A 68,480-nucleotide genomic window follows, 5' to 3' on the forward strand; every position below is an offset into this window, starting at 1 on the left:
TATTGCAGTCAGTCTGAGGAAGGTGATGACAGATGCTATTGTGGTGTTTGATGGCTTTGAGCAGATGTTTCCACTGATAAAGCCAGCTGAAGGAGTGCTCCTTCATACCTACCTCCTCCTTTCAGTCTTTAAAAAACCCCTGCGAAATAACGTTCATTGTATCCACTTCCAAGAGCAGAAGTTTCAGCTGGTTGCCCTACAGCAGCTGGGTGTGCATGCTGCAAGCTGCTCACCAAGGGATGGAATCCTACCCATCTATGAGCAGTGTGTGTCATAATTCAAGGGCTGGAATCTCCAAGTACCACTGCAAGCAAGAGCATGACCACCCCAAGGAAACTGGAAAGTCAAATTTGGAAGATGGGAGTCTGTGGCAGCTTGAACAAAGTCACAGGAACAGGTGGGAGGGACGTATGGGAACAGGGGGAGATAAATGACTGCTGCTCTGTGGGGTGTAAAATGGCCTCTGCTGGTTGTGGTGGTGTTCTGGCGACAGGCCACTAAGGTGGGTCGCTTTCCTATGTTTCCTGGGGTTGAGGACAAGACTGGAGAGAAGAAAGATGAGTTCTTTGCTGGTGAACGTGGGTGAAATTACGTCAGCGTAGTCTGAGAGCTGGGACGAAGACAAAACTGGGTGCTGTGGGCCGTCTGACTCGTGTTGCTGACCAGAGAAAGGCTGCATGGAGGGATTCGGGGCTCGGTAATATCACAAAACTTGTTTTCACTTCAGGTGTTTTGTTTTTTTCTTTTTTTTTTTTTTTCCTGTGTCTTTCAAGCAAGATATTGGGTGGATAAAATGGCTCCGCATGCACAGAGCTGGCAGCATGTTAACCTGAGGAAGATTCAGGTATTTGTAACCCCACATCTGTGTGATAACAGTGCTTCAGGTAGCAGGGAATCTGCTGGAACACAGAGAGCAGGGTGACAGAATTCATGTGAGGAGGGGTAAGGGCAAGAAAAAGAAAACAGAATGCGTTACTGCTTTCGTGTCAAGTTTGTTTATGTATATAATACATCATGGAGCTGGGAGAGGAAAGCAAAGAAGCCGTGACAAAGCACAGCTCCAGAGCCTGGTGCTTTGGGGATATGGTTGAGAATTGAGGTGTTTGTTTTTAAAAATAAAGGGGCAACGTAACAGTCAGAGCCAGCCCAGGAAAGAGTCTCATGAGAACAGCACTGCAAACTTTCTCTTGCACAGGAGGATCAAAAGCGAATCAATCAGATTGAAAGAGACAATAAGAAGCTCCTTGAGAACCTTGCTGCCATCCAACAAGGGCCGGCAAGGGTGGATTGTTGGAATAAATGCTTTTACAGAAGGTAGCTGCTGTTCTACCCTTCCTTCCAGGTGTCCGGGGGGGAAGGAAGGGTGCTTTTTCCACATGTCCTCTCCTTCCTATTTGTTTTTACAAAGGTGTTCATTTCTGCTCCCAGGTCAACAAGCGATAAACAGAACAGGAAAATAATGACCATCACGGTGGAAAATCATGGACTCCTGAAAAGGCTTGCTGACAGTAAGCCTACCTACGATCAAAAGAAGTTTGAAATGGAATGGCAGGCACGTAGCTGAATTTCTGTATACCTCTGACAACTGGGGTTAAGGTATCTTAAAGTTCTCAGGTATGGATGTACCTAAAGCCACCACAACAGAATCCTGGATTGAGTGAGTAATAGACAGGAAATGAAGCAGATGGGTAAGGGCAGGAAAAAAGGATGAAGCGTACTTCCTTAGGTGTTATGTTTGTTTAACAGTGCATAATTAGACTTGGTGATAAAACCCATCAATCTTTTTTCCTTGGCAGAACACGAGACAGTTTAAATAGACCGCCAAACAATGCTGCATGTCCTCCCAAGAGACTGAGGTATGTTTTTATACATCAGGTGCCATTTCCTAAAAACAAAGAAGCTGGGATGGACGTAGCAGGATTCTAATCCGTGCACATGTGAAATGTGTATGTTCTATAGTAAATTGCCATCTCAATCCTAACAACAAATGTGGCTGGAGACAAACTCACCTGGTTTTGAATAAGCTGTGTGCCTGAGCGTTCCCTGGCTGTACTCTGCTCAACTCATTTGAGAAAGGAAAGCAGTTCAGATGCAGTCAGTGTAAGGACAGGGAGCTGCCTGACAACCTCAGGTACTGTGGCTGTTTAGCACAGCTCTTCCTTGCACACTACAAATAGGAAAGGCTACGTTAATCTCAAGCATGGGCAAGGGAGGGAGAGAGAGGGAGAAGGGAGAAAGAGGTTCAGTTTGCTGAAATATTTTGACTTGGGGTTGCTGGTACCGCTTTCAAAGCAGGTCTTCAAACTCAAGGAAGTTTGCATGCTGACTTTCTTTATAATCTCTTCTTTTTGCCCCTCCTCACTGCAAAGCACAAACCAGGCCTGGCCTTGACTTGGTGTTGTCTGAATTGGAATCTTGTCCTGGAAACAGACATCTGTTACGTGTGCCTTTTCCTGAGACTGTCAGAATAAAGAGAATACACAGAAGCACTGACTGTTCTTCACTACGCATTTCCATATTCTCTCTCCATCATTTACTTTGAACCTAAAAAAGTCCTCAATCAGAAAAGCGAAACAAATGTTTCTGATAGTATCTAAGTTATGATCTGTGGGAGTGTACATCAATGTGGAATATCTGCACATAACTCAAAAAAAAAAAAAAAAAGATTATTTAACTGACACTGAATATTTTAGGTCATGTTTAATGGGAGTTGTATATTTTACCCTGAAAACTGCAATATATATCCTGTGGTGAGATCGATCTGGTAGGATATTGATTGATATTTTAATAAATCTGCTTAGCTTGAGATGCTGTTAAACTACTGCACTCATTTTTTTTTTTTCCTGTCTCTTCCTACTCACATCCCTTTGGTGGCTGTGCTGGGCCAAAGCTGCAGCAGCTTATTGGCAGAGCTGATGGGCCACAACCACATGAGGGAATCCTTGTACAGCTGCTGGGAGGCTTCCAGTCTGGCAGCATGTTTTCTGACAAGCCAGAGCAGTTCTAGCAGACTGCAGGAAGTGCTGTTCTTTGCAGGGTGATACTTGGAAGTTAGCATTCGGAGAAGATGGATAGACAACTTTTTGGGCTGGAGTTAATGTAGATTCGGAGACACTAAATAAGAAATACACTTTTAATAAGTAATGGTGTCAGTTTTGCTGAATGCTGTGGAACAAGAATAACACCACATTGTTAAAAGAATGAGACCAGTGTACCAGAAGGTGTTGTTAGAGGGCACAGTACAGAGGAAGATTAGAACTCAACAGGCAATGGAAAACAGGAACAAGTTTCAGGTAATACACACCTGCACTGTACTCACAAAATCAATGCGTTTTCTTGGACCTGCCCACCTTAAAAAGCTGCATATTCTTTCTGCCAAGTCCTCAACAGATACAATTTCCTCTTCAAGACGTGATGGAGCCAAGTGCCATGCCACAAAGGTAACATAAGGTCGCCTTCACTTGATTTGTAACAAAGGTTTTCCTAAGTGCTGGGAGAATGATGATTCAGTGCTGTACCTCAGCTTCCTGGTGTTTCAGCCTCCCCTCCTGGCAGCCTTTGCAGAGCTGCTCTGTTGCTGTCCACGTGGCGCCCCAGCAGCTGGCATTTGCAAAGATGCCTTGTAGAAAATAAGCTTCTTCAAGTCATGTTTTACACCATACACACTTTTCAGGTAGGCTAAAGAACGTCCCCGGGTTATGAGCTGGATCAATCACACAGGTATGTTTACAGGTTGCTTAACATCTATCCTGTGCTGTTAGGAAGAGAGCGACTGGGAAAGCGGGCAAAAGCCATAGCTGAGCAGACTAATTACTACCTATGCAAGACAGCCAGAAGCACGGGGAAAGGGCTGAGCTCAAAAAACAGAACCAACAATACGAACAAAAGTCCCACCGCCACCCCTCAGCTGCTAAAACACAGACGATTTACTGAGCCAGTCTAGTTGTGCCTAATTAGAAAGGGTTTGCAACCAGAAATACTGAGTGGAAGAAAGCCAGCTGGACATTTAAGGAACTGACAGGGTGAGGGCACTCTCCCTCGCCCTGAAGTAGCAGACTTGCTCCTGGATGAAGAATCTTGTTCAGATGCCACACGAGGTCTGGCCAAACGCTGAAGCTTCTAACATCGCTTCAGTGCTTTTGGAGTATGGGACCCTCTGCACATTTTTCCCTTACAAAGTGCAATATTTGCAGTCTAAAAGTCACTCCAGTCTTTTACTAACCTGTTCAGGCTGAGAGTGCACAGCTGGTACTCAGGATTCCAATTCAAGAAGGCAGTATCAGCTTCTGACTTTATTTTTCCCCTGTAGTCTTTACATATTACTTTCTAGAGAGAATGGCAGTTTTGCCGTGAAATCAACACATTTCCCTTTTGTCATCCATATATTTACAAGGCTTTTTAAATAAACTCTTTCCTTTAAACAGATGATAGCAAACTATGACCTAACCCAGCTGACTGGCACCCAAAATGAATCCTTGTTTAGCTTATCTAGCACAGTTTTGAGCTGATTACATGCACTCTGGAGATCTTCTTTCACCAGCGTAGTGTCAATTAAATGGCCATAGTGCTCTTCGATGAATGCTGCTGAATTCATAATTTCCTGCTGCTCTTCATCCTGCTGACCAACACAAGAAGATGATTTGATGTTTTCAGTACGCATCTGTAATTACTTATTAGCATTTTTATGGATGCTAGCACACTACATCATGACTTTGCAAGAAATGAACCAAAGCGTTAGGAAAGGGGAGGAGAGATCTGGGAGCTGAGATGAAGGAGCAAGAAGCATTTAGGGAGGGGGAAGAAACATATGACAAGAGGGAGCTAAGGCACTTCTCTCACACTGCAAAATAGAGATTAAGGTTAGAATACTTACAAGGGGTGTCGAGATTTCTTCTGACACAGGAGATTTTAGGACATTTTTTTTCTTTTCTGGAATGAGGGGCTTCACAAAGATAACATAAGGCTTAAATTCAGGAGTCCTCAAGTGCTTCACTGCCTGTGAACAGATGTATTTTCTTTTCTCATGTCATATTACGTACACTGTGTGCCAGTGATCTGCTCATGCTGGGTTCAACAGTTTCACTTGTGTCACACCCAGGCTTTCATGCCACATCTAACCACAGCATGCTTTCGTTCTTCAAGGAAAAAGTTAACATCAGCATCCTTTCAGGTATTACAAAAGCATGTGAGCATGGTCTGACTGCAGGGACACCTTGCTTTGCACCACAGCCCCAGGAACAAGGACACGAAAAAAGGACAAAAGGAATGATGTGACAGGCAAGTTATGGTTTGCTTCTTGTAACCAACTCAGCCAGCAGCCCAGCCACCTATCAGAAAGGTGCTCAAAAAACATCACTGCTCTCTGCACAGCAAGCAGCCCCAAAAGGTGAACAATGTTTGTTACTCAGGCAGGCAGCATTACTGGAAATATTTGCTTTCCTTACAAGAAACTGCTGAACTTACTTCAGGAACCACATCCACCAAACAAACCTTCTTTTTGGCCATCACAGACCGGATTGCCTCAAGACTTGTGCCATACAGGTTTTCTTTGTATTCTCCATGTTCCACAAATCTAAAAAGTAAATGTATGGTTCTTAAATACAGCCCACAAGGCACATTTAACTTTCAACATCTGATAGCTGTTTCCCAAAGTCACAACAGTCAAATATTGTGGAGGGAAGGAAGGTGGGGAAAAAAAGGGTTTCTTTTTCCTCATTTTTTCCTTTGGTTGCTTAGTAACAGTTGCCTTCTTCCCATGATACTGCTAGTGAATCAGTACTACTGAAAAACAGGGGAAGAAGCTGCACTGATTCAGTTGACTGCTGTTCAAATCTACTAAAACAAAGAAGTTGTTTCTCAAATGAAATAGAACAAAGCTGGCAAGGAAATGGACTTGGATTCTTCCACCTTCTGGGAGGTTAGCCAAAATCTGCACTTCTAGGAAACAAGCCTGATCTTACAGAAAGTCCTTCATACCGATGGGCTTAGCCTACAACTCACTTTGAAGTGGAATTATGAATTAAATTTCCCCATGTTGCCCATCATATTAAACAAAGAATAAAGTAGGACCAACTAAGTATCTGTTACTTTCACGAGGCTCAGTTCAGATCAATCACAGGCTTAAATTCTAACTTCTGGTATTCCTACCTCTCCTCTGTTGTTTCTAAATCGTCTCTCAGTATAATTCTTGCTTCACACTAACAGTCCAAACTGAATAAAAGTTGTTCCTGGAAAACAGAACCCTTCCAAAATGGCTCCTCCAGTTTTCCCAGATTTTGGTATTCACATTACATGACATTTACTTAGCAATATTTTCAAAACATAATCAGTTATATCCGTATTTTAAAATTAACTCACTTGTTTTGCTGCACATCTGTCTCAAATGATTGCTTAGAGACAAAGTTGTATTCGACTCCCTCTTTCTCATGACTTTTCTTTGACCTCGTTGTATCTAAAAGAAAGTGGAAGCAAAGCACAGCACACAGGTCAGCTTCTGCAGACAACGCTACCATCTCTGTTCAGTTTCAGTCATGTTTTCATGACCTCAACCAAGGCAGTCAAAATTAACATAAAATAGAAGTGATGTTAGTCTTTTGCTGTAAACTACATTACAGGATTGAAAATGAAGTTAGTTTGGGTACTGGATTCCTGTTCTTTGAAACTCAGAAAATAAACACAGAAAGTAGATAAAATTCTGCTGTGTTGCCTGTGAAGTTTAAGTATGAACATGCCTGGCTGTTTGTAGAATTGGGTCCTTGATGGCTTATATGAAATCAGACATCTTCCCTCAGAGTTCAAGACTGCTAATATTATGCAGTATTTATTTAAGTTTATTCTCTTCTCAAACACGAAATCCCATCCCTTAAAGTAACAGAAACAAATGCAAACTCCGATTTGATTTGTGTCTGCACTTCCAGCTCCACAGTTAGGCAGATATTCACCCGCTGCTGGAAAACTCCTGTTGGTTACAGCAGTTTACATTCTCAGTTATATACAACACATTATGCACGTGCACGAAGTTGTACTCCGATCCACTCAGACTTTTATGATGAGAAAACAATTTCCACACACAAACAGTCAACAGCTGAAACACTGACTGATCAATGCAATGAATCCCCATTCCCCAGTGCAGCTAGCACTGGGCTTTTCAACAGAATCGATGGAACAAAGTGGCAACACAGTGTCAGTAAATTCTACTCACGTGGAACTGCAACACCGTACTCCTGTGGGTTCTCTGACACAACTTTCTGCTTGAGCTCGTTTAATCTGGCTCCCAAACAACCTAACAGAAGAGAATGGTCTGATTATTTCTTGTGGGGAAGAAGTACTGTAAAGAAAATAAGTTACACCTGTTCTAGCCATTCGATCCATGAGGTCTATCCTGGTGAAGGTTTTTGGCTTTTTTTTTTGTCATTTAAAAGAAGACAACAAAATAATAATTATAATAAAAAATAAAAAGCTTTTGGAGTGAAGGCAAAAAGGGAAAGAGGAAGGTGATACTCTGGATCAATTCCACCTCTTACCAATCAAAACAATCAGCCTCTGCTGCTCCCCAGGCTGCTGCTGGTACTTTGTGACCTCCTCATACGTTAGGAGCTCTGCAGCATCTGCCTGCTCTGCCTGCTTTGCTTCGGTAGGACTGTTCTCCTTCTCTTTACGACTCAACCTAAAGCTCCTGCGTAAGCCAGCTGCGGAGGAAAGGCAGAAGAGGCACTGAACCATGTCTCCATTTATTTCCACTGTCAAGCTCGTTCAGCTAGAAGGCACTGTCTTTGAATAGAGACATTCCCTCTAGTATTTTTCTTTTAATAATCAAATGACTGCACATATGCTGATCTGATCCATGACCAGTCTGTGCATCAGGTAGAAAACCAAGCACCCCCCATCTATGCTAAAACCTCCTCAAGTCACCTTGAGCTTCTGAGCACCGGTTATGCAAATGTCCAATTACCCCTTCAGACAGAGATAACTAGTTCACAAAGTATGTGAAATTAACTCTATTACTAATAAAGAAAATTAGCATTGGTACATTAGTTTGGAGTTTTTTCTTGCAGGGAAGAAGTGGATTTTGGTTTCTCACCTATGTAATGTCCATTGAAATATCCCTCACAGTCACAGTCCTCTGCAAAGAAAGAAGTGGGGAGGATGTGGGGAAGAGAAGGGGGGGAGAAAAGGAGGAAGATACCTTAGTGCCTGCTGTATGCATCTGGGTAGTTGGTGAGGAAAGGGGTATTTGGAAACCATCACTGCTTAACTCAATCCAAATTAAATTAGTTTAAATTGTAAATCAAGATGAAACAGCTGTATGAATAAGCTCCATCTACTGCTCCCTTTGCTTGAGGGCTTACCAAATATTTTAGGAAATGAATTGGCTGGTTACCTTCAGACAGAGAATGATTTAGGAGGGCACCTACCTTTATCAGAAGTCTGATCATCTGCAGTTAGCATGAAAGACAGAGTTGATAAGATTAAAAGGCTGACAAATGACTGCATAGAATTAGAGGGAATGGAAAGGAAGGTTCCTCTGTTTTATTTGCTTATCAGGCTTTTATATCTCAAAAAACATGCAGTAATGTACCCTTATCAATTGATCAAAGACTTTTTTTGATTTAGTAGTAAATGATAATAATTTTATAATAAAACCTGCTTAATTATCTCGATAATGTCTGAATAAGTAACAACCCTCATTAAGTGCCTCCTAACATTGGATGTAACTGATACAGGAAAGATAAACTTAAATGACTCATGCTGTATTATAATTCGGTTGAGCATCTGCCCTCCACTTCACAGCACAAGAGCACTTCTCCACGAGATGTGCCACAGCATCACAGGACAGAAGCTTGCTTCTAGCACTGAAGGAGGACTATTTCCAGATTCCTGGTCTACATGAGCGTGGCACCATGCAGTCCCATGGCTCTCCCACACCTCAGTAACAGCTGGGTTATTTGAAGTCAACACGAAGAAATTCTCAAGTATCTAAAAAACCACCTAAGGCCTCACGTTCTTGAGAGCAGGAAGAGAAGGTCAGCCATGATTTTAAGCCAGCAGGCACCTGTAACACTGGATAAAGCTCAAACTGAACTCTTCCCATATGGCAACTCATATCTACGTAGATCAACCAGTGACAGAAAACACGGGACAAATACAAAAGTGCTATTATTGAAAACACATTAAAAACAAATCCTGAGAAGTGAAAATCAACTATAAAATCACTTCAGGGACTGAACAGACTTACATAATGGCTTCTTCACAGTTCTGGGGTTCGGCTGGGTGCCCATACTTCTTCTGTACGTCAGTCGTCTAAAGAGAAAATAATTAGATTTTAACCATTAATGCTTCACATCAAAAAGAATTTGTAGTATAAGTTACACATACATCATTGAAAGCAAAGAACAAAATGGCATTTTTCCTTGAAAAAAATAGAAACTGTTTTTGATTCAACATCTACAATCAGAGAAGATGCATCCAGCAATGCGGAGTAAGAATCACATACGACCAAATCAGGTCCCTTCTTAAATCTACAGCCGTCCTGCAAATAAAAGGCATCAGGAGCATTTTTTTGCTTCGTTTCCTAAGATACCTTTATCTTACTGTGAAAACAGAAAAACCTTCGAGCCCTGATGATGTCTGGGTCTAAGCTGAAGACTCTCTTAGGAACCAGAAGAAACATGAGCTACACTTTTTCTTTCACAATTATTTAATGCATAAACTAAAAACTGTTAGAATAAATCCTCACGCTATGGAAATACAAGTCTGTGAAACAGTCTGTCTCCATAAGCCAAGAGGTTCAAGGACATATATTCCACGTTTGGTCTCAGGCCAACTTCTATTGCAAGTGCTTCTGTTCTCATGCTACAAAGCACAAACCAGCTGGAAACCACCCTAAGAAAGCTGGGAAGTTCATTATATAACTGGGGAATACGAAACCTTCTAGCACTGTCCTCCAAGCATGATTCTGCCCTTTATTTCCTGCAAAAAAAAGAGAAAGCAGCACAAAAACGTGTGATACCATATGGTTAGTTCATAGAAACAATAAAAACCTGTCATCTTCATTGACAAACCTTTCTTGGAACTGCTTCGAGGGGATCAAGCCTGCTCTGAGGTTGGTGTCTCCAACACGCTTTGCTTGCCACCATGTAGGATCATCTTGGCTTACAACCTCCAGGATGTGTCGTCTCTTGAAGGGCAAACCAGCCTCCTGGCAGGGAATGGCTCTGTCTTCTTTGGGATTATAGCAGAAAAGGGCCCTCATAAACACCTTCAAAAGAAAGTAACGCATCCTTTCTTCTTGTCCTTTTTGGAATTACAGCGTACCTTAAGAAGGTGCTTTTCTGACAATAACATCATTAACTAGATAAATATATACACTTTTTCTCCTTCTTATGCTTTGTGGTACTCAAAAATATTGAATCCTGGTAAACTGCACTTGTATTTTGACTTGCCCATGCAGAAAAATAAACTAACTTCCAAGCACCTACTCAGTCATTATGTGCTGTCCCTGTGCAACGTGAAACTCAAAGTCCCAATTAAGCACAGCCTACCTAAACACGAAATGCAACACAGGAAAAATAGAAGGGGAAAGAGAAAACTATAAAGAGGGATTTATGGCAAAGTAGCTTTACTGTGAAGGCTGTACTTATAACATTTCTTTAATCGACATCTGATACTTAACTTTGGATTTGTATCCTGGCACTACTGCATATATCAGAGCAGAAATATTTCTAGATGTAATTTGAGGGGTTCCAAGGAAGAATTCGTCTGCAAACAGCAGGGAAGAAGGGAGGTTGAGAAGGAATCCTGGAGGGGACCACTGACACAATTAAGTCATTGCTGATAAAGGAGGCCAAATGCAAAGGCCTGATATGGCCAAGTGACGAACGCAGCTCTGTTAGAGGGCAGATCTGTTTTGACTCAAGTGAGTGGCAAAATGCCCAGTGATAATGGGCAGATAACAGCTGTCACAGCAAGAGGAGACTGGCAGGAACACCAGGTTTAATTATGCAAACCAAAAGAAGCAGCTAGATTATGAATGACCACGTGCCAAGATAAGGACAACAGAATTCACCCAAGTACTTACACTGAGCAATATGGCACAATCTTTTACGTCAAGAAGGGGCTCTATTGTCTTTTCAGTTACATTATGGGTCTCATTCTGTGATGATTCTTACTGAACCAACAGGAATCTGAGATAAATGCAAGTATGAAAACTGTGCTTTGGTACTCTACCAGGCTCTGCATACCTTGCTGTCTTTTAGACGATCTTCTTCTTTGATGGCTGGAATTATTTTTAATGTTATCGATCCCTGAGACTGTGCCTGAGAGAAAGGAAAATGTTTTTTTTACTTTGAAATCAGTGTAAGGACAACGCAGACGATCCAAGTCCCAATTTAGGAGCCAGTCAGTCTTCTTCTCAGAACTTTAACAGGCAAAGCTAATCCCCTATTTAACTGTCATGATGTTCCATGAATCTTCCACAGCACTGTAATCCCCTGGAGACACCAACAGTAATCCCTCAGCTAGAATCTATTCAGACTTGCACTAAAATTCTTTCATTTCCTTTTAGCAATCACATTCGTTTCTGGATTACAGCTCATGAAGTATTAAAAATTTCCATGGCTTTTAGTTTGATACCAACTTAGGTTTTTGGAGCCTGAATATCTTAAGGTGCTTGGCTGAGAAAACAGTTGTTTTCCCAGGTTGCAGCTCTTTTTTCTTACTTGTTAGGGTGCAAATACAAACATTCCCTAAGTAAACACATCCACTCTAAACATGTTTGCTAAAAAATGTCATTTGTCAGTTACAGTAAGTTAAGAAGTGATTGTAGGTGCTTGAAAATTCAGAATAGGTTCATCTGATCTATTTTTAGACACATTCCCTTGTATGAGATAACTGTCCTAGAGGAGCCTGTTACTCTGCACAGATAGAAATAGAAAGCAGGGGGATCAGCGTGGGCAAACAGTTGTAGGTCTTCTTCAGAAACAAAGCATAGAAAACTATCACAATGCAGGCACTTAAAATAGGACAGACAAACACTACCCCAGGGTCCCCCCAAATCAGCTTCATACAAGATTTCAAAGTACAGTTTTGGTTTCTTCCCCTGAACCAAAAGCAGTCATTCTCCTCATCCAGTACAATTCAGTACAAATTTAAGTTAGGTGATGGAACTGATGCCAGACACTTTCAGCCTCTTAGCTTTGCTTTTCTTTTCACTGCATCACTGACCCCACTCAGCACAGGAGAGAGGGAATCAAGCTGCAAGAGGGGAGTCAGAGATGAGTAAGAGCTGGGACACTTCCTGCAACACAACAGGATGACCACAGATGTAGGAGTTCAGAAAGACTTAAAGATTTGTGGCTTTGAGCAGCTTGGAGCAAGAGCTGCTAAAGCCTTGAGAAATCTGCTAGTAAAGGACAGACTGACAGCACTAATGGGCACACAACTAACTTTCTTCAGCTTCCTGGCATAACCACATCATGAATAAGCTGCTTTTCTATTAAGAATACACATTTAATTTGCAATTTGCTTGTCATAAACAAAGCATGAAAGGGATGTTCTTGACAAAGCAACACATAACTTCATATTTGTATCTTACTTGGTACCGATTCAGTTCCATGGAAGTTTCTGAAGTCAAAAGGAGAGGACTAAATAATCCACGTTGAGAAGAAAAACTCTTATTGTAAAGACAAGCAGGGATTCCATCTGTTAGCTCTACACACACATCTTAAACTCAAGGTTAAATTTCAGCATCTATCATAATTACTAGATCACCCAATAGAAAAGATCTCGAAACAGAAATCAGTGCAGACCAAAATCTGACTTATTTCTTCGGGTCGTTTGTGAAGCACAGCAATACCATTGACTTCTCTCAGTTCATCTCCAACGTGGACAAGACCTGAAAAGAGAAGTAAGTTAAAGCCTGTAGAATGGAGAGCAGCTCTCCTCTGACATCTGACCCAGGTTAATGCATGTGCCTCCCTCCTCTCTCTCTCTCAACTTAGTGGGTTTCCCTCTACAGCCAAGTGCTTCTGCTGGCAGTGTGCTCTGAAATCTCCTGCTCTTAATCCACGTGGCAGTTCTTTTCATGCACCAGAGTCATAAAGACCGGAGCAGGGAGTGGATATTTGGCAAGATACTTTGGAAAATCACCTCCTCTACATTTGGATCAGCACTAAGAATGAAAAACTGGAATAGCTTCCCAAGGATGATCAAATCCTGTATCATCAGGAGACAGGTGCTGGCTATAAAGACAGGAATAATGTGGCTGTGAGCTGACAGATCAAAACCACGCAGTCCCAGAAAGATTGTTGGACGAATCAACTTAATTTTTAAACAAGCCACGAAAAGGCCCTTAAGAATTTTACATTTGCTTGTCTGGTTAAGTAAGAAATACTGCATTTGTGCACAGTGTAACTACTGTTCAGTGACAGAGAAGAATTTGTGAGCAAAGGAAACAGCAAACAACTCACAACATAGTGAAAACACCAAACACACCAAGATGTAAGACTGAAAGTTAAAACCCCCTCTTTCCTTTTCTCTGCTACTTACACCTCCTCCTCCCATCTCTGCTGGCATTTTTCCTAGTGGTTATTTTAGACAAAAATGTATCTAATTAAAATAATGGATTCCTGATGAAATACGGAAATGCTAAGCACAGCTCCACTCATTTCATTACATTTATCAGATTATGCCAACATGAAAAACGGTAACAGTCAAGAAAAAAGCTGTAATTAGCTAATATTTTTCCATCACAGTAATTCATTAATTTTGGGATTGTATTACCTGTACATTAAAAAGTACACGAGGCTTGGATTCTATAAATCACACGTAAGGCCATTTCAGCTTATTGCATAAGCTCTGAACAAGCACCTTCTAGAGAACAAAGTCAAACAGCACGTGAATTAACCCTGTAGAATCTGGAAGCGTGGTGCACAGCAGCCTGTGGAGGGAAGTCTCTCCTGCCACCAGGCACTTGAGATTCAGCTGCCAAGTGAGCCTGCCATGCAGGCTCCCCTCACGGTCAATGAGGAAGAAAGGCAATTCCAACATTGGAATCCCATTCCAAGGCCTGCTGGGATGATTAATTCCCCAGCAATGTAAGTCTCCCTCCACTGACTGCACAGAATACGCGTTCCAGTTCAGACTTGGCATCCAACAGTTTCCTATTATGAATTAAGTGAATTAAGTGAGCTCTATCTTTTTCATAAAATAATCAAAGTGTATTTTAAACACCCATGCCCAAAGAGCTGCTTTTGCTCACGAAATTTACCACTGCGATCAGCTGCACCACCTCTCATGATCCTTGCTACAATCACAGCCCCTGTATGCTCATCTCTTCTGATGGTAGCTCCCTGAAATAAAGCATAGCCCCCCCCAGAAAAGAAACCATAAGAAATTTGCTTAGGATACACTGAGCAGTGAAATAAACTACGTCTTCTAAACTGGAATTCATTTAGAATTCATACAGGTTTCATCTTCCACCTTCACAGCTTTCACTGCTACTGAACTTTAGCTGGTGGCCATGTCACAAGGCTGCAGGAAAGCCCAGTGCTCCCTCTCTTTCTGATCACTGTGCTCAGTGTTTACATCACACTGTCATAGTGGTGATATATGGACTCAAGCACACAAAACAATACCTTGCAAAGTGCTTTCTTTATGTGTCTTCTGAATCTTTATACAACAGAGCCAGCCCTGCTATGCATAAAGGGTGAGGAAAGCCAAGGAATTACAGAGTTTTATGAGTTCTTTAAACCTCCAAGCTCTGCTGGCAATATAAAACTTTAATCAGGACTTAAGCCTCTGCTCTCTCCCACTACCTGCTGTCACACACAGTTCCAAAAAGCACTGCAGCAGACCCCTGCCCCACTGTAATTATTTTTTCTTAGGAAACCATTTCTTTCTATTTGTATCTTGTCAATATACTGTTCATTTACAGCTAGTAAACACACTCCTAAAATACATCACTGACACTCGTGTAGAGGAAGGTATTCACTCATTGTATGCTAGCTATGACACAAATTACTGCATATAATGAGCATAATGACTTTAACATACAGTTTCCTCAGAAGTAACATTCCCAGCAAGTTACAAACACGTCTATACAGTGTCTATTCAAAACGATGAATCTGTATTTACCAAAGTTCTTTCAGGCAGTTTTACTTCAAAGCACTCCCACTTTCTGTAGAATCCCTGGTGGTGCCCTTCATGCACCTCCTCTGTATTTACAATGACTCCTTGCCAACACAGAATGTTATGACTAGATGTGGATTATCTGATACGTACCAAGGGCTCTTTATTTTTCACAAGCCGAACAATTTTCACTGATTCTTCATCAAAATCATCATCAAAGTTATCTGGCAGAGGTGGAAGGACTGGGTCGAAGTTCTTCTGTGCTACAGTGTCATGAACTACAAGCATTGCCTGTGTGAACCAAGTAAGAAACAGTAACACAATACAGCAACATCATGGCTTCCAATTCTCACCTTCCAGACATGACAGCAAACATAAACACAGACACACAAAGAAAGAGAAACATCCCCAAAAGCTTGGGAAAATCCTACACGGAAGCCCTGAAGCAGGAATAGGTGGTTTCTTACTGGCCTTCTAGATAACAGTAACTGAAGAAGTCAGTATTTGGTGCCAAAGGCTTTTGCTTTCTCTTAGGACTGTCCAATGTAATTTTCCTGTGCAGAATGCTGTTGGAGTCATGCAAAGAAACTTGAGCAATTCTCTGGTGTGTTTTGGTGGTTTGTTTGTTTGTTTCTTTACCCTGAGATGCGGTGTTGACAGCAGCTGAAGCAGCTCTTTTTCTTCATTATTCACTGGTGCAGTCTGCAATTCTTCTATTACCTTCAAAACAAAAACGAGCAACTTCTAAACAAAAGGTGTCCATAATTCCATACAATCCATACAGAATCCATAAGCAGTGCATGAAAAAAAACCCTCTGGTGTTCGCTCTGCAACAAAGCACTTCAACACTGTTTGCAACCAGGTGGCATTATTTGTGTGCATCATGCAACAAAAGTTTCCTTATCACCTTGCAAAGCCTGGACACCCAAACACATTCTGTGAACAGCAATGCAACCTGGATTGTAACAGTCTCATGACCTTGAGATGGAACTCCTAAGTGGAATATTCTGATGTCTCTTGCTGCCTCTCCCACAGGAACACCATTTAATATCATTCCTCTGCTCTACTTGTGGTCTGCCTTCACTGGACACATGACATAGTATTTCTGACATTTCCTTGACCAGCTATGAATAAAATTTGCCAATAGATTTCCAAGAGAACTGAGAAAGGAGAGAAATACCTTCTCATATATCCCATATAATTACCACAGAACACAACGGCTTTGATTTGTTGGAAGAGTGGATTTAAAGAGAAAAGGGATAAAAAAGGAGATCAGGAGTTTTTACTCACATCTTCAACTAATCCTGCTGCGCTGTGCAGAACAGGAGTTGGACTCTGCCTTTCATAATGACGGAGCTTTTCGTGAATCTGAAAAAGATACAAAGCTTCTTAAAATAAATAAAAACATTCCACATACTTTTATTTGTAACTTTTCTGAGATAAATATCAGAAAAAATCACCTCTCAGGGTTATTTTTCATCTATGAGGTGTTGGTTTTGTTTGGTCTTCTTTTTGCTAATGCTAAGGAATCTGTTAAAGCTTCAGCAGCACGAGGGAAAAAATGAAGTCACCTCATGCTGCTTTTCAGCTACTGGGTACAGTACCTGCTTTTTGGCAACTGCATCAAGTAAACCATGAAGTGTTCCTAATTTGACTAATTAAACTAATGAGATGTAACTAACTACTGACCAAACCTTACAAACAGCCCTTCTCATTTGATTCCCATCACACAACTCAACATGAACATCTAATATCAGGCAGAAATGGTTTTGTTTGAACAAAGTATCTTGATTTTCATTGCATTTTCTTCATGTGGACATTTAAATGTGTGTTTTGGTCAACACAGAATGCTGCACAACACCAAATTAGACTTGGCAAAGTTGTGGATAAACCAAGGAAGCAGAGAATACATAACCAGCAAGGAAAATGTAGATTGATAAACTTTTACCTTCATCAGGTAGCTGAGACTCTTTTCACTGAAGACATCCTTAAGGAACCCCATTTCCTCTTTATGATTTGAATCAGGTCGCAGCTGAGATGTCAAAAGGGCTAAAGTTTCGTGTAAGCCTAGGTTTAAATTCAAGACAGAACAAAAGATTTTGTAGAAAGCACATCTTACAGGTCCCTCTACTGCAGGCTTAATGTCAACTACATCTACTTGGGTACCATCTTGATTGCTATTGTCTGCACAGAGGTGGGTGCTTGTCACCCAGTCATTTTTAATGCTTCCTTCTTAAGCAGTAAATGCATCTTGAGATACAACACACATCACATTACAGCCAAAGCTACAAAAGCAACACCTTTTAAAGCCACTATTTTTGATGTTTTCCCCTTCACGTATTCCCTTTGCTTCTGCAATGGCCAGTCCTCTGACAAACCTGAAGTTATCACAGTTCCAAAACAGACATGGAAGATCACTGAACCACTGCCTTTGTGGCACAGCCATCAGCTCTGCTTCCCAAAGTACTCTGCTTGCAAACATTATGCTGTTCTTTCTACCTCTAGGCACCTTTTAACTCTTAATAACTTCGTTCAGCTCCATTTTTCACACTCCTCTGCCCCTGTATATTCCTTCAGGTGAACTGCTATGAAATCTAGTTGAACCATCTTCATTCTATCTTATTTAACTGCAGTGTGAGTTCATTTCCTGCATGAAAAGCACACACACACCAGGGTTTCAGTCACTGCTCTGTTGAAAGCATGCAGATTCATTACCTGAGTCTTCTGAAAGCACTGGCATGGCTTTGTTTGTAATCTTAGACACAAATGTTCAACTTAAATCAACACGACTGCTTCTTCTTTCTGGACTGAGAGTCAGAGGCAGTTCTGAAATCAGCAAAGAATAAAAATCTAAGTTCAAGCACGTGAGAAGAAGGGAGATCATGTAAAAGCAGTCATTTACCACTATACATTTTTCTGTTTGGTATAACCTGAGTCAGGCACAACCCTGCAGTTATTCCGTGCATGCAATAACACACAATAAAGTAAGATACTGTGTTATATAATAACATCTTGTACAAAGCTGATGGCAAAGTGAACAGATGCTTCCCTGTTCTACTCTCAAGAGAGCCACAGTTTTAAAAGGCCTAAAGAGTCATTGAAAAATGAAAAGAGAAAGCACGATACAGAATGGAAGGCTGAAAACACTGATCAGCACCACATGCACAGGAACAGAGTGCGCAGGATGATGCTATCATGAGATGTTCTGGCACTCCAAAGCGGGCCGTGCTACAATTAGAAGCAACTCATTAAAGCTAGCAGGAGTCAACCTTGGGCATGGTAATAAGGATGCTACAAAAATTACAGCTGACTACAAAAATCCGTTGTACAAAAAAAATGCCATTGGATGCTTTTATAGCTGACTTCTCTGGAGGGCAAATGACTCTGGAAAATTTACATTTCAAAGAGCAAAACTGAATCATAGAATCATAGAATGGCCTGGGTTGAAAAGGAGCACAGTGCTCATCTGGTTCCAACCCCCTGCTGTGTGCAGGTCACCAACCAGCAGCCCAGGCTGCCCAGAGCCACATCCAGCCTGGCCTTGAATGCCTCCAGGGATGGGGCATCCACAGCCTCCTTGGGCAACCTGTGCCAGTGCCTCACCACCCTCTGGGTCAAAAGATTCCCCCATAATATCCAACCTAAACCTCGCCTGTCTCACTTTAAAACCATTCCCCTTGTCCTGTCACCATCCACCCTCACAAGCAGCTGTTCCCCCTCCTGTTTATACGCTCCCTTCAAGCACTGGAAGGCCACCATGAGGTCTCCCTGGAGCTTTCTCTTCTCCAAGCTGAACAAGCCCAGTTCCCTCAACCTCTCCTCATAGGAGAGCTGCTCCTATGAGTGCTCTGATCATCAAAGCAACACACTTATTCAATTAACTTTCAAGGTTGTTTCTACTACACACTGCTTTACAGAAATAAGCACGTTCCATCCTCTGTCCCTCACTTCATGCCGGAGCAAACATACACCCAATTCATTCAACCAGTTTGGTTCATTCACTACTCCATTTCACTTGACATTTACTTAACGTGTTCTCTGATCATCAATAAAGTCAACTTTAATTGCCTGCTGTCTTTGTTAGAATATGTGCCTCCCCCAGCCACACCAAAACCAAAGCAAACAAACTTGTCTTCTAGACTCTTAATCCAAAAGCATCCTGCCCAGGAGCCTGGAAAACTGCTTTAACATCTGAAAAACCCAACAGAGAACTGTGGGGCACCGGATTGGTGTTAGAATGGATGTTTCTCCCAAGGGACGATCCCATGCTCTGTAAAACCCCACCAGGCTGTGCTGCTGGGCTGAACGCTCAAAGGAATGCCGTGCATCTCGTGCCCAGCCATTAACTGCTGGTGTTCTCAAGGCACTAAACTCAACCCCAGGCACTCGGCACGTTGCAAGGGAGGCTGAAAAACCAAAGTGCCCTTTTTGCGCATGGGCTCAAGTGCCTTTTTTGCCTAAAATCCCCCCACCCGTGCCATTAACTCCTTTTGTAGAGCGCTCTGCTGGACGAGGCCTGCTGCCCACGGGCACAGCGACGGCACAGCCACCACCTGAGGGAACGAACCTGCTGCGGTTCAGCCTACGGCGGGCTCCTGTAACCTACAGGGCCGAGGGGGGGAAACTGCTCACGCCAGAAGGCGGACATCAGCCCAGCGAGGGGAGAGATCGCTCGGAGCGGACGGCGGCTGCAGCACGGCACAGCTCCATCCCGCTCCGCCCGCACGCCCCGCTCCATCCCCGCCCCCCCGCACCCTCAGCCGTGCTCTGCAGTCGCCTCTCGGCCGCCCCGAGCGCTGCCCCGTCCATCAGCCCATCCCCGCACCTCAGAGCCCGGCCCCGCCCGCCCGCAAAATGGCGGCGCCGCGGTCCCTCAGCGTCACGGCCGTTACCTGCGGTGTGGGCGCGAAGCCCCGCGTTGCGCTGCGCTGCCCGTCCCGACGGAGCAGCTCCCGCCTCCCGCGCTCCGCTGCCGGCCGCGCTCATGCGCTCCGAGAGCCGCTGACGCACCGCCCTCCTCCCCTCCCCCGAGCTGCCGGGGGGGCGGTGGGAAAGGCCCTCAGGATGAGGGCTTTGAGAGCCCGCCGCCTCCCTGGGCAGCCCGCGCGGTGCTGTTAGCTTTACTGTGAAGAAGTTTTTCCTCATGTGAGACCTACTGTGTTCCAGCTCGCACCCACTGCCCCTCGTCCTGTCGTTGGATGTCGCTGAGAAGAGCCTGGCTCCATGCTCCCGACACACATCCTTTACATAGTTATAAATATTAATGAGGTCACCCCTCCTTCTCCTCCAAGCTAAAGAGCCCCAGCTCCCTCGTCAGGGAGATGCTCCACTCCCTTCATCCTTTCTGTGGCTCTGCTATCGGCTCTCCAAGCAGTTTTCTGCCCTTCTTGAATCGAGGGACCCAGAACTGGACACAATATTCCAGATGCGGTCCCACCAGGGCAGGGGAAAGGGGAGGAGAATCGATCTTTCCCTGCTAACCTCAGCCCTGCTAACGCACCCCAGGATGCCACAAGGGCACAGTGCTGTAAGGGTCACCCTGCTGTACCCACAGGTCCCTTTCCTCTATGCTGCTCTCCAACAGGTCAAACCTATGCTGGTAGCTGGGGTTGTTCATTGCCCAGCATTGTGAAGAGCAGCAGAGTCATAAACGCTGGATAAGACCTCTCAGATCCCCAGGTCCAACCCCAACCCACCCCCACCATGGCCCCAAGTGTCACATCCCCATCATTCTGGAATACCTCCAGGGATGGTGACCCCCCTCATCCCCTGGGCAGCCTTTGCCGATGCCTGACTGTTCTTTGGAGTAGAAATTGTCCCTAATGCCCCACCCGAACCTCCCCTGGAACAATGTGGGGGCACATCCTCCTTTAAACACAAGAACATCAGGTTGGCCACGACCGAAGGTGGAATCTACAGACAAGCTGCATGGGTCTACTGCTGGTTAACCTCAAACCCACCCTGCTGTACTCGTTATAGAGCAATCTTGCTGTTCTAGAATACAGCTTCACCAGCACACGTAGCGGTGAGCAATGAGTGCATTGCTGAATAAGGCACGAAGTGCTGCATTTGTGCAGTGCAAGCAGCCCCTGCACTGAGCAGCGTGCTTCCCCCACAAGCTGGAGATTCACCTTCAAGGAAACTGAATCCCTCTTCTTTTGAACTGGGTGACCACCATCATCTTCGAAAGCCTGAAAGCATGCAGAACCGGCAATAAGTGAGGCAGGAATTTTAGAAAACCTCAGTTTCAACTTTGATGTCTACAGCCTTTGTACGAATGTAACCCATAATCTCTAAATAAACTCCATCTAGTTAAGCTGAATCTGTCTAAAGTGGGATTTATGTCACTGACAGCAAGCAACATCCAAAATAATGCTCCCTCCCCACATACTTGTAATCTGACTTTAGATGTAGCATGCAGAGATAGAGGAAGAGTTTAAAAAAAAAAAAAAAGAGAGAAAGAAGAGCAATGATCCCTAATATCTTAATCATCATTAAACCATCAGGGCTGACGTGTTTTGTCCTTGCGTATTGCTGTGGAAAGGATTGGCTGAGGACGTTTGAGAGGTTTGGGGGATTTTTGTTTTCCTTTAAGGAGATGGGTGATGGAAGACATTGCAGAGTGAGAGAACAATAAAAGAAATGCAGACACTGCTCCCCAGGGCTGAAGACGGAACAAACAGGCTTCTATCGTGTGGTGTGAACATCTTAAAGATCCTTCTGTAGCACACGGTAAAACACTGACATTAAACTCTGCACACACTAATAGCTTATTCAGAACTGAAGCAACACACAATTACCAGTGATTATAGGCTGTTTTCTAAAAATGCCAATAAACACCGGCCACTATCTTATAATGAGAATGATTTGCCAAAAATCAGGTGTTGGAATGAGTGACTTGAATTACAGTGCTGCTCTTATGTAACTGAGAATTAAAATACTAATTATTTTTGAGGAGGAAAAAACACTTTTTAAATATTAATATGCTGGGCAATAAAAATCACTAGCCTAACCCCAATTAGAGCTTCTAACACAATTAATAATTGCCAATTTCGGATCTTTTCTGTCCATTAAAAAACATGAGAACTGCATTAAAATCACTTAAGCTCTTAGGGAGCTCTTCTGAACAGCATCTCTGCTAATTGGACCATAAACACAAATGCACAACTCGTAGATGTAATTACTATCTAATTCTGATAGATAAGACCTCGTTTGCCTTTGCAATCTTTATTTTCATTTAAACTCGGGCTAAGCATTAGCATGATCGCATCCCTTTAAACGCTGACCTATTTCAGGAATTCCCTTTAAAATCCCGGAGCTGCCGGCAGCTCGGCCTCTCGGCGGATGCCTGGCAGCCGCTCCCGTCATTATTCTCACTCCGCAACCCGGCTGCTACAGCGAGACGAGGTTGGAATACAGCAGGGCGCCGGCTGCGTGGACCAAAGCGGGGCTGCCAGGCGCTGGGGGGGGGAAACCTCACTGCCATCCCGATCCCCTGGGACTGAGCGAGCTCCGCTCCGCCCCGCTGCCGCCCACCGGCCCGGCTCTCCCGTCGGCTGCGGGCAGCGCTGGCGGCGGCTCCGGCTGAACGGGAATCCCTGCATCCCACATCCCGGCGAGGGCATGGCTGCAGTGAGGAGGAAGTTCGGCGATGAGTACCAGGCGGTGGGCCCGGCCGCTGCCGGTAGCCGCAGAGAGCGGCAGCGCTTTGTGGACAAGAACGGACGTTGCAACGTGCAACACGGGAACCTGGGGGGTGAGAGCAGCCGTTACCTCTCCGACCTCTTCACCACGCTGGTGGATCTCAAATGGCGTTGGAACCTGCTCATCTTCCTGCTGACCTACACGGTCGCCTGGCTGGTCATGGCTTCCATGTGGTGGGGCATTGCCTACCTGCGAGGCGACCTGCACCGGGCACACGATGACACCTACAGTCCGTGCGTGGCCAACGTGTACAACTTTCCCTCTGCCTTCCTTTTCTTCATAGAGACCGAAGCCACCATTGGCTACGGGCACCGCTACATTACCGAGCGCTGCCCTGAGGGCATCGTGCTCTTCCTCTTCCAGTCGCTGCTGGGCTCCATCGTCGACGCGTTCCTCATCGGCTGCATGTTCATCAAGATGTCGCAGCCCAAAAAGAGAGCTGAGACCCTCATGTTCAGCCGTGCCGCAGTGGTCTCGCAGCGGGATGGCAAGCTCTGCCTCATGTTCCGGGTCGGCAACCTCCGCAACAGCCACATGGTTTCTGCCCAGATCCGCTGCAAGCTGATCAAGGTGAGGCCTGGAGTGGAAGCAGGATGAGGCAGCAGGTTGTGGTGGGTGATGCTGGGAGAGCACGGGTCGAGAGAAACCACTTGCCCCAAGAGCAGCCAAGCTGCCCTGAACCCCCTTTTTGTCCCTCAGGGGGGCTTTCACTTGTAGTTCCTTACCCCATGGGTCCTGCCTGTGGCCTTCCAGCACTGCAGAGCTTGAGTGGAAAAGCCTTTGATTTTCACTGCTATCTATCTATTAAGCACTGACAAGGGTCAGCATAATTCAGAATGCAAAAAAAGGGCTGGAACTCAAATTCAACTAATAGATAAATAGAGGAGGCAGAACTGTTTGGCAGCCATGGGAGACCTCAGATACACTGGGCAAGAATAGAATAGGAGGAAAATACTGTGTGGTTGAGTGGCATGTCGAGAGGAAGCAACAGAACAGCTCAGAGCAGCTGTGTCTTGTCACAGGGGCATGCCTGATGGGCTGCATCAGCAGCTGAATCCTGATGATTATGTTAATTTCAGAATATGAATGTCATAAATGTTTCATGTTCTCTGTGATAATCCTCTTTTCGGAGCAACTGCTTGGCCATTTTAATAATCTGCAGAAACAAGCCTGATACAGTAGCTGATAAGACAACAGTAAATGTGAAGGACTGCTTTTCCTCTGCTTTGTGCTGAATGCTTGACTTAGCTGCTAATTTTTCTTGTCAAAGAATTCCTTTTAAAATGGAGCTCTACTAAGATTCAAAAAGCGGTTGGATTTGTACATGAAAAAGAACTGCTGAGAATTACAATGGAGCATTTTTGTAGGAATCAGAAAGCCAGATAATCCATTATTTTTGCTGATTTCTAGCACCGAAAATGATCAGAAATCCTCCTTTAAAGTATTTGTTTCTGGCCATCATCCAAGATGGAATGCAAGTCAAAGCAGAACAGGAGCAGTTTCACAGCTGTGATTTTTACACTGATGGCAATTCACTGTAAACTTCTTTTGAAATGACACACTGAACACACAGCCTGGTGCACTGCTAATAATTCTATCGCTGCACAATGCTGGTTTGTAGAGAAAACAGGAGAGCATTTGATAAGGACTGATTCATCTTACAATAGTTGTTTCACACATTAAGCAGTGAAGCCCTGAGTAATACCTGAGCTCTTGCAGCTCTTACAAATGATCACCAATGCCCTTGATTTGTCTTCAAGCTTCTTGGCGACCTTTGGCAAATCAAAGCTATTGCCACAAGAATGTTTACAAGTAAATGTGCACAAGCTGCACCCTCAATGCCCACTACAAGTGGTGTCTTCTAGCCCACAGTAGCCCTCAGCCTTCTAAATCCTCACCAGTTTGTCGAGGTGCCCCTTGAACAGGACATGCTGTCCCAGCAGAGGCAGCAGCTGTTCCAGCAGCAGATGAATTTACATCAGCTGCTTTGCAGCAGCTTCCTTTGTGCATCCTGTAAGCCCATGATGGATGTGATGTAACTCCCAAACCATCTCTCTGTAGCAAGTCCTGCCTGTTTTGTGCTCTGTGCTTTTGGCTGTGCTTCCTGCAGTGCTGCTGACAGCTGATCTTGCTACACTCCTGTGTTGGATTAGATAGCAAGATGTTTACTTGTGTCACACAATGTGAAGGAGTGTGCCTTACCCCACTTTGCCATTGAGATAGGAGCTGTATTTAGTATTAAGCTTCATGTTTCAGTTGGAGTAATGGAGGTCTTACCTTTGTTTTTTTTAAAATAAAAAAAAAAAAGTACACCAATCTAAGTCTGTCTGAGTGGCATGACAAATGTCCTAGGATATTCAGTAGATTTCACTGATAACCATCATAATGTTGGTATGACAGCTTTCCATAGAGTTTTTCAGCTGGTAGCATAGGAGAACTTGATTTGGAAAGCTGAGGAATGTAGAATCCAGTGGCAGAAAGGTACAGATGAATAAATCTACACACCTAAGGAGTTTAGGTTTTTTCTTAATTGTGAGGCAAATAACCTTCGGTGCAACTCACGTAGACCTTTGGATTTCCCAACTGTTGTCACATTGAAAATCAAAGCTGGGGCATTTCTAACTATTTGTGTCCTGGTGCATTCATCTGTGAAAGTTATCTGGCTTTGTGGGAGGTCAAAATAAAGAATCTCAGCCGTCCCTTCCAAACTGCTGGCAGTTTACAGTCCTGTGCTGCCCTTCTGTGCTCCTCTGAGCACAGCTGTGTGCAACAGAGGTTGATGGCTGGAAGTCTTAACATGTGAGAGCTGTGAAACTCTTTGTTTAGGATCGTTTATTTTTACTTAACAAATAAGCTCCTCTTCAAAATTCTCCATGCTCTGCATAAATCAGTCCCGTGTGCAGGTGCTAAATACCTCAAGCACAACCTTTTGCTTTCCTCCCAGGTCTGTTACCTCTAATCATCCTCACTGGATTTGTTTACTTCCATCAAATCAACTCAGTAGACTTTTCCCCAGAGAAAAACTGTTTGTAGATGGAAACAGATCATTCAGGCAGTGATTTGTGCAATTATGCACATCTTTGGTAATAGCATTCTATAAAACTTCGGGGAAGTTTCAGGCTCACGTGTGGTTCATACAGTTCATGTTAAGCCTTGTTGCCTTGGAGCAAAAACTGTATGCTGCCAGCTGTGCACCTGCTGAACAGTAGCCAGGCAACAAAAACAGCAGTGTTGTCTGCAGCCTGGAACTGCAGCTTCCCTCAAAAAAAGATGAGGGATATTTTTGCAGTAGTTTGATTGCACCTTTGCATGTAACAGTGTCACTATTGTAAGTAGCAGGGGGGGTTGATCCCTTTTTATTTCCTACTGCTCTGTTTTACCTTTCAAAGCACTGTAATACCTGAGAACACTTTTACAAGCAGTCAGCTGATGTGTCCCTTGTCCTCTTCAGCTGTGGAGAAACCATCTCTTACCTAAGGGACAACTTTGGTTATTTAGATAGGAGGAGATACATTTATTTACTTATTTATTTTGAGCAGAAAACCACATAACAGATAAATAAAACAATGCATTGTATTGTATTGCGTGAGTAAGGCTCAGTACTCCACCAGCTATCTAAACTGATTCAGGAATCACAGTAAATGCCAGGCAGTGAGATATTCAGCTTTTTTAATACACCAGAAATCAGAGAGACAATCTCAAAGTACAGCTGTTGCTTGGGATTTGTTGTAGTTAAAGATAGAAACTTTCTTTTCCCTGAAGGAAACCTATTAGATTGGAGTCAACAGCAAAACTGCTTGCTTCAGCTTGTTCCCTATCACTAATGGACGGAGTTTCCACGTAATGGAATCAACACATTTATCAAAACAGACAGAACAAACTAGCAGCTAGGCAATTATCTCTCATTCATGATCAATAATAAGCTTCTCAAACAATCACGTGCTTTCTAATCGAGCAATAAAACAGAAAGGATTTTAAATAATAGGATCTTGAATAGGCTCTGCAAAGCTTTAATTTTAACAATCAGTTTCCAGCAGTTTGAAGCCATCAGTGGAGGACCTGCCTGGTCAACTGCTGCATGTTCTCAGTTGTTTTGAATGCTAGGAAAATTTTAGGAAGCTAGAAAAAAAAACCAACAAAAAAACACCTAACCCATCAGTATTTTTAATAGACCAACGAAATGATGCAAATGGGGAACTTAGTTGAATAACACCAATAAGAAATACCATGTGGTATGTGGCATGTAGTAATTGGGAAGGGAAGCATCATTAGCATTATCATCAGTAACATTGATTTGGACAACTCTGTGCAAATGAGACTCACCAGATGTGCTCTGCCATTACTATGCTGCTTACCTTAAAGTCCTTACATGTACATCGCAGTTTCTGCAAAAGAAAGTACAAAAATGTAATGTGAATCCAAACAATTCATGAAAGCATGCCTAACTTGTTGATTCTGTTCTCACCAATGGGAACTTTTGCTGCAAGATGTCCATAACAAGTATCTGCCATAAGGAGGAAAGTGTGGTACTTGATATTATTGTCAGTGATTTGTAAAACACGTATAATGGCACAATGAAGTCTGTAGATGATGATGAGACCATGAGGAGGCACAACAAATGCCAACACTGGTCGTATTCATCAACTTCACATACAAAGCACTCCTATCTCTACACGATGACCCAATGCAGAACTAATGTTAGCAGAGAGGCAGTTTTAAATTCCATTGCATTGCTCCTTGTGTTTTGCTTCACACAGTGCTTACTGAGCTGTCTTTCCATCTCTAGTCCCGACAGACACCAGAGGGGGAATTTCTGCCACTAGACCAGTGTGAGCTGGACGTTGGATTTGGAACTGGAGCTGACCAGCTGTTCTTGGTTTCTCCATTAACCATCTGTCATGAAATTAACTCAAAGAGCCCCTTTTTCTGTCTCTCACAAAGATCACTAAGAAGCGAGCAGTTTGAAATAGTTGTCATCCTTGAAGGAATTGTGGAGACTACAGGTAAGACACTGTAACGTGGTGACACGTGTGCTCTAATTGTAAGTCTTTGTCTTCAGTCTTGGCAGTTGTTGATCCTTGAATGCTCTGTAACATCCTATCATAAGATATCAACCTTCATTGGTCTGCACCATGCTAAATGGCTTTCTTGGCCATAGGGTTCTGCACTACTGATTTAAGAATACATTTGAGACACTCTCTGCCAGTTCCTAGCTGGCCTCTGCAGGCATGTAGAGGAGCACAGCATACTTATGTGACTCTTGTCCTAAGCTGCACCCCTGGTCTACTCGCTTATGTTACAACGTCATTCTCTTGTCTCTGCCTCCACAGGAATGACTTGCCAAGCTAGGACCTCATATACGGAAGATGAAGTTCTTTGGGGTCACAGATTCCTCCCAGTGATGTCCCTGGAAGATGGCTTTTTCCGTGTCGATTATTCTCAGTTTCATGCTACATTTGAAGTCCCCACTCCTCCTTACAGTGTCAAAGAGCAAGAAGAAAACCTCTCTCTGTCGTCCCCTTGGAATAGTCCTGTTGACAACAAAAGCAGAAAAGAAAAGGTTTGTTCACTTGACTGCATTGATATCGCAGAAGAAAAAAACAAACTCCCTCTTAAACTTCAGAAGATTAGCTCAAGAAAGGAAGACCTGCCAAAAAGAGTCCTCAGAATGAGTTCTGGTAATGCAGGGAAGACTTGCAGTACTGGGGATCTCCTGAATATTCAAGAAATGAGTTCCATCTCCAACGGTGAAGACGGTGATGACAGGATACAGCTGAAAGCCTTAAAAATGAATGCTGAAGCTTAGACTCAGTCCAGAAGATGCCTGAAAGTATACGTGCTCTGAAGATGAAATTGGAAGGTAATCTGCCTGCCAAACTTTGCAAAATAAACTCTGATCACCTCCCTTAAGAGCAGAAGCATATGAGTCATTGTTCACAAACAGCATTCAAGACTGCTAACCTGAAGGAGTTTTTGTATAGTAAAGAAATAATTAGGTTTTCCTACTTTCTGGAAGGATGATCCCTTTTGAATAATTGTTCTGTACAGATCGAATTTATGTAGCCTAATAGAAATTGGAGAGGCAGTAAGGTTAGACTGTTGTGCCAAAGAGGTCCCTGCCCTGATGTCATTTAGCAGCATGCTCATTGCAAATCAACACTGTCTTCCATACTTGTAGATGCTTTTTCATGAAGCATGGACCAAGTCCTTGGAGATCCTTGGAGATCATCCCTAGAATTGATAACCTTCTCTACGGAAATGACCAAAAAGATGTCAGTGAAGATTTGCACCTCAAGTGCTGGCATTCAGTACCTCTTTAAAGTGTTACACAGAGTTTTCTACATGACTAGCTTGAATGAGAGGGAAAAAATACTCTTTGGTTTTAAAGCTGAAGCTGCTTGCCTTACTGAACGTCAGGACACGGTGAGAACTGGAACCCAACTCAATCCCAACACAAGAAGGACGCTGAGCTGTTGGAGTGGCTCCAGAGGAGAGCTGTGAAGATGACCAAAGGGCTGGAGCACCTCTCCTATGAAGAAAGGCTGAGGCAGCTGGGCATGTTAAGGTTAGAGCAGGCTCCAGGAAGACCTTATCATGGCATTCCCACACTTGAAGAGTGCTTATAAGCAGGAGAAGGACTGACTTTTTACACAGTCTGATAGCGATAGGACAAGGACAGCTGGTTTTAAACTAAACGAGGGGATATTTAGGTTGGATGAAAGGAGGAAATTCTTTGCATAGAGGGGGATGAGCCTCTGGCACTGCTGCCCAGAGAAGCATGGGTGCCCCATCCCTGGAGGTCTCCAAAGCCAGGCTGGATGGGGCTCTGGGCAGCCTGATCTGTTGGGGGGCAGCCAGCCCACGGCACAAGGTTGGAACCTGATGATCCTTAAGGTCTCTTCCAGCCCAATCATTCAATGATTCCTAACCACCCCATGGTTCTACACTCCCAGCATAACCCTATTTCCATTCAGCCATCCTGCTGCCCTCCTCTATACGTGAAAACAGTCGTTTTCCTCTCAGCTGGCAGTGGGGGGGTCTCACAACCCAAACCCAAAGCTCCTCCATCCCACTCCCAGCACAGCAGAGCATCCCATGAGGGAACGATCCCACCTGCCCTCCATGGGCAGAGCAGGCTGAGATGAAGAGGTGACTGCAGCCCCGTGCTGTCATTTTACACAGGTGCAGCTGTCTGTGGTTGTTCTCCTTCCCCTCCCCCCAACCTTCACCATTATATACGTGCTGAAATCTGTGCTTTTACACATTAAACGTACCACGCTGGGACATTTAGATCACCCGCAATGACTCACCCCAGAACATCCAGAACCGACAGACAATAAAATCACGTTCACTTTGGGCCTCGAGCGTTCTTATGAGTCAGTCAGCGCGGAGCCCAAGTGACGCAAAGACAAGAAAGACTTCGCTTCTCCACAGAGCTCCGCGCCAGCGCTGCCCTCTGCTGCCCGGAGCGGGGCGAGGCAGCGGCTGCCCCTCAGCCTCAGAGCGCGCGCCTCCGCGCATGGGCGCTTCCGCCCTACGGCGGGACGCATGCGCAAAACCGCCGCTCGCCCTGCCCTGCTGCCGCGCAAGCGCGCTGCCGTCTGCCTGAATGGCAAGCATGCGCGTTGCTGCGCCCGGAAAACTCGCTCGCCGATTGCGCGAAGAACGCATGCGCAGTGAGGCTGTGCGCGCGCGCCGTGGCCCGACGCATGCGCACTACCCCTTGCTGAGGCGCCCAGTAGGCCTTGGGTGAGCTGCTGCTCCCTTCAGAGACCCGGATCGGCAGCGCTGCGAGGAGCGGGCGGCAGAAGCGATGTCACCGCCGTTGACTGGGCCACACCTCTGCTGGGCCAAGCCTGTCGGAACGTGACAGTGTATTGGGAGCTGTAGTCCTCCAGCCAGGAGCTGGGACATGTAGTCTTCCGGAAGCACTTCCGGTCAGCCATGTTGGACCGCATTGCATTCTGGGATTGGTAGTATTTAGCACCGCACATCTGGCGGCCATGATGGCCGTAGGGCACCCTGGGAGATGTAGTCTTCTCCCTTCACCAGCGCTGGCATTTACCCAAAGGATGACTTCGCCCCAGGAGGTCTTTGTCTTGCTTCGCCTCATCAAATACCTTCTTAACCGGCGACAAAGCCATTATAAACACCATAATACTTATGCTTGTCAGCGTGGGGTTCACTAGGGCACAATTCAGGCATTAATCTCAGGATTTGTGAGCATCCCTCTGGCCAGGATGGCTCCACACCATGCATCCATTATGGGCACGTCCCCTGCTGCAGATTATGCTGCTCCGTTCCTTTTCCCTCACCATGCAAAACAAGCATTTCCCAAAGAGGGAAAACAACACATGGAAATGGTGATAATTGGGAAAGGTCCCAGAAACCACAGTGCAAACCACAGCACTGGGGTGATCACTGATGAGCTGGTTTGTCAATAATCCCCAACGTCCCCCCTGAATCACAATGAGGCATCTGAATCCCCCAGATCTGCTGGACCCCATTTATGCCCCACCCCTGTTCCCTGGCCCAGGGTTGATGACACCCATGGGGCGAAGGCTCAGAGGCAGCTTTCAAAAATGGCAAAACTGGAAGAAAATGGGCCCTTTGTGCAGGGAACAGCCGGAGGGCACTTCAGGCAGGGTGACGCTAGCAGCAGCACCGGCTGAAGTGCTGCTGTACGGTGTTGAGGACACAGCACGTTTCCCATTGTCCCTGATCCAGCCTCTAAATTCAGGCGGATGAAAGTAAGTCTGAATTCTCCCAGTGGGGATAGGGAATTACATCTCCGGAGCTGGGATGGAGGCTCTGTGTTCTTCTGCTTATTTTGAAGCTGCAGTCTCCACACTCAGCATCTCAAGCCCAGTGCAACTCAGTGGGAAAATCCATCCTCATTGCAAAAACACAGCCTGAAATGGCAGATAGATATAAAAACCATCCGGCATCATCAGCCCTGAGCCACGATCGGCGCATGGGACAGGATAGGATCTGAAAGCCATCACAGCACACAACAGCTGCACTAAACCCCCACAGACCTCCTGCTCACTGCCGGAAAAGCAGCGTTTCCTCTCCGCAAAGCAGCCAGAAGCGTTTGACACCTCTTTGCACCCCAGGGATTGATGTGAATGAGGCCGTGGAGCTTCGTACCGCAGCAACACAGGGCTCAATCCCACTAACAGGCAGCAAAGGCAGCATTCCCTTTTCCCAGGACTGCAAGCTGTCACCTTCATTGGAGTCTTTAACGCTGCTGCAGCCATCCACTGTATTTTAGGGGAACATTCCTCCACAGGGCAAAACCTTAGTAAGCCAAGATGCCAGCCCAGGCTGCAAGAAGCGGCTCATTGTCCTCCAGCGATGCAGCCGTGGCGATGTCAGGAACAAAAAGCCTCCTCTTGTGCAGCCTCCCAAGCGTCCCCCAGCCCTGAGTGCTCTCAGAAAAAAAATGTATGGCATGAGATGTGCAAACGCCGGAGAATTCAAGTGCCCATCCGCCAACAGCCCCAGGGGTGTGCATCCCAAGCTGCTGCAGTCCTGCCCTAAGCCTTGCAGCCAAAAACCACTGAGCAGAGGGTATTTGTGCACGATGACTTCGCTTTTGTTTCCTTTTTTTCCCCCTCATTCTTTTTGCAATCGATGCATTCCCTGAGCCACCTCCATTTCCACGTGTGCGTTGCTGTTGTTGTTTCACGACATCCTTCAGATGAGAGAATTGCTTTCAGCAGAAATTCAATTTTTCCAACCCAAAATGTGCTTTTGGTTTGCACACAACAGGACGGGGCTCAGACTGCTACCACATTCCTCCTGCCCGGACCCGAGCCCAAGCAGATCCAAGCCCCACACAGGGCATGTAACCCAGTTAATCTCAATGAGCATTTAAATCAAATTAGTTAAACTACATTAAACCCCTGTGAGGACACGGTTCAGAGTGGAAACGGCCTTAATGTGATTTCAGCTGACTTCCCTGCCACAATTTGCAAGTCAGAGAAATCGAGTTAAAGGCTGTTTTCATTCTGAACTCTGTCCACACAGGGCCTTAATGCAGTTTAATTAATCTGCTTTAAAATTGAGCCTGTCTTTCATTTGGGCAACTTCACCTGATTCACCCCGGGGAAGAAAACCCGCCTGGCACAGCTGTGCTGAGTCTGAGGCTGGAAAATCCTGGAGGGTTTGGAGCAAGCCGTGATTATACCTAATCCCAACAGGCAACATTTTGGGGTGAAGCCGCTTGTAGCAACCACCCATGTGGCTGGAATTGGAAACATTGGGCTTCCCAGAGTCCGGCAGAGCCGCGGGCACCGGGGCCAGGCTGGCTCTGCTGGCCTGGATGCTGCTCTCGATGCTTATCGCTGCTTAACAAAGTTTCCTCCTCGGTGGCAGAGAACAGCAGGCTGAAAGCAGCTGCATTAATCCCTGTGCTGCTCCCAGCGAGGCTGTAATGGCTGCTAATTGCCGGCCAGCAGCCCTAGGAAGCTGGGGCTGAGCAAGGGAACGCTGTGGCCCTCAAAACCAACAGCCCTGTTATGTTCCTCACACCACCCAACCATTTCCTAGCTCCTTTCTCACACCGTCCAGCCATTCCCCAGCTCCTTCCCCCCCACCTCCCCAATTTAGCTGAAAAAAAAAAAAAACAGAAAAGGGGAAGGGATGGAGCCTCATCCACATCCCTTTCTATTCATTCCTCTACCCCACAGGGCTGTGCTTTGGGGTCTGCTGCAGATCCTGCCGCTGGAACACACACAGGATGTGATCCTGAGCCTCCAGCAGAGCTCCCAGCAGCAGGTACCTGGCTCCCCAGCAGCACAGCGTGCTGCAAGCAGGGTTTACTCCATTGCTCAATTCCCATTTTCTCTGTAAAGGTAAAATGCATTCCCCATAAAGGAGTTCCAATTAAAAGGGAGTTAATGACTTAATGAATCAGAAGAAAATCTGCTTGCATTAGCAGTGAACCACTGACCCTCTTCTCATTGTGGCTATCAGCTTTTTAATTGGATACATTTTTATTTCCTTCCCAACAAATGGACTATTGGCTGAGCATGTGCTCAGAGAGCAAAGGGGATGTGGGGGGGAGCAGGAAAAGCCCAGCCTGGAAGGACCCCCCCCAGCAGCACCGACCCAAAGCCTCAGCCATACCTCAGCTTCTGCTCTTTATCTCCCACTGGTGAAGACTGCAGCACTGCAGACAAAGGCTTCTACGATGCTCAGGACTGTTCAAACCAAAAAATAAGGGTCAGACACTAAACCTATACTTATAGCCCCAGGAGGGGCTGAACTCTCCTCCTCATTAGCTCATTAACTGCTTGTTAATTCCCTATCACATGATGAGGAGCATAATGAGGAGGTTTTCCTCTTCCCAAAGCTCAGCACAGTCATGCTCACCTGAAGATACACTCAGCTGCTCATATCCCAAGCAGCACTACGTGTCATCTTTACCCCCAGCCTTGGGGGCTCCTCTCTCCTCTTTTCCTCTCCCCTTTTTTTTCTTTCTTTTGACACCTTCATCACTTCTCCCATCCATCTGCTGCTCCCCCCCCAGGAGTGCAACCACCCGAACACAGTGGTGATCAATGCTTTGCTGTGCTGCCATTCATGTTGTATTCATTGCTGGCTGCACTCTGCCCTGCACCCCATTGCAGAGGGGCTCTAAAAGCATTTCTATTTGTGCCCCTGTGTTACAGGAAGCTCTGCAGGGCGCTGCCCTGTGCTAGCACAGGCATGAGGGTGGGCAGAGAGGTGGTGGAGAAGACCTGGGTCCTCTTTTGGAGCCTATTTTTGGGTGGTGGGAGTGACTTTATTAGGGATGTGGGTATGCTGGAAGATACAGGAGCAGTCCCTGGTGTACTGAAAGCAAAACTAAGAAAGAAAATCTTTGTCTGGGGGAGACATAGCCAGGCTTTGAGGAGAAGTCTATGGTGCTGGGGTCCCCTCAGAGGGGAAGATCCCTCACTGGGAAGTGCTGATGCACTGTGCGTGGTTCTGAGTGTTATGGGGACAGCTCTAGAGCAAAGCACTCAATCCAGCCTTCTGCTTTCAAACCAGGACCACCACATTCCACTCAGTGTGCAGAGCTGGAATCCTCCAATGCTGGACTCCCTCTGTACAGGGACAAACCCTGCCCTGTCTCTCTGTGCCAGTCCCTCACACAATAACACTTATTCTCACCCTGCTACAGGCAGCTGCCCACCCTTGCTGTGCCCCCTGGCCCAGGAGCAGGTTGACATCTTGGGGAAGGGGGGGGGGGGATCCAAAGCTCCCATCCCACTGTCAGTGGCCGAGCAGAGCAGCCTGGACCTGCTGGCTGTTTCCAGGGGAACTGCGAGGGGGTCAAGGAGAGGTCTGGGATGTTTTAGTCTTCCTGTAATATCCTTAATTGCTCATTTATTTAGTGCAATTAGTCCCAGGTGCTTGCTGTTGTCTGTGTGACCCCGGTCCCGCCGGGCTGTTCCCAGCGGCCGCATTGATCGCTTCCCGCTGCGGCGACGCGTGTGCATGTGTGTGCAATCTGTTTGTGTGCTTTTTATTCCCCTTCTTCTCTGGTGCTGTCCCCCATCTCTGCTATTGTCGCTTCATCCCCTTGAGCCTGCATCCCTCCAGAGGCACAGTGCTGGAGCCCTGAAATGTTGCACCCGGTTTTCTTCCCAGGGGATGCAGGACAAGGAGAGCATCCTCTGTGCGTCCCCGTTGGGCACCCCACAGCCACAGCCAGCACAGGGCTGGATCCGTGCTGCAGCAGCTGGGAGGTGATGGGCACAAGTGCCACTCCTATCACTTGTCAGGAGTCCCTGGAGAAGAGCCTCCCCCTTTTTCCCCCCCCTTTGTAGGAGGCAGAAATGCTATCGCTGAAGGAAACAATCCGATGCTTTGTGGAAGCGGACGTGAAAAGAAACCTCCCCAAAATGCCGGCTGAGGTCAGGCTGGGCTGCTTTTGTCCTGCAGGCAGAGTGCTGGCGCCCGGGGGGGACCGCAGCAACCATGGGACTGTGAGTCACCGCCTGGTCCCCGAATGGCAGCGAGGCCCCGTGCTGGGGCCAGCAGTTGGATTTGATGACCTTTATGAGTCCCTTCCAACTGAGGGTATTCTGTGATTCTGTGCTGCTGACATGACCCCAGGCTGGGGTCCTGCAGTGGCTCTTGGGGCTCATATTGGCAAAGGTTATCTCAGCAACGTGCAGCAGGATTTTGGGGGGTGTTTTGAGGGATTCTGCAAAAGCAAAAAGTTTCACCTTCACCTCATGCCTTCACCTCATGTTCATGGGCACAATCGTCCCATTGCTGTGCCCAAGGCCGAGGTTGAGCCAAAGGGAGGATTTTGGCAGTTGCCATGTGAGTTCCAGCCAAACACCACCTGAACCCTTCCCTTTAGCTCTGTGAGCTTCTAAAAGGATTGGGGCTTTCTCTGCCAAATGCATTTCCACCAGTCCCCAGGCATTACTTCCCCGATGGCTCTGTCCCAGCATCTTCATTCCCCGGCACCGCTAACGACCAGGACCTCTCCGAGACCAACGCTTTCTGCTGCCTCTTTCTCCGTACACCCAGATCTCAATGCACTTTAATTGTCTGCCAATTGATTCTCCAAATTCCCCACTGACACACATCATGTTTAATTTGCAGATACTGGGAAAGAGGCAGCTCAGGGGCTGTTCCAACCCATCCTTAACTCATCTGCTCTTCCAGATCACAAAGCATAGGGCGAAAGATGCTGAGAAAGCCAATTATGAGCATTTTCATCCCATTCGGCTGAGCCCTCTAAAAGGCTCTTTGTCTGCCTGGGGCTGGGGGACATCCGCTGGGCAGCCCCCAGCTCTGTCCTTCAGCCCTGTGGCAGTTCATGTCCTTGAATCTTCCACTAGAAGCTGAGCTGGCCCCAAAGCAAGGAGGGATCCGGCCCCACGGGGGATCTGCAGAGCTCATATCAAGCTCTGGAGACAGCGCCCCCCCATTGCTGCCCCTCTGTGCTCTCGTTTGCAAGATAATTCCTTGCACAGAGGATGCATCATGCGCAGTCCCCCCGTTTTTTGCTTTGCTTTCTGCGGAGCTGAAAATCAGATCTGTGCACTTCATGGCAAACCTTGCCCCATGGCAGGGAGCCCCTGGCCCCCCAGCTCTGCCCCTTGGCAGTTTCTTGAGGGGAGCCTTGGCAGCAGGAGGCAGAAATAATGAATCTGAGCACGAAACGGAGATGAAAAAAACACTTTGTCTAATGGCCGCGCATGGAGGAAGCTTTGAAGTTTATTGGAGCCAGACTTTCCAGGGCTGAATGGGTCCCAGGGGACGGTGTAAAGGGAGGCAGAGCCCTGCACAGGTCTCGGGAGAGCCCGAATCTCTCAGATCCTCTGGAGACAGAGGCAGGAGATCAACGTCCGTGCTGGAGATGGGCATGGCAAGGGGAGGCTGTGGTGTTGAGGATGTGCTTGGGATGTGCCACCTGCACGCACAGGATCCCGAGTGAGGGCTCAGCTGCTGACAGCCCCCGGCAGAGGCATTTTGGCACTCAGCCTTCCATCATTGCAGCACTGCTTGGGGAGGGGGGAGTGGTTCGAGGAGCAGCTCGCACCCATAGCCAAAATCCCTCAGAGCAAGAACTGCAGGCGCTGGGAGCCAGCCGGGCTGGGGTTCATTACCCCGCAATTAGCCCAGGGCTCTGCATTAGGGTCCGAGCTCAGTTTTCAAATTGCTGCTAATTGAGCAATCTGTCGGGCTAATGGCAAAGCCAACCAGAGGAGCTGGGAGTGCAGAATCCATTGCTTGTGGACCCGGACCTGGAGGAGCATAATCTTGCAGAGCTTGGAGCTGCTGTTCCTGATGCCTGGAATTGATTTGCAAAAAGGAAGGAAAACAGGGAGAAAGTATTCTTTTATTGCTCGGATGAAGGATTAATTATCCGTGAAGGTGCTCGGGATGGGCGACAGCATGGTGGGGAACAGAAACCCCTCCCTCTGAAGCTGGGATGTGGTCACAGCTGCTCAGCACCTCTGCAGCAGAAGAGAAACCCTTAAATCATTGAATTCAATTAAGCCTTGTGCTCTCTGCCAGTTAAACAGACTGATGGTGAGGACCTCTGCTCTCCCCCTCTTCCAAAGCTGATCCTTCATCCCAAGCAGGTGAGGTAGGCAGAACACAGGGGGAAAGAACCCACTGGATGGCCAAACCCCATCAGGACAGCTGGATGCTCCAGGGATGCGCTAGGCAGTAATAAGGGCCATCAGCATCCCCATGTCCCTACTCCATGCAAAGCCCCCTGACATGGGGTCACATCCCCAGGCAGTGGCTCGGAAGTCTGAACTGCAGCAGCTTTGCTCCCTGGGGCCTCAGAATGGAGGTTTTATGATGGTTAATAAATATTAAGCTTGTGGCCATTCCCAACGCTGCTTGACAGAGGGTTGGGCAGAGATGGGGATATGTGGGGGTCTGATTGAGATGGTGTGTTTGGGTCACCACCTCCTTCCTGCACACACCCCACTGCCCAGAGCTTGGTGAGAGCATGGATAGAGAAGGTGGTTGGGGTGAGCTGGGGCTGAGGTTGGGGGAATCCCACGCCTTCCTTCTCATCTCTCTTCCCTTTTTTGTTTCCTTGCCACAGGCAGCTGCAGGGGAAAGGATGATCTGCCTGGAAAAGCATGAAGCAAAGCTGTTGCTTTTACCCAAATCCCTGCCAGCCCTTAATATCTTTGGGAAACTCTGTTAGCTGCAGATTGCCCCAAACTCTGCAACGTTATCCAGGGAGCGTGCGTTAATTCGCCGTGATGGAGAGCCCCAGTGCGCCGGGGCCGGCTCTGGTTACTCCAGGGACACGTTAATGGAAGAGTTTTTTTTCCCAAGGTTTTCTGTTTTATGGCAGCTTTGCTGCCCTTGGAGCTTGTGGATATGGAAGGGGTGAGGGCTGGTCCCTGTGTGGCACTGGGGATGCAGGCATGGGGATGGAGCACCCCAGGAAGGGCTGCCTGGAGGGGAACGTGCCAGAGCCACTTTCTATGGGGCAGATGGCGACTGGGGGGGATGCACAGTTTTGGTTGTTTTTTTTTTTTTCCTTTCTTTTTTTTTGTAAATTAAATTCAAAAAGGGGGAAAATAAAAGCAGGCTGCGTAATTTTGCTGAGTTTTGATGTTCCCAGGAGGTGCTGGAAATGTGGATTTTCATGGGAGTTTCTCAGAGAGCATCAGCAGGGCTCAGTGCTGAGCCATGCAGCGTCACATCCCAGCTGCCCCTCCCAAAAACCCGAGTGCTGTCAGGGTGCTGTCACCCACCCTGCATGGCACAGGCACTGCTGTCCTGCAGCAGAATGCTGTCAGTGCCTGCCTGGGCTCACGGCAGGACCCTGGGACACTGCAGCAGACGGATCAATCACTGCCTCCAGCTCCTCTGTCTGTGCCCTGCAGCCACTGCTTCCCACAATTAATGCAGTCTCTGAGCTGAGCTGCCCAGCACAGGCTGCCATCAGCTGGTTTGCATCTCAGCACGGCTGCTGTTTCTGGCAGGGCAAAGACCAGGATGCTGGATATGACCAGGGATGCTGGATGTGGAGTGGGATGCAGGAGCCAAAGGGAAGCTCCTGCCCCACCTCCATGCCCACCTCTGTCAGACCACACCAGAGATGGGGGATGAAAGATGCTTTTCACTCCTGGATCAACTCTCAGGGAGTCCCAGGGAAACCTGCTGAGAGCAGAAGATGCAGGATAGCAAAGCATGACCCAGCTTTGACACGGTGGATGCTGTGCAAAGGATCATTAAAAGCTTTCCAAGCTCCGGCTGGTTAAACAAGCATCAGACAGAAAGGAAATAGAAAGGAAACTAGGGATATTTCAGAAATCTGGAACAAGGAGTAGCTGCTGAGTTGGGGGTAAGTTGTTTATGCAGCACAATCAAGCCAAGTGCTCAAGCTGATGAGAAAGGACGTGACAGTGGATCATGTTCCCATCCCCAACAAAGACCTCCAGCCAAAACAAACTGAAATCTCCACATCCACTCATCTGAGTAGTGAGAAATGCTTCTTGCTGTTCAAGCGACCCCACACTTCTCAGAAACAAATGTGGGGGGAAATGCACTTTTCTGGTTGCTCCTCTCATTATCCACCTGTGCAGCAGGAGCTGCTCAGCCATGGGATGCAACAGTGCAGCTCCAGGGCTGTCCATGTGCAAGGTGAGAGCCAGTTTCTGCATTGGGCTCTGCTTCATCCATCCAGACAAGAACCAGTGCTGTGGCACGAGGCTGCAGCCCGTGAGCACCACAGCTGCTGCAGGAGGCTTCTCCCAAGCTTTCCCACTTAGAATCTTTCTTGGCAGCTACAGCAAGAAAAGCATTTCCTTCTTCACCCCCGGGAGGCAAAAACCACCCCCAGATGGGCCCGAATCAGCTTCAGAGCTGCAGTACTCATCCATGCTGGAGTTGGTGCAAAGGATGCTCTGTAATTAGATTTCCTGCATGCTAATGGTTGAAGTGCACCAGCAATTTATTTTTTATTTTGCCCACTGCACCCAAAGCAAGCAGGCACAGTGCCCACATGGGCGATCTCCTCTAAGGAAGCCCACTGCTCTTCTGAGAGGAAAGGGTGTGCAAAGAGCAGCCAGCTTTTGCACCTGCCCTGGGCTGTTGGCTGCGTTCAGATCCCCCAGCCAAGGATGGAGATGCCTCTTTCATCCTTGGCAATGATTTAGTCTAAGATATAAATTGTCGTCGGAAGATTCCTGTCCCTCTCCATTGACTGGAAGGAGACCAGAGCAGCTGCATTATTCATAGGAGCATTTTGATCTCGTTCCTGCTGTAAAAGTGCAGCTTCACTGCACTCACCAAGTGCCCAGCTCCACGTTCAGGGCTTACAGGAGGGGCAGAGACCAGGCTTGTGTTCATTGGCTCCTCCCAGAGCTCTCCCCCCATCAGCAGCACCTCTCCTTCTAACAGGGATCCAATCATCCGAAGAGAGGAGTTGGGAGAGCAGGATGCATCCCCATGTAACTCCTTTACATAGCAATGGGGCAAAGCTCCAGCATCCAGGCTGTGGGCTGCTGCAAAGGAAATGCCAGCCCAGATTTCTTGGAAGGCTCCTGCTTTCTTCCAAGCATCCCTTCGCAGGAAACACTCAGTGAATGAATGAACAAGAGAATGAATGAATGCTCCCTGCACACACACACAAAAAAAAAACACACCAAAAATGCTGCTCTGGCGGATCTGGGTCATCTGGTCAAGGCAAAGGGCTGAGCTGGTTGAATAGCTCCGGCTCATCTCCCATGGCAGGGAAAGATAACAGTGGTCCCATCTTGCTCTTGGCTCGCTCTGAAGCAGGTTGCGTATGGGGAAGAGAGAAGGGAGACAGCCAGCGCTGCTCGGGGCCATAAATTAACCTCAGGTTTTTCTAATGGGACCTGATTTATCTCCTGCTTCTGTCTGAACTAATTGAGTTCATTCCTCTTGGTGATTCATGCCATGGAAATGGGTTCCAGAGAAAATGGGACCTCGAGCAGCTTCAGCAAATCCCTCTCTTTATTAGCCAGGGAGCCGTAATGCTTTTACAACAAGAAGAGGTTCAGAAGCGGCCGCCTGCCCCCAGCCCATCCATCACTGCCAGCGGCTTCAGCTCAGGTTTCAGCGGGGTTCCGGGTCTGTCCCTTGTCCATCTGGGGCTGCCCAGGACTTCAGAGGCACCCAGAGGGCAGAATAAGGGATCTGTGGCCCCCACCCTCTGGGGAGGAGTGGGGGTTGGGGGGCTGAGCCACCCCTGGGAGGTGATGAATGGATCCCTTATACTTTCTTGTGCCTGAGGTTGGTGGAGGTGGGTAAAAAAAAAGCCATCCCAAGCTGCTCTCATGCTCCAACTGCCAGAAAATGCAGCAGGTCTTTGGTTTGACTCCTTGCATCCACACAAGGGATGCTCCGGAGAACAGAACGGGTTGGAAGGAACCTCGAACTTCTCCAAACGCCCAACCCCTGCCCTGCACATCCCCCCCATCCACTTCAGCCCATCCCAGCAGAAATTCATCCCTGACCCCCCCCCATACTCCAAGCACAGCCCCCAGCTCCCCCCAGCCGAGCACGATCTGCGGACACGTGCGTGTTTGTTGTGCTGTTTGTGCGCGGCGGAGAGAACACAGGGGAGAGTTTTGGCGACAGCAGCCGCCGTAATGGTTTGTTTGCTCTCAGCCTGTCTCGAGGCTCCCGGGGGAGTCTGCAGCCCAGCATCCTGTGCCTCCCGCCCGGCTCCAATGTGCAGCGAGCGTCGGGCTGCACGGCTCTCGGAGCAAACCGCCCGCGATTTATTAAGATGTTAAAGCATCCTGCAGCAGTGTGGGGCAGAGGGACCTCGCTGAGGCATCCCAGCACCTGCAGCTGGGGAGTTCCCGTGAAGGTTAATCACTAAAACACCGTAAACTGGGCACTGCTCCTCCCTGGTGGCTTTTCTCCTCACCCGGGTCACCGCTGCAAACATCCAGCCCCTGGCAGCTGTATTTCCATCCCATGTCATGGACCTCATTAAAACCTTTCTAGAAGCCAGGATAAAATTGCATTTACCAATTTCCTCCCTGCCCTCAGCGTTGTTTACTTGGAGAATTCCAGCAGGTCTGAGGAAGAGCTGCATCTCCCACAGACAGCGCTTCTCATCCCAATCAGATTACTCTGAGCCAATTGATCTTCATTCATCTGACCTTTCTAAAGCTCTCACCTGATTTCCAGAGCACAACGCACTGTTTCCTTCCTTGGCTCCGGTTTGGGCTTGCAGACTGCCCACCAGACAGCTGCTAAGCCATAACCCACTGCAAAAGAGTTCATTTAACCAAACAAAAAACCCACAATGTGATTGAGACCATAATGCTGAAGAGGCAGAGGCTGACTCTGAGCAGGGTGCTAGAGGGGATGGAGCTGGGATCTGTGTGGATGCCATAAAGGCAGCAGACAGAGAGCTGGGTCAGCAGCAATCAGCGCACACAGCCCAGCTCCTTGCAGATGCCGCAGGCTTTGTTAGCAGGGGCCAGCGACTGGCTGATTTGCATAGGGAATGAAGGCAGCAATTAGTTTAGCTCATCATCTCAGCACACTGGGAAATTAGTTCCCTTTTGATTCAATCAGAACTGCTGGGAAGATGCTCTGGAGATACGTGGAAGCTGAGGCCAAGCACCGGCTCAGTGCCAGGCTCAGCACCGTGGGACCAGGAGCTGCTGTCCCACTCCTCCCAGCCCCACATCAGTACCCTGAGCTCCTCTGCTGCAGCTCAGCCCACACCCTCCCTATTTACGAGTTTAATTCTGCCAGATAATATGAGGGGTCTCACTCCAGGGTGACATTTCCCCAAGCACAACCCACAATAGCCCCAGGGCTTCACCCTCCTGCCTGGGGACACCACCCAGGGGGAGCAGATGCATTCGCCCACATCCTTCACCCCCCATCCCGCTCCCTCCCTCAGCTCTCAGCAGTAATTCTCAGCAATTTATTCCCTGCAGGAATAGCAATGAGCCTGGAAGGAGCCCCTCTCCCCATTACTCTCCTCACCGTGATGAGCGCTTCGCTGCCAGGCGTTAATCAGAGCCTCTCTCCTGCAGGGAGATGGATGGAAATGCATTTCCCCCAACCGCACCACTGCTGGTTAATGCATCCAGCCGAGCCCTGGGAAGGGCCACGATCGCTCTGGGCCTCCAACTTGCAGTGCTTGCAAAAAGATAGAGCCTGTAGGCTTTCTAAGAAGCTCGAGCAGGAGCAACACTCCAATAATACCACGAAAACTCACCCATAAGCAGCACAAGTTCTGCTTTTCTACCAAGAGCAATGCCCTTGCCCTCCCAGCATCGCTTCCTCTCACCCACCCACTGTCAAGCCCTTAACTCAGCCCAGCTAGACTGTGCTGTGGGGATTCCCATCTGGGCCATGCTGAGATCACTGGGTGGGGGCTAAAACAGCACCCTCCAAATTGGAAGAAGAAGCATAGAAAAGGGTCTTAACCAAGTGACACAAAGACTGAAAGCTCCCCAAGCTGTTCCCTAAACCTGGGGGTGCTGGAGGTGGAAGGAAGCATTTGGGGGTCTGGGATCTGGCCATCTGACACCCCAGTATGTGGGAGGAGGGGGTCACAGCTGGGCCCCCACAGCTTTGCAGGCAAATCCCTCCCTTTCCCTCCTCCCCTCAAAGCCCCCCCAGCTCCCATATACCCTTTCTGGGAGGTTCCCTGTCCCTCTTTTGTGCACAGATGCACACAAAAGGAGATGAATGGTGCGGACGCTGCAGATGGGGCGCTGAAAGCAGTTGCCATAGGGACAGTACCTCCAAGCATCAGCTCGGGGCTTCATTTGCAATCTCTGCTTCCATCCTTCATGGTTTATCCCTTGCACTATCTCTGCTAGGAGTCAAATTGAGGTGTGAACCCCCAGATTACCCAAGGCAGATCCTCAACAGTGAGCTCTGGGGGGCATTGATGTAAAGCAGTTCTGGCGCTGGAGAGACCCTGCAGCCAGAGCTGCCCCCACCTCATAGCCCCCAGCCTGGCTCCAAAAAGCCCCAAAGTCACCCCAAATCTCAAGGGGAGGCACAGGCATCACCTTTTGCCCTTGCTGAAGGCAATGGGAAGGGCTCATCCATCAGCGGGACAGGTCTGGAGGAACCACACAGCAATCAGAGGAACGGGGCCATCGGGGGTCACTCGAGACCCCCCAGTTTGCTGACATCATCAACAGCATCATTATCCCGGTTAAACAAACCCAGCTCCATGGCTCTCTTTGTTTTCCACTGGCTGTTTTGCATTTTAATCAAAACCACAGGGCACAGGGACTGCCTCATACCAAGGGCACTCTGTGCTCCCCTTCCAGTCCTGTGCACTGTACAATTTGGGGGCAAAAAGGAAGAAATACAAATCATATGTGTACATATATTCTACTCGAGCTCCTTGTAGGTTAGCCCTGCATCCATGAGACGTTACAACAGGGCAGCATCCATCACATGCAGTGCTTTAGCTGAGTTCATTAGGAATCTGTAATGTGATGGAGCTTATTATCCTAATTAAAGGATTGGAGAAAGCCTGGAGAGGTGAAAGATGATGCAGTGCTCCATTCCAGCGGTACTTGGAGGAGCTGGGATGCTGTGTGAGATGCTCAGGTTGTTCCCAGCTGCTGCATCCCACTGTCCCCTGATTTTGGGGGAAAGGAGTGAGGGAACTCATATCCCAGATTTGAGGAAAGCTTGGAGGAAAATCTGCTTTCATCCCTGGGAGATGGGATTCCTGACCCAGGAGGAGGTGCTGCCCCGCTGTGTGATTTGGGGGGGGCTCCATGGAGTTGGATGGAGGGAGGAGCAGGATGGGAAATTTGTTTTTGGGAATTGCACAGCAGTGACTTCGGCAAAACCTGAGGAGCACCAGGAAGAAGGAAAATAAATGGGGTTGGGGCACTGCAGCTGCTCTACTGAACAGGAAAACCCCCCCTGCTCCAACCCCTGCCCCAAAACTACACCCCCTGCTCACTGCAGATGTCACGGGACTGGGCCAGAAATGCACAGAGAGGGAGAAATGGGAAACAAAGTGAATTTAACACCCTACAGGGCCAGTGACCAGGATGCAGGATGAGAGATGGGCAGCAGGGCGGGTGTGGTGATGGATCTTGCCGTTAGGAGAGAGTTGGGGTGGGGGAGTGCAGGTGGGCACAGTGGGGTGGGGTCCTGAGTGCGGCAGCAAAGGGAGAAAAATGGGAATTGCAGCCCCAGGTGGATGTCTGGGCTGCTTCCTGACAGCTGCAAGAAGGAAGGAGCAGCAGCACAGCGCTGTCAGTGCTCTCCATGGGTCAGTTTTGCTGCCCCAAGGCTTGCTGGGTTTTTGGAATTTGGATGAAGGAAGGCAAAGTGGGTGAGTTTGAGGTGGGTGGGGGTTGCTGCATGTCTCTGTCCCCATGGCATTGATATGGAGACAGGCAACAGCCCTGAGACTGGCAGAGCACAAAACACTCTGAGCTGTGGACTGGCAGTTCTAGTTTTACCAAGTAATAAACTCAGTGCCAGCATCCCTGAGCACGTGGCAAGAAAGCAGCTTGGCTTCCCAAATACCTGTGAGAGGCAGGGATCAGCTCCACTGCTTTACACATGGGGAAACTGGGGCACAGCAGAGTTGGCAGTGTTGCAATGTTTTGAATTGGGCTCGTTGTGATGATAGAAAAGGGGAAGAGGGGGGCAGAACTGCCTCTGGATCCTGTCTGGGCTACGTGCATGCTGCTAAACAGTTTGGACAGCATTCTATAATAGTCTGAGTACAGAAGGAATTAAAATAAATATCTACTTTGAAATGAAGTAGGGGGATATGGAAGGGGAAAGGAAAGGGGATGGGAGAGGAGAAAGGGAAGGAAGGGGAAGGAATGGGAGAGGGGAAGGAAATGAGAAGGAAAGGAGAAGGGAAAGGAGAGGAGAGGAGCAGAAGAGAAGGAGAAGAGGGAAAGGGAAAGAAGCCCCATCCTGCCTCACTCTGCTCCTCCCGCCTGCCCTGCTCCATCCTCATCGATGCCATGAAGGATTTGACATTCATTTCCTCCTAATAGCAAAATTCTTGATCCATCAGCAACAAAAGTGAATCAATCAGTTCCCAAAAGCCAGGCTGGTGAGAAGAAAGCCAGCCCTGCCCCTGGCATGTGGAACTAATCCATAACTTAAGCAGAAAAATATTGATAATGTTGCTGCTGCAGACATATTTATGTCCTTTATTATATGCACCACGAGGAGCGATTTTTCTCCCCCCCTGCCTGGCTCTGAGTGTTATTGTAAATCGTGCACAACTGCTTTGCTTTCTCAGGGAGGGAAACCACGGCTCTATTTTTACCATCTCACGATTTTGCCATTGCTCCATCCCGAGGAAGGATTGAATTTCCTGGACAGCGTGGGCTCTGCTGATGGGAGATTCCTTTGGGCTGTCCTTATAAGGAACCCGAGGTTCATCCCCACAGCACTGTGACCCCCCCCACCCCTCTGTGCACGGTGATGGATGGCACAAAAAGGATGGGGAAAAGGAAGGAAAGGATAGCTTGGGGCTGGAGATTAACAGCTGAAAAAGAGAGGGGGAACGGTTGGAGAGAGGCATTAGGAGAAATTACAGGCATGGAAATCAAGGAGGGTAATCAAAACCAGGTTGGGACACTTTGATAGTAATGGAAATCAGGTTTGTGTGAGTTTGGGGAATGTTGCATCCCTCCGTTGCCTTCCCTTATGGGTGGGATGTGAACCCTCCTGGCTCAGAGCCCTGCATTCAGGGTGCTCAGAGCCTTTGCCCCATGACAGGCACCCAAACACAGCCCCATCACTCTGACCCCATGGTTTCATCAAGGACACCCAAGAGCCAAGATCTCCTGTCAGGAGCCCAAATCAAAGCACAGCAGCAGGGCAGCCCCATGGCCCCATGCCATGCAGCCCCTCACCACGTACCCCCCATCTCCCCCATGCCCTCCACTCTCCTCACTGCTGTGCATCTCCCCCAGCACTGATCTCTGTGTGATTCCCATCTGTACTCCAACACCAACGGGTACAGCAGTGCAAGGAGATCACTCTGAGATTGTGGGATCTTTTACCCCCAGCCCAATTGGGAATGGCTGAATAGGTGAAATCAACCCCAAAATCACCATCTGAGTCCCATACCATAGGAATTACTGCCTGCTCAGCACAGGCTCTGGGTTTTACAGCACCCCACACATTCTGCAGCCTGTATGTAACCCCCACATAAGGAAAAAGGGGAAGGTTTTACAGGCAGTCCCTCCCTGGCTTTCTAAATCAAGAGAGCAGTTTTCCCCTGAATGGTAAAATGCTGCTGCCCAAGCCTGCAGCAGCCCAGTGCTCCTGCACCTCACCTGGGGGAGTGACCAGCAGTCCCTAAACCACAGCTGGATCACAGCTGGGGATGGATCTGTTCACCCCACCGCTCCCTATCACCCCCTCAGTGCAGAGCAGATGGGTTTGGGGCTGCAGCAGCACCTGGCAGAGGATGGGAGTGAGAACCCTGCTGTGCTCAAAAGCCCTAAAAGCTTCTACATGCCCAAACCCCATTGACTGCATGGAGAACCAGAGGGAGCCTTCAGCTTCCACTCATCCCTTCTCCCTTCCTGCTCTCCAGAGGTGGCCTTGGCCCTCATCGAAGTGCACAGCACAGCCCCTAGCCTTATTCCCAGCCCTGGAAGCCCACCCCATGACACTGCAGCACCACATCCCACCCTTGCTTTTCTCTGTAGCCCTCTATTCACTCTCTCAGCCCCGGGGCAGCACGGTGATATTTTCCCAATGTGTATTATCTATTCATCTTTATTTATAATGTGGCATTACTGTGTTGCTGTCTTCGTTGGGAAACTAATTCCCAACGCTTTTTAGCGAAACTGATAAGAAGTTTGAAGGCAGGAATTTGCTCTGAACTTCTGTGTTTGTGCTATTTCCAGGAGTCCTTGTAGGGTGGTGGGAGGGTCTGAAAACATAGCTTGGAGACCTTTGGTCTTTGCAAAGCGCATGGGGGCAGACCTGGATGAGCCTGAAGGAAGATAAGGATAGAGTGAGACGGGCGCTGTGTCCTTGGGAGGGACTGGATACAGTGTTTTGCCGAGCTGTAATTGGGCTTTTGCTAATTAAACCTCCCTGCTCCAGTGGGGAGAGGCCCATGGGGCACAGCTGTCTCTCCCAGGAATGATGCTTCCCCTCAGGAGCCCTCCCTGCTTGCTCTTCACCTCTGCTCTCAGCCCCATTCCTTGATGCTCACATTCACAAATAAGGTTGAGCCTAGCCAACCCAGGGAACCCCACGGTGCTCCCCCAGCAGTGAATCCTCTGTGCATGACCTCCCAGCCCAAAATGTGGTCAGGATCCAGCAGCAAATCCAGAAGCCCCATTTTTCCTTACAGGCAGATGGGCTGCTCTCCGTTCTCCAACCTGCTCTCACCAACCAGCATTGCTGGAGGCAAGCATGGTGTCACTGCAGCGTATCTCACTGTGGCTCAGGAGGACCTGGAGCATCACTGAGCCACAATTTCAGCCCCCCTCAATGGCCAGGAGCTGCCCCAGGGCATGGCTGGCCGTGCTGTGGCACAGGGAGCTGGTTGAGGGTGGGCAGACCTCTTGGTTGGGGTTGGGATTTGCAGGGCAGCAGCCAGTGCTGTGCTGTGCTAGCAGCCCTGAGGACGATCTCTGAGCAAATGCAGAGCCTTTGTTTTAATTCTGAGAGGTGACAGCAGACTTTTAAGATGCCTTTTGTCATTGCACAGAGCCAGGAAAGGGCCACAACCTTTCTGGGGGAGAAAAAAAAGCATGAGGTGGGGGTTAACATACAGCTCTAGGAGTGCTTTAACCAAAGGAGCCACACGGGTTGGGATGGAGCAGCAGTTTCCACTTACTTGTGCTGGCTGCCTGCCCGGCCCCGTGCAGATGCAGCCCATCTGAGCGGCCGTCTCTGTCCGTCTGTCTCTGCTTTGCATCACTGTGGTGAGGTTTTTCTTGGGGTGACACTCATGGTGGTGTCTGAGCATCATAAAACACCCGAGCTCTGCACTGGGACTTGGGGGAGTTCCTCCTGTCATCCCCCCTCCAGGGGAGTGCTGCAGCACGGCGGTGCATCCCACGGGGAAAGGCCACAGCCTGGGGTGGAGAAAACCTGCTTTGGCAGGAGGGTTGGACTCAATGATCTCTGGAGGTCCCTTCCAACCCCTACAATTCTGTGATTCTGTGAATGGATGAAATGGACCCATGGCAGCAGCTCAGCTTCCCCTCAGCTCACTGCAGCAGAACAGCAAAGGCAATTGGAGCTATAAGACCCAGGCTGCTCCCCCTGCTGTGCCTGGCTCTGCCAGATGTCCACAAGCTTTGCCCCATTTCCAATCATCCAAGCATTGAAAAGGGCAATGCTTGCCTCATGGTGGGTGGCAGCCATCCCATCCCCATGTCCCCACGCCCACATCCAGGCTCTGTGCATGCTGCCCTGTCCCCAGCTGGCCCTGAACCCACCACCATGTGGCTCACACGTGTTCCCATGTCACTGCATCAGAGGACAAACAGCAGCTTTGGCTTCGGGTTAATCCTATTTAAAGAGGGACTTTCCTCAAAGCCCCAGTCCCAGCTTCCCACAGCACGGTGTGAGCGGGTGTATGGGAACTGCTGATCCCAGCCTGAACCTCTGATTGATCACCTTAGGTGAGCAATGAGTCAGCCCTGGGAGCACAAGTGAAAGCAATTCACCTATGCTGCCAGAAGGGATGGAGCCTGGCGGCACCTCTCCTAGAACCATTTAGGAGTGGGGAAGGATCTCTTTCTGGAGATATCTCCTTTTGGAGTTTTCCAATGAACCCTGGACAAGGGTATAAGCCCTCTATCTATTCTTTTTTTTGGTGTAATAACCTGCTTAGCCAAACTCTTTTGTGTACTTCTTAATTATAACACCTATATATCTATTGGTTATACAGCGGGCCAGGAGCTGCCAACCACGCAAGCATCACAGATTGTAGACTTATAGAGTCACTAAGGTTAGGAGCTCGCTGCTCAAGAGGGAATCCAGCTTGTGTCTGCCAACAGGATAATGCTGTGATCCCAACACAGTAAAGCTGAGAGATGGGCAGCAGCAGGGTGGCACAGACAGACCCACAGACACCACTGCTCCATCCTATGCTAGGTGAAAGCACTGGGGGCAGAGTGACGTGAGCAGGGGGTGAAGGAATCCTTAATTCCTCCCAACCCCGGCGCCAGCATTTCTGAGCAGCTTCCAGCAAACCTTCTCACCAAAGCCACACAAAACTGGCTGCATTCTTTTTTTCCAGCAAACCTTACAAAGAGAGTTTTTGGTGCTGACACACCAAGGCAGGAGCCAAACCGAGCTGGGGAAAGGCCGTGACATTTCCAGCTCCGCTCCCTGACACGCAGCTGAGCTCACAAGCACGGGGCTGGGGCTGGGCAGGATGGGGACAGAGCAGCTCTGTAGTAAAGTGAAATGCAGGGGAGCAGCACATGTTGGGGCTGTAGGAGAGGAAGGATGTCAATGTGTTGTTTTGCACCTGCGGGTGGAACTACAAACAGAAGCAGGTGGCTCTGGGCACTGCAGCCTCTCTTGTAGTGACAAAGGGAAATTCTCTCTGTGGCTGGGATTGCTGTGACAGTGCTGAGTTTGGGTGCTGGGGGTGTCACCTGCTGGATATTGTCCCTTGGCCGTGCAGCCAGAGGGGATCTGGTCACCCCATCCCAGCCACAGCTCGGAGCCTCGCTCTGTTCTTCTAATTAACGAACCCATTTGCAAACCCATCGTGAGGACGGTGCTGGTGGAGGGCTGGAGCGAAGTGTGCAGAGATGGATGGACGTGGGTGTGTGAGCGACGGACAGGCAGACAGACAGCAGGGAAGAGTGTGTGGGGAGAGATGGACGCGAATCATTGAAGGGTGGAGGGGACGGCTGGACTGAGACCAAATGCAGCCAAAAGCTTTTCGTGGGGGGGAGGTGGGTGCTGGGGAGGGGTCCGGGCTTTGTGTACCGACAGAGGAGGGTGCTGGCTCGGCTGCTCGCCGTGATGCTCCGGGGGCGGAGAGGAGGAGGAGGAGGGACTTGCAGCCCTTTTCTGGTGCTGCCGAGGCGGCGGGAGGCAGAGGGAGGGCAGCCCGGGGGATGCGAGGCGGCCCCGGCGCACCATGGCCGGGTTCGTACCGCTGCTGCTGCTCCTGCTGCAGGCGGTGAGTGCGGGGCTGCGGGCTGAGCCCAGGGGGGCCGGATCCAGAGGGGAGCGGGCAGGGAGAGCACGGGCTGCCCCGGTCCCGCTGGCACCGGTTGGGGGTGGGATGAAGGGGTACCACGGGACTGTGGGGTTCTGCTTGCAAGGTCCCGAGGGTATCGGCAAGTGGGAGTGCCAATTGTATGGGGTGGAGGGTCCCAGAAGGTTTGGGTGCAGAGGGAGAGGAGTGGGGAGGTGGGTGGTGGTGGTGGTGGTGGAGACACCTTAGGGATGGACACCATAGGGATTTCTTGTGCAGCCCCTCGTGTCCTGCTGGCACCGAGCTGGGCTCTGCTGCCCCTTTTTTCCCCACAGGAGGTTATGGGAAGAAAGCAGCCCCAGCTCTGTTCCCCCACCTCCCGAACCCCACACCTTCAAAAACTCTCACAGACCTTCCCTTCCTGGCTCGAAACTCACTGCTCAATGTGAAGGGCAAAACCGGGATGGGCACAGCCTCAGCCTGTGCTGGAGATAAAACTTAGGGATAAGGGGGACCAGAGAAGAAGGAGACACACAGAGCTGGGGATGTGGGGATGCACTGAGCCACCCGGGGCAGAAATGGGGCTTTTGCTGCGGGAGGATCTGTGGGGTCCCAGAGGGCTCAGTGGGCAGCAGGAAGCTCTGGGGCAGGGTGTTAAAGCTGCTGCTTCAGCAGGTTCATGTGGAGACTGAGGGGGAGAGCAGTATGAATGGCTCATGGCTCCAAGCTGGGATTGGTGTCCCCCATATCCTGCAGGCTACCCCTCAGGTCTGAGCTGCCCCTAGGATTGCACCTGCTGAGCCCACCCAGCCCCATAGAGATCTGCTGTAGTTGGAAACCCACTGCTCCTCCGAGCTTTGAGCAGGACAGGTCAAACGTGCCTCACAGCTGTGGCTGTACCCCCAGCACCCCATTTCCATGGCATGTTACCTGTGCTGCTCAGACTGAAGCTGATTTTGCTGGGGGGGGGAGGCAGAGCTTTGCAGGACCCACACAGATCAGATGTGGCTTCTCCCACTGCCCAAAGTTTGGGGAGTGTAGGGATCCAGAGCTTTGGCCTTTTCTAGACAGGGTGCCCCGCCAAAATACACAGAACCCGTCTGTCAGCCTTGCAGGCCGTTCGGATCCAGGCTTGCTGCTGGGCCCGTCTCCAGCTGCAGCATTGCTGCCGTTCCCCGTTTCGGAGCAGCACAGATTTCCTTGCCAGGGTTTGGGAGATGATGCTGCTGCGCTGCGCACATCTTCTTCCAACGCCACCCCCTGTAGGGCAGGGGAACGCCAAAACTACTCCAAAAGCAATTAAAAGCTTTCAAAGGTGTTGCTCGCACCCTCAGCGCGTCCCCCTTCCTTCTCCCCCCCTCAGTCCAGCTGTCAAAATGCTTTATGGTGTTAATACCTGTGGCTTTGTTAACGGGAGTTGTGTTAATAACATGCACATTTCAGCGGGCTAATGCAGACCATGTGCCCCTCTTATAAGCGTGTTAATCTTTATGGATGTTTCGGCGCTCGAGATGCAGAAAGGGAAACGTAGGCGTGGGGAGGGGGGGGGGGGGTGCAGCATCTGGGGCTGGAAGGTGCGTTTTCCACGTCGTTTAGAAACGCGGAGGGTAGGACAGCCCTACGAGGAGGGGACCGTGGAGCGTTGGACAGCTGGGGGGAGGTCGGGGCTGGGGGGGTCCGGTCCGGTTTGGCACAGAGGAAGCAGCGCAGCCGGGTTCTGTCCCTGTGGGGTTGCTTTGCAGCTGCCTCAGGCGCGGGCGGCGTGGGAGAGCTAGCTGCTGCGGCCCCAGCTGCACCGCTGCGGCCTTTCCAACACTATTTATAGCCAAGTTCGGATGCTCCCCGCTTCCCCAAACCTTCCCGAGCAGGGGGACACGCTGCAGGTGCTGGGGAAAAGGAAGCAACGGGTTGAGCTCCAGCTCCACTCTCTGCAACGGGCATCGCTGCTGCCTAGAGCTGTCCCTGTTGCAGAGCGAGCCCTTTGCTCACCCCCAAGCCCATTTCCCAGCTGTTATTTGAGGGTGCTGGGTGGGTACCCCAGTGCCAAGCATCCTACCCTTGCAGTTGGGGATCGGTGCCAAGCCGGGCTGGCAAAGCGGCGCTGAAGGAAGGCACACGCTTCCAAGCGAAGGGTAATTGGAGCACTTTGTCATTCAGATGCCTATAATTGGCGCTCCATTGTCTCGGGCCGGGCCGGCTTATGCCGGCTGATGCGTCCATGAGTTCATAACAGCGCATTGTGCAGAGCGGCGGCCAAACGGCTGACGAGGAGTCCAGATGCACGGGGACTGGGAGCTCCTCTGCTGCCGGGAGAATTCTTCCCCCCACCCAAAATCAGCCTCATCTTGGTGGCAAAGGGACAGTCTCCCCGAAAGGAGCACATCCCCTACAGCAGCCTCCCCATCGAGCACCATCGCCCCGAGAGCGAGCGCATAGAACCGATCCTGGATGGTCACAGCACCGCTGTTGCTGCTGTCCCTTCGGGTGGCCCCAGCTCTGAGCATTGCCCTGCCTCCTCGCTGCCTCACTCTCAGTGTGTCCGACCCGCAGCCCAACAGCACCATCTGCCCTGACACCATCTGCCCCATCCTCCTTCCATACAAACTCATCCCAGCTGCCGCACGAGGAAACTCCCGACCCTCCTGACTGTGAGCAGGAGGAGCAAAGCCAGCCCCACACATCACCCCTGGCCAAGGAGTGCTCTGGGGAATGGCCATCTCTGCTCCCCATGTTACAAAGTGGATGTGCAGAGGTTCTAACCGCACAGCTCATGGCACATTTATTGCTTCCATATGTGATGACAGGTTTTATAAGCTAGTACACTTATTCCTGTCAAACAGCTGAAGCTCTCTGCGCTCCTGTCAAAGTCTTCATTTCCACCGAGGGGGCTGATTTCTGATCCCAGTGTAGAAATGGGACCTTAGCCCTCTGAACCCTTCACTTGGGCTGGCAGCTTTTCCCAGGCAGGGGAGGGCTGTGACAGCACAGCATCCATAGAGAAAACGACTTCTGTGATGGGATGTAAGGCTGTAACCCTACAGAAAAGCCAGCATCCCCCTAAGACCCACAAGCCCAGACCAAGGGCTGTCATTGCCTCCTTCAGTCAGCACTACTTAGCAGAAGCTTTGCAAATGAGTGAGCTTCGCATAGGAAAGTCATTTACCTCCCCTTTCTCCCAAACCCTATACCTAACACACAGCCTCCCCTTTAGCCCAGGCATTTAATTCCACCCCACAGCACAACCCTCCCTGGACGCAACATTTCTCTCTGCCTATCCTGTAACAAGAATCATCTCTGGGCTGTTTTTTCTCCCAGGGACCCACCTGGGGCTCCAAGGAAAAGTGCTTGACCGAGATGTACACGACGAGTGGTGAGTGCTGCAAAGCCTGCAACCTGGGCGAGGGCGTTGTGCAGCCCTGTGGGGTCAACCAGACCGTCTGTGAGCCCTGCCTGGACAGTGAGTAGTGATACATGGGGGCTTTTGGGGAACACGAGTGGGCACCTGTGTGTCTGTCCTATGCACATCCATTGTGTGGATGTGCTTTTTGTCATTGGGTTCCATTTTCCCATTGCACAGAGCCCCAAACCTCAGTATTTCCCCAATGCCTGCCCAGCAGCTCTCCCTGTTTGGGGACCCATTGGTGCCAGGCATCAGATTCCCTTCCAGTTCCTCCATTGCATGGATGGCTCCTCGCTCAAAATTGCCTCCTGGATTTTCCTCTCCCCACACTGCTTTCCAACCCAGCCATGGGGATATCTCAGGAGCCACCTGTACTATTGCTACTTTTACCTTGTAAAGGCCGCGAAATAAAAGCAAGTCGGAGGGGAGAGAAGCAAATCATGAGTCCCCAAGAGAGGCGGGGAGCTTTCTGCTGGCTGACTCCAGGCACATTGCCTATGTCAAATGCTTCATAAATGTCGGCCGGAGCTTTGCGCAGGAGAGCTGGTTAAATGCTTGCAGATGAAGTGGTCCAGCTATTACTGTTTAAACAATGCCATGATAGGCAGAAAACGATCTACCCTGCAAATTTACTGCTGCAAGCTCTTTGAAGACCTGGGGACAAATATTTGTAGGGGGATCTGTGCCAGCCAAGCTCTGATTTGAAAGGCAGAATTGGCAGAGCACGATTGTAGGGGAAGTAAAAAGAGTCAGAGAGCGGGGGGGGGGAGAAGCCCTATAACCTGAGCAGCACCAGCACAGAGCAGTGTCAGAGCAGTGCTAAAAATACCTCTGCCTTTCTGCAAAATCAATGAGCAGCGCTTGCCCTCCGAGCTGCATCCCCCTGGTTGCAACCTTGGGGCAGGTTTGCTCGCTGTTCCTGGCCCTAGCCCAGCTCCCAGGATGCAGGGAAGCAAATCCAGAGGGCATGGAAGGGTTGCATTGCACACCAGGGTTACTTAGAGCAGCATTTCCTATAACCCCCTGCAATTCCAGGCTAGGAGATGGATTATTCCCATGTCCTTTCTGGGAAGTGGGAGATGAAAGGGGTTTCTACACTCCCTGGAGGATGCAGAGATTATGGGGGAGAGCAGGACCTGGGTGAATCAGTTAAGTCATGGCTGTTGGTAGCTTTGTGAATGCTGCTATTCTGGTTTGCGTACCAGCTTGCTCTGTCCTGCCCCAACAGTTGCATTCTTGCTGCAGGGTTAACCCCTGGCACCAGATCTGTTGGGTCAGGGAGCTGAGCTGGAAAGCATCGGGCTCCTTTCTCCACCCCTGCAGTGATGACAGCAGCCAGGAGCAAACACTCTCAGCATTGCACTTAGTGCTTTGCTTGGTTTTGCCGCTCCCTGTAGCTCCCGTGCCTCTATTTCCCCTTTGAGCCCTCCAGATGCCTCATAGCCCTTTCATCCTTTACCTGGGGCCTCCAAAATACAGCACCCCCCCTGCTCACCCCACTGCACAGTGGGGCTGTTCTGACAGCACAGCATGAACCCCAGGACAGGACCAAGCCCCTACACTCTGATGGGAAGCAGCACCAAGGAGATGACCTGGCTCCCCCATTGCACCAAGAGGAAAAAGCATACATGTTGAAGAGCCACAGATGGGGATAATTCCACTGCAAACTCACCTGCTTTATACCCTCAGCTCTGACCCAGTTGTGGTCATGCACTGTTAATGCCAGCAGGATTATCATCTTATCATCTAGGTGCTATGATGGGGAGATGCTGATGCTTATGCTGGGTGGGCACTGGGGTGCAGGTGATGCAGGAGGGTTCCCAGCTTTCCTCTGAGCTCAGGGCAAGATTTCTAGGAGGAGAGGTAGCTTGGAGCATCCCAGCCTCTACTGGGATGGGGACAGGATCTTTTGTGGAGCTGCTCCCATCCTTCTCCTCCATGGCATTCCCTGGGTGCTGTGGGTGCAGCTCCTTCGCACAGAGTGCCCCAGTTACCAAGCAGAGCCAGCAGGGAGGAATTAGGGTGTAGCCCTTGGTCATGACATCCCCACCTCCACCCTGGGCTGCCTCCGAGGCTTTGCCTTGGCCTTCTTCCCGATTCACTGCCTTCTCAACTCACTGCTCAAACTGTTTCACAAGAAATGTCCTACTATCAAAGCACCTCCCCTGCCAAAGCCTGGAGGCGATGTTCCCTCCATCAGACCAAATGGCCACTTGCTTTTTTTATAATTTCCCTTCTTCCTTCCCTCTACCCTTGCCAGCCCCCCTTCCCCCCCCCCCCCCCCCCTCCTGATTTCTGCCTCATGATTTATTTATCTCCTTCGCCAGCCTCTGTTGCTGCAGGAGGGAGGGGGCCCTGTTTGAATCTCAGCTGTAATTGCTCAGCTCGGATACCTTGCTGCCACTGCAAATGTGCCCACTCAGCCGTATGCCTTTCCTGGCCACTTCCCTGCTCTAATGGTATCTATCAATAATTCAGAATAATGCAAGCCAAGAGCCCAGGTTAATGGGTGCAGTGCACGCTGACAGTCGACCCGGAGCATCTCTGCCCCTGCACCCTTTGCCGTTGCCTATGTGTGCTGGTTTGGGCACATTTGCACACATGGGGTGTAGCTGATATGTGGGGTGGTTGCTGTAAGAAGATGCTGTCCCCACTGGAGAATGGCACTGGGAAGCTGTTCTCAGCCCTATGCCATCTCAGTGCTGTTCCCCTGTCTTTTTGGGGTGCATTGCTTTGTCCTTTGGAGCCCTTCACAGGGGTCTCAGGGCTCTCCTTTCCCCTCTGTCCCAAAAGTGAGGCACCTGAGCAGCCCTGTGTGGATCCTCAGTCTCCTGTGGGACACCCAGGGAAGCTGGAGGCCACCAAAGGTGCTGGGAGGCCACAGCAGAAAGTTTTGCAGGCACAGGGTGGGTGCACAGCCCCACTGTCACTTGGAGGAAATTGCCACCTCTAATCTAAAGGCAGATGTGTGAGTAGTTGCCCTTTCCAAGAGCAGGGCTAGCAGACAGGTTGCACTTGATCCCCCAATACCTTCTCCATTGAGGAGGTGGGGATTGGCATCATGGGCTGTGGAGGAACCGCTGTGAAGCACACAGTTCAGGGAGACCAGCTGTGCCCTCCAGGACAGGCACTAATCCCAGCTTCCTGTGTTAAAAATAAAACAAAAATAGCCCAAGCACCTTGGGGATCAGGAGGGCAGCAGTGCGGGGGCAGCTTGGAGGGCTTCAGAAGAGGATTGATTTACATGGCCAAGTGAATCCTGCGCAGTGAAACTGGAGAGCCCAGAGCCCCAGGGTCAGAGGAGTCAGCAGTTAGTGTTGTAACCTCCTGTTCTCATCACCTTCTGTATTCCCTGGCTTCCTGCAAGGCCAAGGAAGGGGCACAGGGCAGTTATGCCCCAAGAGACACCACCAGGAAGGATGAAGAGGAGAAAGCTTCTGTGATGCAATGGCTGTAGGGTACCAGCATGGCCATGGGGAGTGTCTACGGATGGGGAATGGGGAGGATGCTATAGGATGAGGCACTGAGTGCATGGCCACAGCTGGTTGGGTGTGCTGAAGGCTGCAGGAGTTCAAGGGACCTGAGTCAATGGCTCAGCATGGGGAATTGCTACAAAAAGGAGGATGCTGTTCATGGGAAGGGAAAGGGCAGCAGGAGCCTGCAGAGATGCTTGGGGCTGGAAGGGGCTAGGTGTTTTTTTGGGGAGCTAGGTAGGGAAAAACACCCTATATCTCAGAGGAGGAGGAAAATGGTGAAGAGTTGTGGCTCCTGCACAAACCCAGCTCCCCTGGACTGGATGGGAACTGAGGGCAGCACTGAAGCCAGCGCTGGTGTTCAATGTGACCAACAGGGATGGGGATGTCCTCATGGTCTCTTTCCTCACCCCACCCTCTGTCTCCCCCCCCCAGGTGTGACCTACTCGGACACAGTGAGTGCCACAGAACCGTGCAAGCCCTGCACGCAGTGTGTGGGGCTGCACAGCATGTCTGCACCCTGCGTGGAGTCAGACGACGCCGTTTGCCGCTGCGCCTACGGCTACTTCCAGAATGAGCTGAGCGGGAGCTGCAAGGAGTGCAGCATCTGTGAAGTGGGCTTTGGCCTCATGTTCCCCTGCCGGGACACACAGGACACTGTCTGTGAGGAATGCCCTGAGGGCACCTTCTCTGATGAGGCCAATTTTGTGGATCCCTGCCTGCCCTGCACCATCTGTGAGGAGAACGAGGTGATGGTGAAGGAGTGCACGGCCACCTCCGATGCGGAGTGCAGAGGTAATGCTGCCTTTTTCCATCTTGGAGGGGAGAGCAGGGCTCTTTGTGTCTCATGGTGCCAGCACAAGCAGGTGTAGTGCTCTATGCCACAGTTTCTCCTTTGCAATGGGGAGGTGGGTGCAGATCCCCAAGGGTGGTGGAGAAGAGAGGATCTCATGTCCAGCTGAGGTCCCCTTGGGCATTTCATTATGCAGCTTCCTAATGAGCTCAGCCAAGAGGTTCAGCAGCTCTGATGCTGCTTTTGCAGCCACCAGAGCCTTCATCAAAAGGGAATTCGACAGCTCGTGGCTTTCTCATGGGAATTAACTGCTGCTGCCTTCTAAAAGAGCTGGGGAGCAGCAGGAGATTTTGCATCATTCAATACAGCAGCCCCTCTGCTCCACTCTGTGCAGCCCCCAGACTCTGGTGGGGGCTGTTTGAGAGGTTTTCAGGGGGGGCTGGCTCTGGGTTCTTCCTTGGCTGTTCCTTGGCAGCAGCAGTGCAGTTCCCTGCCCTGAGTGCAGTGACAGAGAAAGGGGCTTTGTCCCATCCGCTACTGATTCACAGTGTGAGGCGGCGGCCAGCGCAGCTCCCTTTGGCTGATCCCTTGGTGGGGTCGAGTAAATGGAGCCATAAGTCAAGGAGCACAGGGTGAGCTTTGTTAGCTGCCAGCGGGGCCCCGCCGGATGCAGCCATGCCGCCACTGGAGCGATGCTCTGAAAGGGCAGAGGGGTCCAGCTTGGGGGGTGGCACTGGGAGATGCCACGGCTTCCTTCCCACCCTGGGACAGCCAGCAGACAGAACACAGCGTGATCCATGTGCTGTGGCGGAGGTGGAGGGTCCAGAATGCAAGAGCAGAGGCTGCAAGAGCCAAATTGGGTGTTGCACTGGATTGGGTGTTGCATCAGGGCTGTATATTTGTTTCTGTGCAGGAATAGGCTCTGCTGAGAGCAGGAATTGGGCTGTGCCCAGGAAAGGTGGTTGAGGCATGATGGGGGCAAGGAAGTGGCACAGCTCTGAGGAGGCAGAGCAGGGACATGGCCCTGCAGCACTCACAGTGGGCACAAGAGAAGTCCCTGGAGGAGGGCATGGGGAGAGCTGAGGGAGGCAGGCATTGAGGGGCTGTTTGGGCAGCCACGGGTGAACACATCGTGGTGCAAGACAAGATATATCTGCTCCATGAGGCATCTGTGTGCGAGTGTATGGGTGTGAACAGGGTTACTCCCACAATGGAGCTGGGCTGGCAGTGCACACCTAGCAGGCAGGGGACAGGGGAAGGGGATGAGTGAGGTCCCCCCTTCCCAGGGCCTGAATCCCGACTCTGGTGCTGCTGGCAGCAGATGAATGCAGGCAGACGTGGCTCCTTGTGAGCTGCAGAGGCAGCTGCTCTGCCTGCATGTGGGGTAGATGGGAAGCAGCTGCAGATGCATCTGAGGGACCATGTCCAACATCAGCTCTCTGGGACCAGAGACAGGAGCCCAAGGCTCACCAGCAGGCTTGCGTAGCTGGGAGAAGAGCTGCTTTTCTCTCCTGATACAAAACCTCAGAAAGGATAAATGCTGCTTGTGCTGGGCTGGATATCCATAAGCAACAGGAGACAATGATTTTCCTCTGCTGGAAGGACTTGAGAAAACCTAGTGCAAGGAAAGAAAAGCCTTCAAAGCTATGTCCCAGCACCACAGCCACCATCAGGCACCATTTGGATCTGGGAACAGCTTCAGTTCTTCCTGGGGTTTTGGGGATGAGGTGGTTGCAAGGATAAGCATGAAAACGAGGGGCTGTGCCAGAGCTGCTGGAGGACACCACCAGGTACATGGCCGACTCTTGTCATTCCTTTTCCCTCCTGACAGACCTCCACCCACGCTGGACAACGCACACCCCATCCCTGGCAGGTTCTGACAGCCCCGAGCCAATCACCAGGGACCCCTTCAACACCGAGGGGATGGCCACCACCCTGGCAGACATTGTCACCACTGTCATGGGCAGCTCGCAGCCTGTCGTGAGCCGTGGCACTGCTGATAACCTCATCCCCGTGTACTGCTCCATCCTGGCAGCCGTGGTGGTGGGGCTGGTGGCTTACATTGCCTTCAAAAGGTAAAGGGCTGGGGCAGCGCCGTGGGGATGTGGGTAGTGGGAAGCAGGCTGTGTCCCCTGCTTTGAGGTCCTGACTTTGGAGCACTCAGCAAGAGTGCTGCAAAATGAGGGAGGGCAGGAGCTGAAATGCCCAAAAATGCAGCTGAGGGGAGGAAAGGGAAGATTGCAGCAGGATAGGGGTGCAAGCCGTGCCCTCCCACACCCTTATCACAAACACCCCCTGCTCAGCCCCCCCTGCTCATGCACATCATATCCGATCATAGTCAGCAGCTCATCCCAGGGTGTGCACCTGGCCCTGCAGGTCAGGACTGGCTTGGCTGCTTTCTGTGCATCTCTGGGGGCACCACGAGGGGGGTCAGTGCCCCCTCACATCCCTTCTCAACCAGGACTTCATCCCTGGGCTCATGCATCTGCTGAGCTCCATGTGTGCTGCCCAAACCGATCTCATCCATCCAAATCCCTGTCACTACCCTGGACTCAGTGGTGGCTCCGCTCCAGCCCCAGAGGGCATAAATCATCACGTGCACAGACCACGAGAAGGCAGCAGTATAGGTGTTAAGGCACGGGTGTGACATGGGAAGGCAGCAGCCACAGCTGTGCCATCATGTGGGTGCAGCGATGCACGTGGGGACCTGCATACAGCCCTATGTGCCCCAGGGGCACAGGCACGTGTGTGTGGGTCCATGCAGAAGGGGGCTTGGTCCTGGTCCATTGCAAAGTTCAGGAGCTGGGCACCTGCAAAAGCAGAGCTGATTTAACCTGGTGCATCTGCTGCAGAGGTTGAGCCAAAAGTTGCATGAAAAATGCACATCTCCTTGGGAAAATGCTCTCAAGCAGGGCACAAAGCAACGGACCCACTCCCAAAAGGAAAGGTGCAAGCAAAGGGATGCTGATCAGGGGGACAGTGACAGTGCCACCACCACTTTCTGTGCAGGTGGAATAGCTGCAAGCAGAACAAGCAGGGAGCCAACAACCGCCCTGTGAACCAGACGCCTTCCCCGGAGGGGGAGAAGCTGCACAGCGACAGCGGCATTTCAGTGGACAGCCAGAGCTTGCACGACCAGCAGCCGCCCAACCAGAGCACGCAGGGACCAGGTAGGGTGATGAGGGCTGCGGGGTGGAAGGGATGCGCAGCATCACAGCTCCTTAACACGTTCCCCCATTGCTTGCCTTCCCCAGCACCAAAGGGAGACGGGAACCTGTATGCCAGCCTGCCGCCCAGCAAGCAGGAGGAAGTGGAGAAACTGCTGAGCAGCTCGGCGGAGGAGACGTGGCGGCAGCTGGCCGGGGAGCTGGGCTACAAGGAGGACCTCATAGACTGCTTCACGCGGGAGGAATCGCCCGCCCGAGCGCTGCTGGCTGACTGGTCAGCCAAGGAGACGGCCACTCTCGATGCCCTCCTGGTGGCTCTCCGGAAGATCCAACGTGGGGACATCGCTGAGAGCTTGTACAGCGAGTCCACCGCCACCTCACCGGTGTGAAGGGCGGCCTGGGGGGGGGAGGTGCAGCCAGGGGTCCCCTGCCCTGCTGCCTCATTGTCTCCCCCCTCCCTGGCACCGAGAGCCCTGGAGAGGAAGATGGGGAGGAAGAGGGGGCCCCCCACCCCTCCTCGCTTTATGGCCCTGTATGCACTGAGCTCCTGTTTTCGGTATCGCCCCCTCCCACCGCCGCCTCCCCCTGGCAGCCCATAACCCGGGCTCAGGGTCCTGCTCTGTGCCTGCTCCCGAAGCAGTCTTGAGGGCAGGAGTGAGCACCACTCTCAGGTCTCTCCTCTCTCCATTTCTAACGCCTTCTCCTGGTTCCAGGTCTCCATCCTACGCTTTTTTCCATTGTCTTTCTCACTGTTGTCTTCTGCTCCCATCTGATGCCCCCAAATTCAGCTGCTTTCCCCAAGCTGCAAGCAAAGAGCAGAGCTGAGGTGGGCACAGAGAGCAGAGCAGTTGCAGCAGGATTTGGGGATGGGGCTGTGCCTGAGGGTTGAGGGAAAGGACTCTGTTTCCAGCAGCCTCACCTACACTGTGTAACTTGGGGTGGGCTGTCCCCATGCTCAGGGCTGGCAGGGTTTGGTCTTGATACAGAGCAGACACCAAACACTGGGGGCAGCCCTAAGGAGAGCTCCAGGAGGGAACACCAAAGTTCTAAAGGGCTGAAAAAGTGCCTGCAACAGGGATGTGACGAAAGGGCTTTGCTCATCCTTCCTTCACCACAAACCAGGTGTGCCCCTCACTGCACTGGCCCGGGATCAAAGCCACCCAGGTGCCCCATGCCAGCCCTGACCTGACCCCCAGCTCATAGCTTTGGGGTCCCAGCCCCAGCTCCTCTCCCAGCAGTGATGCTGGAGGAGCAGCTGCCAGGTGAACACCCTGAGCCATGGTCCTGGAGGATGTCCCCATAGTCCTGGAGGATGTCCCACTCAATGGGGCAGGTTCACCACCTCCCTCTTCTGGAGGCTGTTGGCAGAGCAAGGACTGCAAGGCGAGTTCACCCATGGATCTGCATTCATCCCAGCCTCCCCTCTCACCTCGTGCTTCATTCAGAAGCTTTACCAAGTGCAGAAGGTGATTTTCTTTCCCTCTTTAAGGAGCTAAGCAAGACTTGTAAATAATTCTGTGTCGTTTTACTAACGCTCAATGTTTCTACGTCTGGTGTGAATGACCTCTGCTGCAGCGCACCGCGGGCTGCTCGCTCACAGCATCGTGCCTGCAAGCTGAGCTTTCCCTTTTGCAGCCATGTCCTCGTTCCCACCTTGTCTTAAAGACTGGCCTTAAAGACTCAATGGAGAATGCAGGGAAATGCACACATGCACGCTCCAAAAATGATCGCAAAACTAGAAAGAATTGAAGGATTTGGCCATTCCTGGTTGTTGCAGGGGGAGCTTTGTTCTTTGCAGGCTGTTTCTCTTTGACTATCAGGAAGCACTTCAGGTTGCCCAAATAGGTTGTGGATTCTCCTTGCTGGAGATCTCCAAAGCCTACCTGGATGTGGTTCTGGGCACCATCCCTTGGGGGGCACCGGGTGGACCCAGAGGTGCCTCCAGCCTCAGTCAGGCTGGGATTCTCAAAACTAATCTCAATGGGAACTGAGCACTTAATTCCTTTAAAAGCCTTTGGAATTTTGCTGCCTGTGTTTCAGAAAATAATAGAGCACAGGCTGCATTTGGATCACATTGGGATGTTCAGCGCCTCATGCAAAGCCTACGTGCAGCAAGAGCAGAGACCCCTTCATGAGAACAGTTGTGCCATACCTTGACCACTGGCTCCACACACTGAACTTGTTGGACAGGAAGATTCAATCCCAACAGGTCCACGTTTTCCATCTCTGCATCCTGAATCTCTCCCACCACTGAAGTCCAAGGGAACTGCCCCAGATGTAATCCCCTGGCTGGGGCGCTGACTCCTCCAGACCAAGCCATTCCCATGGATGCTTTGGGACAAGTGTAAATGCTGGTTGTTGCATTGTTGGTTTCATCAGACCCTTTTTTTTTTTTCTGGAAGAAGTGACTCAAACCAAGCACTGGGTACCGCCAACTTCGGATCCCAAACTGCCTGCTTCAGTCTGGCCAAGCCCACGTTTGCAGTGCCAGACATAAATTGCTTTTCTTCAGGACAATACTGCCACGGTCTCAGGTTTCTATTGCCATAGCAAAGGGTCTTTTCCTCACCCTTTGACCAACCTCACGGCTGAGAAAACAGAGACAAACTCAGCATCCAAAGAGAAGCCACGGGATGCCTCGAATCCCACATTGCAGGAAAAAGAATCATATTAACAATAAAAAATACAAAAAAAAAAAAAAAAAAAAAAGAAAAAGGGAAAAACAAGCCAAAGTTAGTGCTCGTCGGTACGTTCTGTGTCCTTTTCTAATGTTTCTGTTGTACAAAGAACGTGAGTTTCTCCACCTGTTCCCCCGATCCCTTCTGTAATACCAATGCCAGTTTATTAGAGAGTCTTACGGTGAAGAAATCGCCGTCGTAGAAGGAGTTTGTGGGTGTGCTGGGAGGGCTGAGCAGCATGAGGTGGGAGGGCATCTGCACGGGGGTCGGCTCGGCGGTTCTATCATTGTGTATCAGTTGGGTGCCAATAAAGAGCATCACAACGTTGGCGTGCCTCTTGGTTTTCCCCAAGCAGGAGTCAAAGACTCATTTAGGTTGACTAAGAGCATCCAGTCCAACCATCAGCCCATTCTGCACCCTGAGCTGTCAGCAGTGCACGCAGGGTCAACCTCAGGTCCTACACAAAACTCCAGATCAAGGCATGTTTGGGATAGGGGCAAATTTTTGCTTTGAGTCCAGGAAGGGGCCGGAAGGCTTCATTCCCAAATAGGGATTTTTTATTCTAAATACACACACTTTGGCTTTGGGCAACCAAATTTAGGGTGAAAACATCCCTGTCTGATGGAGGACCAGGCTTTGGATGAGCTCCAGCGCTCTTGGTGACAGGTCAACATCCCCCTCCAAAAGAATCTTACAGCAAAGAGCTGATGCCATGTCCCCAGTTATGGGCAAGCAGGGAAATAAAAGGGCAGTGGGGACTGCATGGGGCTGCTGCTCCATAACTTTGCATAAGGTTGCGTGTGGGTTTGCACAGAAGTATTTACACATTGCAGTTTATGAGAGCTTGAAATAGGATGCTCCAATGTAACCGGTTTTATTTTCGGCTGGCAGGAAATGTAATGAGGACCAGGACTACAGACACATAAAAGATCGTTCCCTTCCCTTTTTTTTTTTTTCCAGGCTCCCACGTGGTACTGCAAATAAACAAGGGGAAATAATTGCAATCAATCCATTAGGTTTAATCTGCTTCCTCTTAATCTCCATCCTCCCCTGGGAAAAAGGCTGGAGCAGAGAAGAGGAGCAGAGCCAGGCTGAAAGCGGAGCTGGAAGGTGTCTGCCCTCAGCACCCAGGAGAAGTTGGACCTATAGACAGAATTGTGTGCATGTATGGGGGGGTCCATGTGTACCCTTCACTCCTACATTGTCCCCATATTCATGGCTGAAGCAGTACTTCAGAGAAGGAGCTTTGCTAGGTGGTCTTCACGTGCAGGGTCAGCTGCAGTAGATGGCCCTTGGGGAGAGCAATCTGATTTATGGTTAGTTCAGGAGGGGGAAAAAAAAGAAAAAGTAATAATAAGATCTGGAAAGGAATTTGATGTTTGCATGGGCTGCTGAGCAAGGCTTTGGGAAGGGTGCTGGGAAGCTTCCTTCCCCTCACTTATGGGTATCTGGAGAGGGAGAGGTCAACCCCAGGCTTAACCTCACCTCTGCTGCAGTGAGCTCAGTAGGGGACAAAGGAGGGCAGCTGTCAGCACTGGAACATGGGGACAAGACCGGACCCAAACTCCCTCTCCAGTCACTTGCTGTTGCTTGGCTGAGCCATCTTATCCTTGGCACAGGGTCTGAGATAAGCTCCGAACCCCCACAAGCCATGACATGGGGCCATCACCCCTTTTAATCCCCATGTCCTAGCAGATGCCTCCATCCCATTCCATCCCTGGGGTGGGGGAAGGGGCACTGCCTCCTGGGCACAACCCTGCCCTCAAACCTCACCAGTCACTGAGAAAAAGAGAACTAAAACTACCCCCTCCCCCCCCCCCCCTCCACAGTGTATCAATATGCTTTCACCCCATGCATGAGCAGAGAGCTGCAACCCTCCTTCTGTGTAGGAACAACGATGAGAATGGAGCTTTCAGAATTGCAGCAGGGCTTTACACATGAAACAACAGCTCACAGCACCCAGCTGCAGCTGAGGAGCACTAATCTCACCTCCATTTCTTCCCCAAGCATCTGTCTGCCTCCACAAAGGAGACATGCAAGTGCTCTTGCAGGTCACCCCAAGGCTATGATGGGGACAGCAGGTGCAGGGCAGGGGGGATTTGGGGCACTCAGGTCCTGACCTCCCCAGGGCACCGTGAGCTGCCAGCAGTGCCTGCAGCAACAGAGCTCAGCTCCCCCCTCCCACCCCCAGGCAGAAATCTGCCCACCATATGGGCTGCATTCCCCTGTAATGGGAAGCAGGCATTGCATCACAAGGGGCTGTGCTGTCCCATTGGCCAGGCTCAAATGTGCATGGCCTGAGCCTCTGTGATTCTTGATGCTGGTGCACATCTTCAAGCCCCAGCAGAAAGCAGTGCTGGGATTGAAATGGGATAAGCCTGACCTCAGAGGGCAGAAGCAATGTGCCAGTGCCTTCCAAGGCAGAACAGAACAGGGAGAAAGGTGACTCAGGGTGTCCCCACATGGACAGGAGACACAGGGGGACAGGGTGCAGATGTCCTGGCACACGGAGTTGTGAGATGAGGACATCTGGGTGGGGACAGAGCCAACACCATCCCCTGCAGCCACAAAGCCACCCCAATGTCACGCAGCCAACAGACAGCCCTCCCTCACTCATATGGGAAGGATTGTCCACATGACAAGCAAAGACAGAAGACACCTCCAAAGCACAACCCACCTCACCCCCTTAGACAAGGGGAAAACCTCCTCATCATGCACAGGGCAGCAGAGACAGAAGGGAGATCTGCTCTGCCCCTCCTCAAACCTAAATATCCCCCAGGTGACCCTGCTGGGCCACAGCCAGAAACAAAGCATGGGGATGGGAGGAGAGGTCTGGGTTTTAATAGATGTGGCCCTGCAAGCAGGGAGAGGGAAACAGCCCCAGGTGGGTGCATTCAGGTAGAGAATTAATGGTGGAGACAGTGTGAGAGTTGATACCTCAGCAAGGCAATGGACTCCTCCATGTACGTGCAGTTCCTACTGATGCTGTGTTGAATCATCTCTGTAAGTGCATGAAGGGTAAGAAACATTGCCCAAAACATGCTGAGAAAACCCAGATCCAGGAACCTGAGAGTAAGGATGCAAAGGAGGTGCTCAGCAAACCCCATAGCAACCCTCAGCTAGGAAAGCCTGGGGATAAATGGGGGACATCTCCCTGATTTTCCTCAAAGCATTACTGTGAAATGCAGTTTGTTGCTGCACCACTGATGCAAGATGCAGTGACCATTTGCAAATGCTGCCAAGGAGCCACAGGGGCAAACCACAGTGCCCTGCTATGGAGAGGCTGCCCTATGGCCAAGCAACGGCACCGCAGCACCGAGAGGGTCTGTAGGAAACCTGCCAGCAGCTCATTTTCCTGCTCTTTTAATTATTTCCTTTATTTTAGTATGAAAGGGGAAAGAAGAGTGGGGAGGGGGGGTGAATGATTTACGGAGACCGGGAGAAAGTGGCCGTGCTGGTTTCCTTCCAAACACAGCTGAAGACAAAATCACCATGAG

At 49.8% G+C, this 68,480-nt stretch overlaps 4 protein-coding genes and 1 long non-coding RNA gene across 11 annotated transcripts; 3 read left to right on the forward strand and 2 right to left on the reverse strand.

Moving 5' to 3' along the window:
• Nucleotides 1-52: 52 nt before the first annotated feature.
• Nucleotides 53-2,806, forward strand: CFAP97D1 (CFAP97 domain containing 1). 2 transcript variants are annotated; one of them, XM_042836474.1, is made up of 6 exons: nt 53-397; nt 774-844; nt 1,196-1,314; nt 1,429-1,552; nt 1,797-1,856; nt 1,960-2,806. In XM_042836474.1, exons 1-5 carry the CDS (start codon nt 319-321, stop codon nt 1,815-1,817), a joined length of 414 nt encoding a protein of 137 aa, XP_042692408.1. In that variant the 5' UTR covers nt 53-318; the 3' UTR covers nt 1,818-1,856; nt 1,960-2,806. The 2 variants fall into 2 exon arrangements, with proteins under 2 accessions (XP_042692408.1, XP_042692407.1); XM_042836473.1 differs by having other exon boundaries at nt 2,368-2,806.
• Nucleotides 2,807-4,264: 1,458 nt separating this feature from the next.
• On the reverse strand, nt 4,265-20,092 carry MPP3 (membrane palmitoylated protein 3). 4 transcript variants are annotated; one of them, XM_042836471.1, is made up of 19 exons: nt 20,019-20,092; nt 17,842-17,952; nt 17,075-17,193; nt 16,417-16,494; nt 15,766-15,846; nt 15,280-15,417; nt 14,267-14,348; nt 12,807-12,892; nt 11,241-11,315; nt 10,062-10,258; nt 9,236-9,300; nt 8,415-8,435; nt 8,081-8,122; nt 7,524-7,688; nt 7,202-7,282; nt 6,358-6,451; nt 5,464-5,572; nt 4,874-4,996; nt 4,265-4,615 (listed from the first exon to the last, which is right to left on the reverse strand). In XM_042836471.1, the coding sequence occupies exons 2-19, from the start codon at nt 17,864-17,866 to the stop codon at nt 4,436-4,438; spliced, it is 1,761 nt and encodes a 586-aa protein (XP_042692405.1). In that variant the 5' UTR covers nt 17,867-17,952; nt 20,019-20,092; the 3' UTR covers nt 4,265-4,435. The 4 variants fall into 4 exon arrangements, with proteins under 4 accessions (XP_042692405.1, XP_042692404.1, XP_042692403.1 ...); XM_042836470.1 differs by lacking the exons at nt 8,081-8,122; nt 8,415-8,435 and having other exon boundaries at nt 4,265-4,618; nt 5,491-5,572; XM_042836469.1 differs by lacking the exons at nt 8,081-8,122; nt 8,415-8,435.
• Nucleotides 20,093-22,672: 2,580 nt separating this feature from the next.
• Nucleotides 22,673-30,296, reverse strand: LOC122169966. 3 transcript variants are annotated; one of them, XR_006171686.1, is made up of 6 exons: nt 30,141-30,296; nt 28,118-28,361; nt 27,186-27,215; nt 26,231-26,303; nt 22,900-23,407; nt 22,673-22,753 (listed from the first exon to the last, which is right to left on the reverse strand). It is a non-coding gene; the product is annotated as an uncharacterized LOC122169966 (long non-coding RNA). The 3 variants fall into 3 exon arrangements; XR_006171687.1 differs by having other exon boundaries at nt 22,900-23,031; nt 23,154-26,303; XR_006171685.1 differs by having other exon boundaries at nt 22,900-26,303.
• Nucleotides 22,711-29,605, forward strand: LOC122169965 (G protein-activated inward rectifier potassium channel 1-like). The gene is made up of 3 exons (XM_042836520.1): nt 22,711-23,400; nt 27,617-27,833; nt 28,161-29,605. The coding sequence occupies exons 1-3, from the start codon at nt 22,750-22,752 to the stop codon at nt 28,634-28,636; spliced, it is 1,344 nt and encodes a 447-aa protein (XP_042692454.1). The 5' UTR covers nt 22,711-22,749; the 3' UTR covers nt 28,637-29,605.
• Nucleotides 30,297-51,387: 21,091 nt separating the features above from the next.
• NGFR (nerve growth factor receptor) lies at nt 51,388-63,105 on the forward strand. The gene is made up of 6 exons (XM_042836491.1): nt 51,388-51,454; nt 54,788-54,929; nt 58,781-59,140; nt 60,970-61,213; nt 62,148-62,308; nt 62,393-63,105. Exons 1-6 carry the CDS (start codon nt 51,413-51,415, stop codon nt 62,692-62,694), a joined length of 1,251 nt encoding a protein of 416 aa, XP_042692425.1. The 5' UTR covers nt 51,388-51,412; the 3' UTR covers nt 62,695-63,105.
• Nucleotides 63,106-68,480: the final 5,375 nt, after the last annotated feature.

Source organism: Centrocercus urophasianus, unplaced genomic scaffold, assembly GCF_019232065.1.
Source record: "Centrocercus urophasianus isolate 14NV4802_14NV808 unplaced genomic scaffold, USGS_Curo_1.0 seq_61, whole genome shotgun sequence".
NCBI lineage: Eukaryota > Metazoa > Chordata > Aves > Galliformes > Phasianidae > Centrocercus > Centrocercus urophasianus.

What these genes read in the sequence shown, in the direction of transcription:
- CFAP97D1 (XM_042836474.1), top strand. Translation starts at nt 319, where the DNA reads ATGACCACCCCAAGGAAACTGGAAAGTCAAATTTGGAAGATGGGAGTC. An exon ending in GAACAAAGTCACAGGAACAG is followed by an intron (nt 398 to 773) that starts GTGGGAGGGACG and finishes GTGTCTTTCAAG; the next exon opens with CAAGATATTGGGTGGATAAA. An exon ending in AGTTTGAAATGGAATGGCAG is followed by an intron (nt 1,553 to 1,796) that starts GCACGTAGCTGA and finishes TTTCCTTGGCAG; the next exon opens with AACACGAGACAGTTTAAATA.
- MPP3 (XM_042836471.1), bottom strand. Translation starts at nt 17,866, where the DNA reads ATGCCAGTGCTTTCAGAAGACTCAG. An exon ending in TGAAAAATAAAGAGCCCTTG is followed by an intron (nt 14,349 to 15,279) that starts GTACGTATCAGA and finishes GCTTTATTTCAG; the next exon opens with GGAGCTACCATCAGAAGAGA. An exon ending in GAGGCTGATTGTTTTGATTG is followed by an intron (nt 7,283 to 7,523) that starts GTAAGAGGTGGA and finishes CTCTTCTGTTAG; the next exon opens with GTTGTTTGGGAGCCAGATTA.
- LOC122169965 (XM_042836520.1), top strand. Translation starts at nt 22,750, where the DNA reads ATGGCTGCAGTGAGGAGGAAGTTCGGCGATGAGTACCAGGCGGTGGGC. An exon ending in TCCGCTGCAAGCTGATCAAG is followed by an intron (nt 23,401 to 27,616) that starts GTGAGGCCTGGA and finishes TTCCATCTCTAG; the next exon opens with TCCCGACAGACACCAGAGGG. An exon ending in AGGAATTGTGGAGACTACAG is followed by an intron (nt 27,834 to 28,160) that starts GTAAGACACTGT and finishes CTGCCTCCACAG; the next exon opens with GAATGACTTGCCAAGCTAGG.
- NGFR (XM_042836491.1), top strand. Translation starts at nt 51,413, where the DNA reads ATGGCCGGGTTCGTACCGCTGCTGCTGCTCCTGCTGCAGGCG. An exon ending in CTGTGAGCCCTGCCTGGACA is followed by an intron (nt 54,930 to 58,780) that starts GTGAGTAGTGAT and finishes TCCCCCCCCCAG; the next exon opens with GTGTGACCTACTCGGACACA. An exon ending in GCTTACATTGCCTTCAAAAG is followed by an intron (nt 61,214 to 62,147) that starts GTAAAGGGCTGG and finishes CTTTCTGTGCAG; the next exon opens with GTGGAATAGCTGCAAGCAGA.